Raw genomic sequence first — 72,089 nt, 5'->3', positions numbered from 1 at the left:
ATAAAAAATTTTAATATCTGTCCATTTACAAAGAATTTGCTTTGGTCTGTCTGAAACTAGGAATGAAGATAGAAAGCAGTCACCTGATGTGTGGAATGGTGTGTCTCTTGCTTTTCTAGGCAAAATGAAAGCAGTCTTTTCAAACATCTACCTGCAGATAAGTGTGTGCCAGCGAGGTACTATCACAACACACTAGTGGAAGAGACGGAAGAGTGTTTCAATTAAATGCACACGTTCTCAGTTATCAACGCATATACACAGACACACAGTGACACACACTGAGAACCTAACTGTGTTACAGTAAAACTGAACAAACAAATCTTTGTAAATGTTCTCAGATTGACTTCTCTTTCTCTATCATATAAAAATAGATAGACTTACTGTCCCATCTAAACATCCCTAATCACATGACACACTGCCTCTGAGAATGGTCATGAAGTCCCTCAAAACTACCAGCTATTATAAAACAAAATCTCAGGGCTTCCCACTATCACCGTGGCAGGCAGATTATGCATGTGAAGGTTTTGCACTGTTAATCTGGCAACCCGCATATGCAAGCAGAGGGGGAAGATTTTTGCTCGAGCTCCACCGTGGAGCTTATGTTCCCTTGATGGGGAGTCTATAGTCTCCGGCTGTGTACTCTGACTCACCAGCACCGCGGCCCTGGCCAATAATTCTGCCTGTAGCCTTCAATGCACCTACAGCACATTACAGAGTGACACACTCCCTCCGCACCCCTGTAGAGTCCTTTTGGAAAAATTTATGGGGGACAGGAATTTATGTAACAACACCCATGTAGCCAGAGGAAAGGTGAAGCAGGTGATCTATGATGATTTGAAATATAGACTTCTTGATATAGCAGTCAGGTTATATTGTGTAATTTTGCATTTTAAATTCAGCTACAAAAATCTTCATAATAACATCATTATCTTCCATGTGTATTTGCAGCTTTTTTAGTTGTTAGTTCCTAGTGTCTTAGCCAGTCCTGATTTCACAGCAAATGTGAACAAAGCAATATCACAAGAAAAGATTATTATGATCCCGACAGTAAACATCGCTCACAAGAGATGCTTCATTACATAGTTAGCCACATGTGAACTATTAACACAGGAAAGTCTTATGTGCTGTTGAAATGTAATGCAACATCTGGTGTACTTATTAGTTATTAACAGCTACCCGAAAAAGAACTAAAAAAAGCATTCAATCTGCTACTGCATATTTAGAGGGATCCATTTACAGTTCAGCTTCGATCTGATAGAGTGTAATGAGTGACCCTTCTCTTCCACCATGCTTTGTTTAAATTAGCACAGGCTTCATCCTACCTTTACAGTTCACTTACTCTGGCACCCTGATTATTTAGTTTCACCAATGTCATACAGATTATATCTCTAGCCCAAGCACTTTTTGGCACTGTATATGAGGGTGTGATCACCTCTTAAACTAACAATATAAATGAAGCCACATGATATAAGGTGAGGGCTTCTGTGTACAGTCAACTAATAATTTCATGCTAATAATACAAATGAGTTTTACAGTTGTAAGTAATATTCACCCAGTATTTTCACTTGCACAAGAAACAGGTTTCAAGTATATATTTCTTACTACATACAGTCCCCTCTGAAAGTACTGGAATGGCAAGGCCTATTCTTTTGTTTGTGCTATATAATTTTTTTGCAAGACATTTGGGTTTGAGATCAAATGATGAATATGAGACGATAGTTCAGCTTTTCAGCCTTCATCTTCTGATATTTACATCTAGATGTGTTAAACAGCTTAGAACATGGCCCCTTTGGTGGCAGAACACTATAGGTGAGCAAAAGTATTAGAACAGATAGTCATAGGAACAGATTACTTTAATAGTAAATTAAAGCAAATAACACTCAATACTTGGTTGCATATCTCTTGCTTGCAATAACTGCATCAAGCCGGTGAGCCACTGACATCACCAAGCTGTTGCATTCTTCTTTTGTGATGCTTTTCCAGGATTGTGCCATAGCTTCTTTTAGTTGTTATTTGTTTTGGGGGGTTTCTCCATTCAGACTCCTCTTCAGGAGGTGAAATGCATGTTCAGTTGGGTTAAGGTCTGGTGACTTGGCCAGTCTAAAACCTTCCACTTTTTTCCCCTGATGAAGTACTTTGTTGTGTTGGCAGTGTGTTTTGGGTCATTGTCATGCTGCATGATGAAGTTCCTCCCAATTTATTTCACTGTAAATTGGCAGGCAGAATGTTTCTGCAGACTTCTGAATTCATTCTGCTGCTACCATCATGAGTTACATCATCAATAAAGATTAGTAAGCCCGTTCCAGAAGATGCCTTGCAAGACCATGCCATGATATTACTTCCACTGTGCTTGACCAATGAGCTCATATGTTTTGGATCATGAGCAGATCCTTTTTTTCTCCACACTTTGGCCTTTCCATCACTTTGGTAGAGGTTAATCTTTGTTCCAGAACTTTTGTGGCTCATCTCTGTATTTCTTTGCAAATTTCTTTGTATTTCTGGCTTCAGTCTTCAGTGTGTACATATGTATATATATATATATATATATATATATATATATATATATATATATATATATATATATACAAGACCAAAAACTTTAACCATCCTTTAAAGGAAGGTTTATGGTTTAAATGTAATATAAGTATATAAAATGTAAATCATATATATTTGTATATATTGTGGTAGCACTTGTATTATACACTACTAGTAATTCATAGGTAGGTATGTAGTGATCATTTTTGGCACATACCTGTACATTGAATCTTAAAGTACATAGTAACTTTAGTAACAGTGAAACTACCAGGCACTTGGTATCACAATGCAATAATTACTCAGATTTTAATAGATAATAATAATATAGAATTAGCTAATTGCATGCAGTACATACAAGTTGACTGGGTAAGTACATAGTAAATAATTAAAAAAAAATTTAACACTTAACACTAAGATGTACTATCAGACTTCTTCAGTAAATTCATGCATATCTGACTGAAAACATAAGTAGATAGGTACAGGTAACAGATGAGTATGAGTAGTGCTTATAAAATCATATAATCATTTTACATTTACCTGAAAGTTGAAGTTGTTATTTATAATACCACATCCAAAGTATGTTATCTTCCACATTAGTTATTATGTACTTGCAAAGTATTCAAAGGATATCAATTTTATTGTATAAGCGCTAAGGTACATACCTAGAACGTATTGATATAAGTTACCATGTATATGAATATCTACCATACAAGCTGTACACCAGACATTATTTTTAATTAATATGTATTTATCTATTAAACACTGGCTAGATACCTTACTGTAAAATACAATGCTACAGATATTTTTCTGCTCGCGAAGGGAAAAGGCATGATTGTTAAATTGTGACTTATTATGAAATATAAGCAATACAACTTTCTTTGTTAGACTTTAGTAATTATTCAGTATATCTGAAATGAGTGATAACATAAAACTACACTGGGTTACTTTACATAGTTCAGTTTTTATGTGGTGGCCAAGACATACAATCCTGTAGTATAGCAACACCCTGAAGAATAATCTGCTATTGACATTTACATACACTTATCTGGAGACTAAACATATTCACTATTGTAAATGTCAAGTCATCAGCTACATTTGCCTAAACGTCCTTGTAATCCAATGGGAATCTCATTGTTTTGTGTTGGGTAATGGGGTTATTTGCATGAGGTCCCATTAGCCTTCTCCAGTGATTGACTCATGCCATTCACATCACTGTGTGCAGCTGCATGATCATGCAAATACCCTCAGCACTTATTTGAATAAATAAAGACCCCTCCCATCCTGGAAAATAGACATTGGGCATGATAAGATGGGTTGGTGAAACAGAGAGAGAGAGAGAGAGAGAGAGAGAGAGAGAAACACAGAGACACTAAAGAGACAGAGCTTCTTCACTGGGCAGGGAAATGGGGGAGGGAGTTTGTCATAAATCACCTTACATACAGATACACACAATACTGTGATGAGATCCAAACAGGCAAACAGCTGCTCCAATAAACGTTATTGATCTTCCCCACTCTCATGTCTTTCTTTGATATACAGCTTTTTACGACAGAGACCTTTCATGAAATGATCCATATTGCAATTTACACTACTCATCCTGTGGGTCTGGTAGTAGCAGCTTCATATCGCTACCTGTTTCATATGTTTAAGGTCGGCTCTATATGTAGAATACACTTTTGAACATGAATTTTAGCTTCCCATTGAACCGTGCTTTCTCCACGTTTTCTTTTTTTTTTTTTTTTTTTTTTTTTTTGCTGTATGGGCTGTGCATCATTTAGCCAGCAATCCAGGTGGAAAGCTTCCATCTGCTCTTTGAGCCCGGTCTATCCTGAACTACATGTGCACTATTAAACTGATAATTCAATGTGAGTATATATTAGGCCTTTATACATTTCTTTATGCCTCTGTACACACATTCATACTGGCGTTCATTCTGTTTGTAATCCATTCAAAATGAAAGCTCTGGGTCTTGGCCTCTGTATATGTATTAATATTTCTATTTGGCTTGTTGAGGTCAAATGGGTTTTACATTCACATAAGAGAGAATCCATAATCAGTGTAAAAAAACAAAAAACAACAGCACTCAAACAACTTCATATCAACACTATTAAGAAAATAATTAAAATTTATAATATGACATGATGCATATTCTTCATATGAAGATGATTATCACACAGTGAGTGAATAGTACTGTGTAAGATTAGTGATATCTGAGTGTTTTCTAGGTTGTTTGTTATACTAAAAATTGTTTTCCTTGCAAAAAAAAAAAAAAAAAAAACACTCAGGTTTATGGGCAGGGTGGCTTAGTGGTTAACACTGGTTCAAATTCCGCCTCCGCCATGTGTACACAGAGTTTGCACATTCTCCCTGTGCTTTGGGGGTTTCCTCCCCTGGTCCAAAGACATGCGTTGTAGGCTGATAGTCATCTCTAAATTGTCCGTAGTGTGAATGTGTGTGCGATTGTGCCCTGTGATCGGTTGGCACCCCAGCCAGGGTGTCCCCTGTCTTGTGCCCTGAGTCCCCTGGGATAGGCTCCACTCTACCCCGCGACCCTATGTAGGATAAGCGGTATGGGAAGTAGATGGATCGATGAATAATAATAAGAGAGGTTATATTAATGACTAATATCTAGTGCACAGGCTTACCAGTCATTATTAGATCTATAATGAGACAGCAGTTTAGGCAACATTTTTCTAAAGTTGCTAAAGTTAACAAAAAACCTTCCAGACCCAGACATGCTATTGACTTTCAGAGCATAATAGCAACACTTTAGACAATACAGGCCACAGTAATGGCTCAATGTCTTGTTATCCAATTAAACACACAGCAGGATCTGAGGAAATTGCATCAGCGTGCTTCAGTAAGGTTTTTCTGATGTGTAGGAATTATAAGTTAAAATATATCCTGGTGTGAAGTCTGATTAGCTCTTGACCTAGATCACTGCCCTTCTGCATATTCTTTGTTATCGACATTCTTCTCCATACTACTTGTGTAACTAACACAAACTTCAGTTTGTAAGTTTGGAGATTTGGCTCAAACACGCAGCATCTCCCATGTGTTTCTGATTTTGTTGATCTCGGAAGTGCAGTTAGTTAGTTTTTCAGTTTGGGTGTCCCAAAATGGTCTTAGATTGATCACATCTTGGTGCTCAATCGTAGCTTATCTCCTCAGCCTATAAAGAGCTTTGTCACTTCTAGATGTCTAATTCTGATCAAGAACTCCCTCTCCTTCTATTTTCCACCTTTTTTCCCCCAAACAATCAATAGTCCGCAGTTTAGCCCTTTATAGGAAAGATTACAGAGAAATAGCTATTAAGGCTTTAGTGCTATCAATTCTGATATCGTAAAAAGCCACTTAAAGGCTTGAGCAGATCTGGTTAGGATTCTGGATCCAACTCTCTGCAGTGCTGAGAGACAGAGAGAGACATCAAATATAAAAAGATTGGCTCCGCATTGCCCACTGAAGTCTGTCCTCTGATTCTCAGTATTAAACAACTTACTTGAAATGACATCACAGTTGGAAAATGAACACACACTCTCGTTTTCTTAGAAAACCTACAAAATTGAGTGAGCTTTAGCATGGCCTTTCCCATCAAGTTGATGGAACTATCACCATATCAGCAAAATGTTAGGAAATGATTGGGCAGCATATCAGGAAGTCCAAAATCAAAAAAGGCCACAAAATTCAAAAAGCGTGTGACACAAATGAGCTTCACTGTGGCTCGCTTCCCATTTTTTCTCTCCCATGAGTACTGGGCAGCATGTGGACATATGACCCAGAGTGTTACCTCACTAATGCTAGCGCAATGGAATCAGTCGTGGCACAGAGTATGCAGACTAATGCCCAGCTATGTTTCAGTCAGCCATGTGACTGGCTTTCATCTCTCAGCAAGTGTCCCCGAATGACGCCCTATTGAGGTGCTTCATGTGACACAGCAAAGAGGAGAAGGGTAATGGACTGAAATGGAAAGTAAGGCAGCTGATCGCAGTGCTGCTACAGCTCACAGTGAGCTTACAGTAGCTTTTCAAATATATAAAGATATTTATAAGAACGTGTCAAGAACATATACTCAGAGTTTGCATGGTAACATGAGCCTTTGGTAAACAGCTGTCACTGGCCAGTGCCCGATGAAGATAAGTGTGAAGTACTCTTCTAAATTAAGAGCTGTTACAATCATGCACAAAGGTCTGGAAGAGTGTGACTTTATATGTAGAAGACATTCTTTGGAAGTGGATATTAACACTTACACTGTAGTGGCTAGGACTATTAAGCACATCATTAAGAATTCACTGCAGTGATTCTAGCGACCAAACCTGGGCTCACCTTTCATAGTTCTTAAAGCCGTATATTTCAAAATGAGGTGAACTGACTATGCTAAATTGCCCCTAGGTCTAAATTGCCCCAGTTGGTATTCCCACCTCACGCCCAGTGTCCCCATGATAGACTCTGGATCCACCTCCACCCTAAAGGATAAAGCAGATTCATTACTGAAGATGAATGAATGAATGAATGAATGAATGAATGAAATGTTAATTGTTCAAAAAAACAGATTAGTGGACTCTCAGTGGCTAAAGGTCTGGGTTACTAATTAGAAGGTTTCAAATACTAGTACAGTCAAATGGGCACTGTTGGGCCCTTGAGCAAGGCTCATGAGCATTCCCTGCTTAGCTCTTAAATGATTCTAACAAACTTTGACTTTTGACTTTTCCTTCACATTGATACACACTTTTTTCTTTCACTTTGTGTTCTTCAGTCACTATGTGTTCTTTGAGTTCAGTCACTCTCAGTAGGTGGTGGGTGAACTGAGGGACTGAGGTTTCAGTATAAGCTAATAAAAAAGTGCACTTCAGCACACACTTAAGCCCAAATTTCCCCAGCAGCGGTGGACTAAGCCTGACCCCCAGCTCTCTGATTTGGTCTAGTTTGGTTTCTTCTCCTGCTCAGTTGCTCTGTGATAGCAGCGCACCTGCATATTTTTACCTAACTATGTGGAAACACTGTACTAAACTAGACAATGAAAAATTACCCCAGTCAGTGGAAAAATCACACTAGTCAATGGAAAACTACATCATACTGGCACTGAAACAACTGCAGTATTTTTCTATGGAAAGAATGAGCAATGTGAGTAATGTGAGAATGTATAGTGTATCTGAGTAAGATTTAAGGACTTGTGTTGTATGTAATGGTTTATAGGCTTTATGTCATTTATCAGTGTAACATGAGGATTCTCTGCCATCCTGGCTAGGCAATAACACTGTGACAGAGAAGATTCACTGTATTTGTGTACATTGTGTACATTCTGCACCTCTGTCATGTTGTGTCTGTGTTTTAAATCAAGACACCAGAGCTCCAGATCAGCCCCATAATAACCCGCAGATTCACCGCTGTTTTGCTATGTGGCACCTTTAAACCCCCGTTCTCTCAGAGGCTCTGAGTATTTCGGGCAAGCCTCCAGCTGGCCGCCCACAGCAGGCCTGAGGAACTAGGGGATGTGATAAGGACAGCTGGACCCACAGCTTTTTTGGACTTGAGAGGGTGTGAAAGCATGGATACCTTTCAAAGCATATTAGACTCACTTCTGGGGATGGAGAGACCAGACAAACAGATGAGGACATTTTTATGAGGGGCAAATCCAGCCCTTTGTCAAATACTGTAGCTGATGTTTATTTCAATTATTATTATTATTTTATTATTATTATTATTATTTTAAAGGATGCGGAGCGTGGCATTAAGCAAAATAAAAGCAGACCTTGTAATATGTTGACATGCACCGCTTATTGGAATCCTTTTATATTCTATCAAATTAAATTTTTCCCCCAAAGACACACATATAACTCAGGTCTCAGACTGTCAAACTAACCACCATACTCTCTCATCTATGTGCAATGTAGCCAGTAAGCCAAGAGATGATAAACGATAAATATTTGCACACGTTAATTATAGCGCTTGTCCACTAGAGTCATCTTCTTGTCAATAGATTAGCATAATTAAATTGCAAAAGGATGAGGTGACACAAATCCATGGATCAGAGCGATAAGCATTAGCAGTATCATAGAAGGTGTTATCAGGAGGCAGGGAAACCATTATCCTTTTCAATTTAGATGATGATTTAAATCCCCCTGGATGATCTGTTCATCAACAAGAAGTGCCACTTTGTGTTTAAACTTATACAAAGCTGTCAGCAAGCTTTGTTCTAATGAATCTCAAAAGCCTTTGTGTGTTTTATTCATTTACATGCCCACCAAAGCATAACCATAGAATCTGTTCTGTTCAGTTAGATCACCTCAGAAAACAGTCCTGAACCCCGAACTCAGCAAAATGACAAATAACAAGAATAGAAATCAGCTAAAAATAATTACATGAATGGTGCTGAAGCAGTTTAACAAGACAGACGCTACACTAACTGAACCTTCTGAGCTGATGAAAGTTTCTGTTTTGGCATTTTCAGCTCTAATCGCCGAGATTTAAATGACGTGATACTGCTTTGCACCCAATGCATTGTAAAAGTGACAGTTTGACTGTCCGTACTATGAGCCTTCATTTGATTAGCCAGCCAAAGCCGGGGCTGCTGTTGAGCGCTGATGAGAGCATGTGCTCTTTTAAACACAGCCCTCTCCTTTTCGGCAGCGTTTCTGTCAGCACACACTCGCTACACACCCGATCACTGTTTATTGAATCATTCTGCAAATGAGAAATGATAATTGCCAGGACTTGGGAGTGCAAGAAGTGCTGCTTCATGACTTTTTAGAAAAATACAGGCAGCCTTATTAAAGCCGACCACTTGCCTTCTAATCTATTTCCAGCATTTCCGAAGTTTCAGCAATCCAGGGATTAGGGAGGTTTTCTGCTCTTTTGCCTTTGCAGATTTAGCCTCTGGCTGGTGCTCTCCTTGCTCCTGATGGAGCTGGCCTGGTTGCGTCTGCAGTTTTTATAGTAATGCTGTTGTTTGTTGTGCATTTGAGGTGTGTTTGGGATTAGGAGGCTCTGCTTGTAAACAGTAAAATATACAGTAATCCCTAGAGTATATAAAAGCAATTAAAAGATTTAGGGCTTCATGGACTAAGAAACACTTTTCAGTGAAGGTTCCCTACAGAAACTATACGTCAATCCAAAACAAGTTTAATCTCTATCTCAAAAACCAGGCTGTAGTTTTCTCAAAATTCCCTGCAGTGTTCCTCCTTTAGTCTGTGTTAGCATGATAAACTATATCTGTACATATCCCATGCAGCAGTGAGTGAGTGCTGCTCTACTAGGATAACGTCATCTCTGAGCACATGCATGAGTCTTTGAGCGTCACTGTAGCACATGTGTTTCATACATGGTCTTTAAAGGCACCTGTTTGGCTCCTGGCTCAGAATTCTTGTCACGACACCCTCTTTTTTTTCCTTTCTCATGCTCTCCCCATTTCCTCATAAAAGCCTCATCCTGTCCGATTCAAATTCGTCCCTTTGTGAGTGGAGCTCTGGCAAAACCACATGCTAATAATATCCAGCAGGGATGGGCTCTCTCTATTGATGGGCGCAAAATGACATGCTTTAAATCTGAAACAATGTTATAATCGACCCAAAGCTTTTTAGAGCTTTCACCGTAGCCACATCTGCTGTAAATATACCTGTGCTAGCACTGATAATCAATTCTTAAATATAGTAATTAATAATTTCTATTTCAGGCTTCAGTGGTGGTTGAAGATCTGATGTAGTGATGGAAATGTATCCTCCCTGTGTTTTGTCGAGCTGCTGCAGAAAACAAATGATATTGGTTTACACAGGAACTGGGTTTTTATGATGAGACGGCTAAACACGTGAGGGCCAGAGAAGGGAGCTTGCACTGTGTTAGAGGGCAACACATCCTGACAGGTCTTTTATTTTAAACTCTGTGTGTGCATGCGTGTGTGTGTGTGTGTGTGTGTGCTCGTGTGTGTGTGTGTGTGTGTTTGTGTGTGTGTGTGCTCGTGTGTGTCAGCCTTTGTACTGTCTCTGATTAGTAACCCCCTCCCACCTAACTCCCAACACATACACACACACACACAGACACACACACACACACACACACACACAAGTGGCACTATTATACAGTGGGCAATGCTTTTAGGAAACAGAATGTACACCAAGTACAAAATATATTTTAATATTTATTTTATGAATTACAAATTAATTTTCACAAATCGCATACTCTCAAATGTGTGTCGTGCATGGGTGTGTGAGGGTCAGCCTTTGTACTATTTCTGATTAGTAACCCCCTTCCAACATAGACAAAATATAATATACAATATAATATAACTGTATATACACTAATGTACAAATAAATGTCTTTAAGTCAGAATGTTCACAAAGTTTGGATAATGCTAAAAAAAAAATATTATAATTATTATATTTATGATTTTTATATAGTAATACATTTTGAACACTAAGCAAAACAAACAAACAAATAAATAATGAATAAGTAGTTAATTAGGAAGTGTATGTGTGTGTGTGAGTGTGTGTCTGTCTTCAGGCAGATGTCTGGGTTCTTCTTCAGTTCTGTGAGGTTTCGCACTACTGTCAGCAAGGTCAGGGTATTCAAAATGCTATTTAAACCTATCCCTGAAGATACAGTCGCTCAGCCTCCCGGTCACACTGCTTGACCCTTGTTTGTCATGTGTTTGGCCCTGCTGTGTTGTAAAAGCTTACAGAGCTGAAGACTTCCAACTGTCAGTGTAGCTCTGGAATGGGATTTTCTTCTGCTTGTGACTAAGCTGGACAGGTGGTGAGCATTCAGCTGCTAATTCATGGTACTTAAAGCTCCAAAGACAACTGAAAACTCAGACAAATGTCTTATATGAGTTTGCTGTGTGCAGGCGACAGTAGCTACAAGGCCAGAAAGCAATGGGTTAAATTGACACAATGTACAATATCTTTACATAAATGCCCTACAAATTAGCATGAAGTTAAACAACAATGCTCATTAGCATGCACTAATAAGTAGCCAAAAGCATTAGTGTTGTAGAATTATAATGAACCTTTCTCATTCCATGATACAGTTCGAGAGAATAAATGTCCCAGATTTGTCTTTGTTCCTCTCCATCTCCCCGCTGCACACTAAGCTGAAAAAAGGCAGCTTAAATCGAAGCAGAAAGGCTTTTAGTGGTAGACATTGAGAATTAAAGTAAGATTTGGACAATGTGCTGTGATTAAAAGAGGAGGGCCAGCATTATGTAGCAAATCCCTCTCAACATTTTGCCAATATTTGCTTGCATTTGTAAGCTGTGAAATTAAGCTCTGCTAAAGCTTCTGGCAAATAATTAGAGTAACTTTATGCGTGAACTTAAGAGTTTACTCAGCTTACATTAATCATTAGTCTTACAAATATACACTCATGATAGAATTCTGTCCAAATTTATTAATTTATTAATTTATGTAACAATACATTTCTGATACCATTATTATTTGAATAATGACACACATCTTTCAGATAATAATAATAATAATAATAACTCTTCCAAGTAATGACATGGGTAAGTACAGGAAAAAGAAACTACTGCTGAGGTTTGGAGTTATTCATTACACAGAGCTTTTATTACAAATAATGTTTAGTATTTGAATAATGTTCTACTGCTTTAGATCAAGCAAATATTAACAGTAGAGCAATTATATAAATAACAGAAAGTGGAAATTGTATTGCTTCAATAGAAAACTTATGAAAAGGAAGAAAATCATGAAAAGAAGAAATTCAAATATATATATATATATATATATATATATATATATATATATATATATATATATATATATATATATATATATATATAAATATAACCAGTGATACAGTGATGGGTATCATTGCTGCCTCAGAGCTCCCTCGTTCGATCCTGAGCTCAGGTTACTGTCTGTCTGGAGTTTCACATGCTGTCCCTATGTCTGCAGGGTTTCCTTCAGGTTCTCCATTTTCCTCCTACCTCCCAATAACATGCAGGTAGGTGGATGAGGTGCTGTGAGTGTGAATGAGTGTGTGAATGTGTGTGTACTGGGTTTCTTTTTGATGGACAAGCCTCCTACTCCTGCCTCACACCATGGCTCTGATCAGGATAAAGCGGTTACTAAAGATGAATGAATGAATGACATACACAAACAAGAAACAAATGTGTAGTCTTGCCATGGTTTTAGTATCACATCCGTTCCAGCTAGCTGAACTATAATTTGTAGCTTTAATCATGTCTTGCTTTAAACTGTCTCTTGTTCACCTTGACTGGCCTTTCTCAGTGGCAACCTTTGTATATATTGACATTGGCCTCTCTTTTCTCTCGCTGTACATTGTGTTTCCTTATTGCTACTTTATCACTGAGGAGATGCTCCATTCACATGCCAATCACAACAAGCCACATTTGATTACTAAGCAGAGCACTGACCTTCCACCCACCTCATACAAATACATCCTCACACACACACACACACACACATACACATCCCCCTTCTGCTCTCTCTCTCTCTCTCTCTCTTACACAAATGGTTCTTGAGGGTTGCCTTGTGGCAGATTTGGCTAATTAACTGCCCTTGTGTCGAGTGGTGATAGCCGGTCAGGAGTACTCTTCAGCGACTATGATGCTTGTCTCTCTCTCTGTCTCCTTTCAAGACCTGCATTAAAGACCATAAACATTCAGAGGTCAGTCACATGGCACACGCTACAAAGAAAAGGCACTCGTCCATATTATTCTGTGGAATTCACGAGACTAACATGCAGGAAATTTAAAAAAAAGAAAAAAAAACAACCTGCCTTTCACAGAAAGTGGAGAGCTGCCTGATTCTATAATGAGCCAGGTTACATTTTTGGTAGTTAGGTAGAGGGGTCAGTGAGCTGGGCTAATAAATATGTTATTGAGAAGGTAATGTTTGACTTGTGCTAAGAGGTAGAGCGTGCAAATCAAAATCATAAAATCAAAAATGCAACAAGGACTTGAGGTGCAATTTGGCCAACGATTATACCGAATTACAGCTTGTAGCTGAAATTTCACTCAGTGGAGATTCCAAAGCATGATACAGTTAATTGGTAATCATATCCCTCATATGGGAGCGTAATGAAGCTGTAAATGGCTTTAGGGGTTAAGTGCAAAGTGATTTAGACCTGGAGATAATCAGAGTTGCTTTCAACTCGAAATCAGCATGTCTTTAAGAGTACCTCAAGCATGTATGATAACTTTCACCAAAAGCACTTAAGGCCATGTGAATAATGTTCAACATCACTCAATGAATTACAACAAGTGGACTGAAGCCTCTGATCTGTCTGTACGTGTTGGAGTTAGCACATCACAGGGTTACAGGCATGCGTGTGTGTGTGTGTGTGTGTGCGCGTGTGTGTGCTGCTGCTGCTGGGGGTAGTCCACACGAGAAGGATGTCACACCCGAGGTGTCGGTTCTGAATAACATATAGCAGCTGAAACCATCTTTGTAAGGGGTGGTCTGCGGCAGATGGGGCTTTCAACCTCATGCTCTTCTTTTTTATTCCAACTTTCTTTTCCTGTCCTCCCCCATCTCAGTCTCAAGTGTGAGATCCTCATGGGACAGCTGAATGAGAAATGTCACATATGTCAGACCTGTAGTGAGCAATAGCTTTACACTGCTTTGTAGTGCTTCTATCTGAAGAAGCTTAAAATAGTTGCATGCTAATGCCTAATATTATGTGGCATGCATATATGTGATATGCATCTGAGCTGATGCTCTAAAAAAAATGAAGCCGAGAATCCAGTCTCCAGCTGGCTTTATCTCAAGAGTCTCACAATAGCTAATGTGATATACAATATTATATATTGTATTATGTAGTGGGTTACCAGTCATATGTTTGCAGTTCTTTGATCTTCCCCAAAATTGAATAATTGGAATACATTAAACTACAGTAGCTGCACATTAAATAAAAAAGCTATTCATGTTAGTGCACAGAATCTATACAGTCACATATTTTAGTTAACATATAGAAGGTCTGAGCTACTAGAACTGCCATAGCACAATCAATTTTAAAACAAAAAAATGTTATAATGTTAAGATAAAAAAAAAACTGTTTTGATTTATATATATTTTTCATTTATAAGCACACACTAGTCAGACAACATATACTATTAACATTGCATTTTCCTACAAGACAAACATTTGCTTTCAACATAAAAAAAATATGACAGTAACGCATAATTGTATGGTCTACTTGCATAGTGAATGCTTTATATCCATGTAAAGCACACTCAATGGCTAGAACTGGCCATTACAGGAAATTAGATTAAATTATAATCCAAACTGCCTGCAACGGACTTGTTTATTCATGAGAAAAAAAATGACAAAAGGCAAAACTATTATTACGTAATAAAATGAAATTCATGTAACGTTCCAGTAGTAGTTTGCAGTAGCACCACTCACTCAAAATAGGTAACTCCTTTGTCGTTTATAATCAGTTTTGTCTGTTTTGCTGAGGGTTTTTTTTTTTAGATGTCTTCTTACGTAAATCAGATGAAGTGAATAGATGGCATAACAGGCTAACCATGAAGGTAATGTCCATCTCACTAGTACAGCAGAAAGAGTACAGGCAAAAGTGATACTATGGCCTTACAAGGTACTCAGAACACGTTTGGGAGAGAATGACTGATCTTATAACAATGTCAGACAAAAATATGCAGTTATTTAATAAAAGTCATAGATTGGTAGGGATGTAAATTGAATTTTCTCCAAACTATTACATCTTGAAATTTCTGAAAGTGTAAAATGACCATTGTGGATAATCTAGTGTTAATATGGATGTATTTTTGGACACAGGCTTCTTCGCAGTGGTCTACAGTTGTGAATGCGGGTTCTGTAAAAGCACACACATGGCTGTGAGCTGCATTAAGGTGAAGCTTGCTGGTCATGTTTGTGGAAGATGTTCTTTGCACTGTGTATATGAACCTCTTCTCATTTCTGATATGAGCTCATGGGCTCATGTTGTGTAGTTGCAAATATATGTGCTAAGTGTGTGTGTGTGTGGTATCCAGTAAGTGAAGTGGAAGCACAACAGACATAAACCATGCTTGACGCAGGTTGATCATGTGGAAGCTGCGAGTGAAAGAGCACATGCTGGCACCTCCTGCTTTTTATTGTATTTACACATGGCTCAGAAAGGCCAATTGGATGCTCCCAAGGTGGAGTAGTGGGGGGTTAGTGGTGGTGGTCAGTGGGGGTTGGGGGTGGGGTAGGGTGCTTGGTTGACTATTCACCAAAAACCTGCCCACTGGCTATAATTCCTCTAAGGAATTCAAGGAAATCATGCATTGAAACTACTCCATAATGTTGAAGCTTAGCTCTGATCATTGAGGAGTGGTGCCCTTCTAGAGCTTGAAATGTCAGCAACTCACATTACCTTCTGCAAGGAAAGACATGAAAAAGGAAAGAAAACAGTCTTTTGATACAAACAAGCTTGTTAGAACATTGTACTCAATTTACTCGAGAAAGGAATAGGTTTATTGTGAGTAAGAGTGTTTGGGGAGGGGATGGCAAGGTAATTTGCATGTCAGAACAGTGCACTTAATAAGGACCGTAAATGAGGTTACAGGATATTGGACAAGTCTGCAAATCTGGTTTCCTAGCAATCTCACATGAAAAAGCATGCATGACTTAAAATAGCAAGTGGAGAGCCAATCATAATACTATATTTTGAGAATGTAATTTTCTCAAGCCTCGCCAGTAATTAACCTCGCCACAGAAAGGTATTGGAAGCACGGCAGTTCCAGCTATACTGTGCTAAAAGACTGGATACTGCGTATGATAGGCTGAGACGAGGATGGATCGGGAGGGAGAGGGGGAAACGAGACTGGATTCAACTTTATCTGTGAGCGAAAGGGAGCCTTTTCTTTCCTAATTCTCTCTCGCTGCCATTTCTATTTAAAACCACTGCCTTTTTTTAACTTCTGCTGAATTGGGATTTTATTCAGAGTTAATTTAGCACCGGCTCATCAGAAGCCTTCTCTCAGCCAACAGGATCAGTTACAATGATGGCTGTCAAACACCTAGGCTGATAATTGACTGCGAGTGGTTTAACTAGTTTTTCAAATGTGTAACAATAGAGAAAAGGAAGCAGCATAAAAGGAAAACCTGAATCTCAGACCTCATCACATAGACTGAGTGTCCACCTGAGCTAACTTGCTTTAGCTCATTTACTGCCAGCCTGCAGAAATATACTATCTAATTTTCATCTTCTCTTTGTGTTACACAATGGAACAAAAGGAGCAATGAAACAGATTTTTGTTTTTGTGCACCAAAGATCCGGAACCCATTACCATTAAACTACCAGCTAAAACATTTGAACTTTATTGTTTTTATTGTTTGCCGTACTATTTTTTTCATTATTATTATTTGCCGATTTTGCTTGTTTATTTTAGACTACTTTTATTTTTGAGCTGCATTTTAAATATCTGATTATTTATTATTATTATTATTATTATTATTATTATTATTATTATTAACCCTTTTCTCTGTGAAAAAAAATTCATCTCAGAAGAGTAAGCATTCCAATTTTACATATTTACTTAAACATGACTCACAGAATCAATCAATAGATATTAATAAAGTATCACACTAGTTATCAGTAAGAAAGGAATTTGATTTAACAATTGTAGAGGGCATTTTTGGAAAGACTTTAACTAGACACAGCAATAGATATAACATATTAGCTGTATGGCAGGTTAATGACTCATTAAGGAACATTGTCAAGCTAATAACAACACCCTGCCAAGAAGATTCCTCTTAAATTAGACACCAAAAAAAAGACTGTGCTCTTTTCATGCAGTCTTTTAAATAAGAAGTTCCACATTTTGAAGCACAGCATTGCAGTATTTCACTGTGGGTCTTTTCATCTCTGTGATAAGTTGGAATTGACAAGTTCAGATGTAGTGCGTGTGGACACTCAGATGAAGAGCCTGATATGTGAGTCGAGACGGGATTGGGGAGGGGGGTGACTGAGGTTGATGTTAAGTAATGCAGGCAAAATGTCAGGATGGAAGAACTGAGAGCGGCTAGCCTTCGGCCCAGCTGGCACGCTCATCCAGTGCTTATTATATACAGAAAGTTATTTATAAAGGCTAACATGTGTCACTACCTCCTCATGTGCTTCCACACTCTCTGTTTTAGCCCACTGCTTCTTACATCTCTGACTTGTTTACTTGCCAGTCTAAATTGAGGGCAATCTGAGGGCAAGTGTGAAGATACAGGCTGAATGGCAGGTTCCACATGCTGCTAAGCACACACATCTGCCCTGTCAGACACAAGTGTACACACGTCACATACACACTACCATGGAAAAAAAATGGACGGACAAGTATATGTTATGCTGTTGTATAAGTACACATTTCTCTCTCTCTCTCTCTCTCTCTCTCTCTCTCACACACACACACACACACACACACACACCACACAGTGATGGCTGGTCACAATATTGAATGGGAGGGCTAAAAATATTCTACAACCTATGAGTACATCAGCGTTACTATTATGAAACCATTAAGGTTGAGCCTTATTGCATGGGGTCTAATCATAGCCATAAAGCTATTATGTATACACATAGAACACACTCACTGAAAGAGCATTTGTGATTGCTATTTAGCCCAGCTAGCACATTTATATCAGTCAGCCCTGACACTCACACACACACACACACAAACATTTAGTTGACTATTTGTACTTCTAGATGTCTTAACCAAACACAGTTCTAATGCCCCTTTCTCATTGCTTTTTTTTTCCCAACCCCTCAACCTGCTAAAGCCTCATGGCATGTTTTTCATACTGTTATCTATTCTGATTGATATGACTGCAAAACACCAACTGATTGATGGTTCATGGTAACAGTTTATCTTGAACATACTAAAGAAATGCTTGCCAGTACTGCTCCTACATAGCACCGTCCCCTTCTCATTACTGGCATCCATACAACTATACCATGTGCATCTGACACCAGGAGACTTTTGATTCACGACGCATGGTGAAGTGTGCCAGGAGCCTGATAGATGTTTGGAGCCATCCTGATAACTCCAGGTTATGGTTCCAACAGGTGGCTTTAGTGAAAATGTACGACATAGAGGGTTTGTGACTGACTTTGGGTTGTAAAATGATCAAATAAATATATTAGCCCCAACCCAAGAATTTCCATGAATAGGTTAATGTACACATGGACATTTTGAAGAAGTTAATGTCCCACTTTCTTTAAAATAGTTGCTGGTTGTCATTGGTCACAAAGAAAAGAGGTTCATTTGAGCTATGTTCTAGTGGGTTGGGATCATCACCTTTGGCAGTGCATTTCTTAGGTAATTGTCTTTTTTATGCTCCATTCATAAGGACTAAGAAAGTAGCATGCTAATATTTTCCTATCGCCCTACTATCATTTCAGTAATGAGTGACATGATGTTTCACAGTCGGCTGATTTGGGAAGTTACGACTACTGCTTGCTTTCCCTAAACACAATTAAACTGGCCAATCTACACATGTAAAGCACATAATTCATTGCATGTAACTTATTATTACTCCACACCTTATTCACTTTTCCAACATTTTGACAAGCCATATCTTATATATAACATTTTATCCACCGTGAGAGCCCAAAGGCCTGGTATAATTGCATCCGTTTATAGACTGTACGCTAGGCCAAGGTCACCAATACAGGCACTCAACGCTATAACATATTTTTAATGGGGTTCAAAGCTGGCAGGCTACATTTATATAGGATGAGACACGGGCACAGAATGAGATGCCAGCTGGCTGCCATGTGAGGCCAAGTAACTGGCGTACTAGCAAAGGATTTTTGCCGCCCCTCTTGCTTGTACACTCATATACAGTCACATGTATCGATATATATATGTGGGAGTCAGCAGCATAGAGACATAACTGAATACGAATATATTTTCCGTACTGAACAGATTCTAAACTGATACAAATACGGATATGAACAGGAGGCGCTCTATTCATGTTTTTTTCAGAAAGCTTGTCAGAAAGGTTAAAAGGGTATATAGATGAGACTAGAGATGCAACAAAAAAGTTGCAAGAGCAGAAGGTTTTTACTTATATGTGGGTGTGAGCGAGCGCTCAGATATAAAGCTTGTGAGACAAACAAAAAGGCCATGTTGTGTGATGTATTAACAGCATTTATTTATGAGATGCTGACAGAGCTGGCATTTCTACCTATGGTTTTTTCCAGTGTTTCCAAAGGTGGTAGGATTCATTTTTAATAATGAAAAAAAAAAACCCAAAAACAAATCCAAAAGAACCTTCAGGAGCACTAAACAGATACAGATACAGATACAGATACAAATAGTGGCATTGCGTTACGCCTCTAAAACAGAGAAAGGCTACAGTGCAGCACTGGTTAAGTGTCAGCTGCTTATTCCTGTGTGAATTAGTCAACATTAACATGTGCGAACCGTGCGACAGCTCAGCAAGGATTAAAGCAGATTTTCACCTTTTTCTGTCTCATCACCATCCACTGCTTCAGAAATGTCCTCTATAGCGATTCTGCTGATCTACTGTTTTCTTTTTATATCAAAATGACTTCATATAGAAGATCAGCTTAGTGTGTGACGCTGTTTTAGGAATGTGCCTGTTCACTGTTGCAATCGTTTTAATTTTGACTTTTGAATATAGATATGGTAAGCCTGCAGAAGCATAATAATCACTGCAAATCAGAACATAATCTGTTTTTTTTTATTATTATTATTCTTTACCAGGCCTTTGCATTATGAATTATTTGAAAAACTGTCAGTGTTCTGTGATGGTAAGCTTCTATGTAGAAGATGCTTCAGACATCTATTGCTAGCTAATTGCTGCATACTTACAGAGAGTAATAAAAATGCTATTAAGTAAAATACCTGTCATTAACCTAACTGGGTTAATATAGGAATCAGCAGGGTTTAATAAACTAAAGCAGTGGTTCCTGCCCCATGCCGGGCCAATTTAAAATGTGCCGTCATTAATTACGTAAACCGCCTTTGTTAAAAGAGGGTGTCAGTTCTTATAGACAAAAAATTAAAATAATTCTTTTAATTGGCTGAACATTCTTCAGGACGTCTATGCTGGAACATTTGAAGAAATGTCAGATATCTTCTCTTCTTGAATTACTGAGATGGTGTATACAATTTGAGCCTGCTTAAATACACACAGTTTATCATTTAGGTAAACAAAGAATCTACGAGGTATGAATTTTATGATCATTGGCTGTAACTCCCAAAGCAGTGAAATTGTAGTTGGCTTTTGTACTTTTGTTCTATGCTCCATAAGTGCAGGCTATAACTCTGCTCAGGCTGGTTTAAGAGGGCCAGGGACACACATAAATCAGGAGCAAATCTCCACGAACCAATCAACCTGTTCATTTGTAAAAATCTGTGTTTATAGAAATGCCTGTGTTTATTGTCAATAGAAATGCCTATGCATGTTAACCAAAAGTCAAAACCATAAAAATCACATGAGGTTACACATTAACAGCCCCTCAGCCATGCTCAAATTGGGTTCCTCGGATTTTCAAAGTGGCAGTAGGCTTAAATGGACCGAGTTTAAATGATGATCTCATGTCAGTGACTTTAGGTAAGGAAAAATTTAGGCTCTAAGAATCTTACAGTCACATGAGACTCAGACTGCACTGTAGAGCAGCCTGGCATTTCAGATACTATGCAAGATAACAATGTCTGGCCATTTATAGATAACCAGGATTCAGGGGAAAAAGACCCTCATGGACGGTATTTGTTTTTCCACGCTGTTACGGAAGGATGGCACCTATTCCGTATACACAAAAAAAGACTGTAATGGCTTCCCACAGAATTTGTGCTCTCCCTTTAATTTCACCTTTAAATTCAGGTGACTTGCCTAGAATGGGCTTGTATTTATTTAGCATTCTAGTTTCATATCTAATTTAAGTGCACAAAAAAAATGTAAGTTCTTCCTGATAGTATTAGAAACTATCATCTAGTTAGTCCTTCCTCATATATGCTATTGTGAACAAAAAAAATTAAACATGAACAAAAAATTAAAACAGTTATGATTCTAATCTTAATTAAATGAAAAACCTCTTTTCTATAAATACCTGTCAGTTGACAATAATTGTTAAAGACGTCAGTGTTACCGCCACTCAGCTCTCCCCTTCTCTGTTTCTTCGCCTCTGTTTGTCGTGGCTCATGGGCGGAGGAGCAGTGACAGGAGCATGAAACTGATGTGATGAAAAACAACTGGGCTATCTCTATGAGCCATTGGCTGCTCTATTAAAATTCCCCGCCCTGTATCACAGCATGTCCTGGTGCCGCTGCTGCGATAGGGGGGCGTGTGGCAAATTACTCAGCTACTATCACAGGTTATCAGCCCACGGCATGGATGACCCCTTCTCTGAAATATCTCCTCTCAGTCCCCCCACAAAGCTCAGATTTTCTGTTACCTTCTGGTTCTGTATCTTGAGTTGAATTGACAATATAGTATTATTTAAGTAGACATCAGGCAGAATGGTGCATTGTATTCCATGAACATCTGTGAAAATTGCTTTAAGGTAACAATTCAACTGTGAGCAATATGGTATCTATTTAATGTAGTCAGATAATGAACAATATGCAGCCACTCATCATCCCTCTATTTCTTGAAACAGTAGACCCCTGAGTGAGACATGTCACTCTGACATCAGCCGCACCTCCTGGTTGCAAAAACAAAGTGGGAGACTGTAGCGATCTTTGATTTATTTTCTAAAATGTCATGTAGTGCTGTTGGGTGTCAAAATTGAAAAAGTGTTCATAAACACATTTGTTTTTACCATGAACGGATTTGACATCTTTCCAAGCCAGGAGACGGTTGAGGTTACAAGTAATTAGCAGGGATAATTGGTCTGAGGAGCTCCGTCTTTGCAGTCTTTGTAGGTAAGCAACTAATTATCACATCAGTGAAGTTGGCATGCTAACCAAGAATTTAACAGGTTTAGCTTGCAAGTTAGCCACCATGCCTAATTTATAATGCTTAAACAAACCTACATAGCTTGCCTTAAATCAAGAAACTAGCTATTTAACGCTAGGTGTCTAGGTTCTTACTGAGTTGCCTATGATGGACATGTTTAGCTAGCTAACTTTGTTCAGCCAAGAAGTGAGTTTATGGCATCTGGTTGGGCAGCACCTTGGCTTTCAGTGCAATGATGTCCTCAATGTCTTGAACCTGGCCAAAACATTGTTAGCATTAAGAGACTTTTTTGCCCTCCATTTCTCTCTAGTATGAACGATTGGAGTTCCTATGAGCCACTAACAGGACACCAAGCCATAAGAATCTTCTAGAGTTACACCATTTGAAAGTGTTAGTTTAGCTGATAGCACTCCCTGTCTTTTAGTGGTAATCCATAATAATAAGTGTCAATTAGCTAATGTCAATCTGATTCCTAAATACAATTCTTGATACATTCATCAGATTATAACCAAGTAGCATCAGGTTGCTGGGCTAGTCAGGTCTTTTTTGCAACCAGGTAGCATGTGCATCTCTTTTTGTTTCAACACACTGAAAGGGGTCTATTAGGAAAAAACAAACTCACCCCACACTGTACACAAGTATTAAACATAAAAAGAAATGCAGCTCAACCCTTGGCCCTAACATCTTCATCATTTCCCAGCAGTGCTGTGTTTACATATTCTGAAAGCCTAATAGGCTTATTGCTATATGCATATTCACAAACTCACCCCCTGCTCTCAAATCTAAACCCATCTGAGACCCCAGCTAATGTAATATTGTAGTTTGACTTAACTAGAAATGTGGGAAAATAAGTAAGCCAGGAATTAAGAACGCCCAATGAGTTACTACAAGCTACAGTGTCATTTAGTATGTAAATGAGTGCATAAGTAAGTGACCAGGAGCAAAAGTGAATTAGAATGGAAATAGATGAAGAGGTAAATGAATAAGAATGTTACGTAAGTGAGTTTGTATGTAAATTGGTGCATAAGAGAGTGAGGGGGAAGTCAATAAATGGCTTAGTATGTAAATAAATGAATAAATACATGACTTAAAACAACTGGGTAGAATTTTTGAGTGAGAAGGCAAAATGAGAGGCTGTATAACTCCTATTCATAATGTACAGTCCCCTCTGAAAGTATTCAAATGGCAAGGCCAATTCTTCTTTTATTTTTACTATACACTGAAGACATTTGGCTTTGAGATCAAAAGATGATTATGAGACGATCAGAATTTCAGCTTTAATTTCCTCATATTTACATCTAGATGTGTTAAACAAGTTAGAAAATGGCACCTTTTGTTTGAACCCACACATTTTTCAAATGATAAAAAATATTGGAACATGTGACTGACACCTGTTTCTGTTAGATTGATTGTTTAAACAATTAATAGCTCTGAATGTCTACTCATGAACAGGGTCACTAAAATTTACTGATGATGTAACTCATTAAGGGAGCAGCAGAATGAATTCAGAAGGCTACAGAAACATTCTCTCTGCCAATTTACAGGGAAATGCATCCAATCTAATTGGGAAGAACTTTGCAGCAAGACAATGACCCAAAACACACAGCCAACACAACAAAGTACTTCATCAGGGAAAAAAGTGGTTTTAGACTGGCCAAGTCAGTCACCAGACCTTAACCCTACTGAGCATGCATTTCACCTCCTGAAGAAGAGACTGAATGGAGAAACCCCCCAAAACAAACAACAACTGAAATAAGCTATGGTACAATCCTGGAAAAGCATCACAAAAGAAGAATGCAACAGTTTGGTGATGTCAGTGGGTCGCTGGCTTGATGCGGTTATTGCAAGCAAGAGATATGCAACCGAATATTAAATGTTATTTACTTTAATTTACTTTAAGACTATCCGTTCTAATACTTTTGCTCACCTACAAAATGGTGATCTGCCACCAAAGGTGCCATGTTCTAAGTTGTTTAACAAATCTAGATGTAAATATCAGGAAATGAAAGCTGAAATTCTGATCTATCATCTCATATTCATCTTTTGATAAAAGGCATAGCAGTCATTATTAATTTTTAAAAAAATGTCAAAAAGTATTTTAGCTACAGGCAAAGCAGTAACTCTGTTTGCCGTTCAGCTCACGTTTTTATTTTTGCTTTGAGCAAGCACCCTCTGTGTCTGCATATCTCTGTCTTACGTGGATCATCTTCCCTCATGTCTAGATAATGTGGCAATTACTCCTTAATTACATGTGTCATTTGGATGAGAGAGGCTGACTGCAGCCTGATAAATCCTGTTCACCGCACTGGCAAGTCTCCTGGTGGGGGAACTGCTAACATCCTGAGACTGTGACAGAGTAATAGACCTGAATGTGCAGAAGAGAGGGTGATAGTAATGACAGCTTACGAAATATATGCCTTATGCTTGTAAGGACTAGTTGTTTTGTCTTTATTTTTTATTGTCTATATTTTCATTTTTCATTAATTAATTAATTACCAACATGCATGTTTTTGGGATGTGGGTGGATACCAGAGATCCCAGAGGAAACCCACATGAACACTGGGAGAATATTCAGCAAAACTCCACACAGACAGTAGTGTCACAAGATGACATTTAAAATTTTCTGTTGTTATACCTTCATGGAACAGCCGTGTGCTTTATTGTCCTCATGGACCATTAATAGAATAATACAAACAATATTATGGTCTGTTATACAATCTTAAGGTTACTGGAATGAACTGTGTTGAAACGGTCAGAGATCACTTAATTATTATCACGCACTGAGAACTTCCTAAAGCTACTTCCACTAGCGTCTCAGAACCACCCAACCTTCAATACCTTAATTACACCAGCAATGACACTTTAATGCACGGAGAACTGCAAAGCCATTTAGGCTTCAGTAGCTAACTCTGTAGAGCATGAATGGAAGGAGACATCACCTATAGGCTTCCTGAGACAGGAATGTAAAAGCTAGCCAGATAATTGTTCATTTGTTTACCTATAGGGTCTGCTTTGAAAGAAATTCAGACATAGGCTAAGATCTCCACAAAGCCAGCATGCAAATCATTCTTGTGGTCAACGACTGAGGAGAACAATCAACCAGCACTAGGAACAAATACCGTAATGATTACAGATACTCCGTACCTGTTTAAGTTGTTTTTTGTCCTTATAAGGCAGCTCAAATATGTGGTTTATTTTGAGGGAAATCATATCATACATGATTTTATTGTTTTGTTTTTAATAACTGAATAATGCACACAAATAAATGAAAATAATCTGATAACCCTCTTCCATGTAATGCGATATTTACGTTGGTCTCAGTCTATGGTTTGCTTTTAACTTAAAATAAGAGGAGGTAATTAATGTTATTGTAAATGTTCTTCACTGTGTGTGTGTGTGTCCATAAAAAGCTTTGGTAAAAATGAAAAAGGAGTGTTAGCTTTCCTTGTTCCTTGCTTCATGGTACAGCCTACAGAATTCTGTATGATTGGTTGGGAGGAGGAGAAAGTCCTTCTGTAAGGGGAAAAAAAAGATGATGATACACTGATTTTTATGATGCCGTAAGGATTTTCAGCCTCACAATTCCACCCTGTATGCAGGCTAGTCAGAAATGCATCTCACATATATTTTTCCCCCAGCTCCTCGCATTTTCTGAAAATAATTAGGCCGGTCATGGCCAGTGCACACCTTTTCGATAATGTTTCTTGAATGTTCCACCTACTGTGCCCCTCCTCCTCTTCCCTCACTACCTCATGATGTGATTTTAACATAGAATTGCAGCTAGCTCGCCATTTAGATAGTGACCTAATTCTTCCCTGGCATGCACACACTGCTAAAGGGGTAAGAAAGGCAAGCTCAGCTTCATACACAAAGTGACTTCTAATCATACCAGTTCTTCAGAAGAGCAGTTGCTAATGTGCTTTTCACTTTTCTCAGTTTAGCGTAGCTGACACGTTGAGTCGCTTTGATCTTATCACTCTTATCAGTCTGTTTAATTCCTTTCACTTGAAAAGAATTGTTTAGTTCACTTTAGTAGACTTGTGTCAAAAAATGTCAACTTTTGTGCACTTTTCCCATTCCTGGCTCGTAAAAAATTGATTGTTTTTGTGCCAGATTCACATTGTACTCTAAGCTTGTTTAATGACTACATGGTGATAGGGGAGCTTTTTGTACGCACTGCTGCGTCGTGAATGAGACCCCACTCTCTTACACGACCGTGATATTTTCATCTGGAGGAAGCGGTGCTTCGGCATTGCAAGGCCTTACCACAAAATAACCCAGGGCTTCCCCACCAAGCCCATACTTCTCTCTTGAATGGTCTCCCGTTGTTGACATGTGGCTGTTTCGCACCATTGTTATTTCCAATTTCATAGTTGAGCCCTGGCTAGCATGCCCCAGCTACGGCATTCACTGCAGTAATACACGCCAGACTCTCCAAGGCGGCAATCAGCCACACTCCTAACCCTCTTGTGAAATGGCCGACTTTGTCAATAGAAAGCCTATTGTTCTGCTAGAGTGGGGCTGAATGCCTTCCTTTCATTCTTCTCTGGAGATGACTTCCTTTCAGAAGTGTGGGCTTTCATTTGCTGTAATTATCCTTAGCATTATTTGTAGACTTAAGATTGTATCCTGTGTACTGAGGTGGAAATGCATTTTATGTGAAGTGTATTTGGGGGTCCTCTCATTATATTTTAAAAGTACCTTTCATCTATTTTTCCTTTTGGTTTTTGGTTGCAAGGCATATTTAATGATCATAGATCTTTCCAAACATCCAAAGCTTCTTGATGTGGGATTTCAATTTGAACATATTACATACAGAATTCCATGTTGGCTTAATAATGATGGGGATTTTAATTAACCAGTGAATCATATGGGTGAAGTTTGCATATTCATGCATGTTTATATATCATTTTATGCCTGTCAGTTTTATCAGGAGCAGACTGGCAGTAGATCCATACTGAAGGACATATGTCCTGTACAATATGTTAGCTATATACTTCACTTGGATTGCCATGCTACAGTTCCAGCATGATCCTCACATGATGTCAGTACTCGCTATGATAGAATCTGATATCATCCTGTCGTTGTCACTCTGTAATATGTAGGAATTGCCAAATGTATAAAACACATCCACTTGTTTTCTCTTGTCAGATGTCCACATTGAACATTTTGCATGCAGTCTTTGCCTGTTTCTTAGTGCTATGGTTTTCCCTCCACAAATGATGAAATACAGCCCATAAAAGAAAAGAGTCAGCTTAAGCAAACATGAGCACAGATGCTTTCAAACTGCAAGGTAAGCTCCTTGGGCTTTGCCCCAAATCTGCTTCCAAGCCCACATTAATAAATGTTTTAGTGGAGCTGCATGTCCAAGTCTTCAGTAGTCATGGCTTATCAGGGCATTTCTATGGGCAAGTAACCTTATATATACAGTGAATTTACAGACCAATGAATGTTAAATACATGTTTGTGACTCAGACCACGCCCTCAACTACATGACACGAAGAGTGATTGTGGAACTGTAAAAAGGTGGAGGCAGCTTGGAGAACTTGGGCTGGACTTTATACCCCCATTATGCACATACATATACATATTCAACAGTTATGACTGTATATGTACATGCACATACATATACAGTCATATGTGCTGACAGAGATCTTACCTTAGTTTGAAAGAACACAGACATTCTTCTGGTTTCTTGTGCACTGCTGAGATTGCACAAGTATGCATTGGTATGGTGATTGTGTTAAGCTGATTAGGGTTGGTTTCAAATAGTACCTTTGGCATTTAATTCAAAATCTCATTGTCAAGTTGATGTACAATGTTTTTCTTATATACATATAGAGTACCACTGTGCATTACCTGCCTGTAAACCAGTTTTCTTTAGAACATACTATCTTTCGTTAAAGACTTCATCTTGCCAATGCAACACAGTGAACCAAATTAAAAGGCATTTGAAAAAAAAAATTACAACAGAGACAAGTCTATTTTTAGCCTATCTTTTCTTAATTGGCATGGTGAGTACAATCAGATAAGGTTTTGTGTGTGTGTGTGTGAGTGTACCACATGCCTCTACTATGCAATATGCAGCCATCCATTTCCATTCCTTATGCTCCTTCCTGGAATCACTGCATTGTTGGGTTGCAGATTAATTTCTTTTACATTGATATTCTATATAATATCTGTAAGTGGTAAGTGTAGTTGTCAGTGGTGCTTGTGTTTGTGGGAAGAGACCAATAATTTGGCCATAACTTTTATTTGCTTTTGCTGACTATGAAATTGGCTTAATGTGTATGTGTATGGTTAATCATCACTAGAGCATTAGAGGTGCAGAGTTAAAGGAATGATTTAGTGAAATTTTTTCCACTGGCTGTAAAAGGAGTTGATCAAGCAAGACATGTTTGGTGTATTTCCTTCCTTATCTCATTTTGTACTGTAGCTATGAAGCTGCCAAGTATTGGAAGCATATGGCCACCAATTATCATCATACAAAATGCATGTCAGGATAATCACACACTTTCCACAAACTGTGCCAAGTAATTTGTAATACACCTGTAAATTTGTAATGTCTGACACTGTATGCTATACTGATGTCCATAAAAAAAACATATCATTATCGACATATCATCAGCATTGCATAGCTGATGAGCCATTCTAAATCTGGAACGACTTATTTTGATGTATAATTAAAATGTTAAATAACATTTCATAACAGTACCTCTATGCATAAATTGTATTACTTATCCTGAAATGGTTGTGTACTTAAAAACAATTCACAGTACTTGATTCATATGAAAAGATAGGTTAGGGCTAGGGGTAGGGTTAATATTTGTACCATTTCACCATTTCACACAACTTCACATGTTATATGGAATATAACAAAATTCAATGAATGTTTGGAAGATAAGGTTTATACTTGACGCCCGACTACATAGACATAGTAGACATTGTAGCCCGTTATACTGCCTTCACTATTTTGTTGCTACTAAACCACATGCATATTGTATTCATTTTCTTTTGGGTTGTACATAGTTGATACGCAGGATATACATGGTGGATATCTTGCGTATGTGTAGTTATAGGTACCATACTGTTCACACTGATATTGCCCCACGTGGATGCTTAGCAATAATTTCTGCGGACTTGAAGATGTGCCTTGTTGGCTAGGTACGGCTTACAGCTTCAATGGACCAAGAGGAAACTATCTGGATATGAGTCATGTCCTGGCTAATAGTTTGGGTACGATTGAGATAAGTAGGAAGTGTAGCCTATGTAGATTATGGTTTTGCCCCCAGCTATTCTGTCAAAGTTTTTGTGCACTATATATAGATGTACTGTCATTATCATCTTGTAGAATATTATGAAATGCTCACTGTGAATAGTCCACAAGCTGGCAAATATTATTGTGTTAATTGTCACATAGCATGCAAGGTCATCTAGTAGGGTAGGTACACTATATGGCCAAAAGTTTATGAACACCTGACCACGACACCCATACGTGAGCCTTCCCCAAACAAACACAATTATCTGGAATGTGTTTGTATGCTGTAGAATTAAGATTTGGTTTTACTGGAACTAAAGGGACCCAAACCTGTTCCAGCATGACAATGCCCCCATGCACAAAGGTCCATAGAGGTCCATAGAGACATGGTTTGTCAAGGTTGGTGTGGAGGAACTCAAGTGGCCTACACGAAGCCCTGAACTCAACCCCACTGAACACGTCTGGGATGAACTGGAATGCCGACTGCGCAATAGGTCTTCTCGCCTGACATCACTAATGTTCTTGGGGCTGTATGGGCAAATTCTCAGGGCCACGCTCCAAAATCTAGAAGAAAGCCTTACCAGAAGAGTGGAGGCTCTTATAGGAACAAAGGGGGACAAACTCTGGAATGAGATGTTCAGTAAGGACATATGGCTGTGATGGTCAGGAGTCTACATACTTTTAGCCATATAGTGTATCTGTATGTTGTATATCCTGCTATTAAAGATGGACAGCTTTATTTGTCAGATGCACCCAGCCAGTCCTATTGAAGGCAGTCCTGACTGGCTTATAGCACTGCTTTTAGGGAAAGAGCACTGAGCTTCAGAGGCAGCCGTTGGTCTGTGCTTTTGTCTTTTGCTTTGTTTGGACTGTCTACAGACCTTTTGTTTTTGTTTTCCGCGGCAGTGTTTCATATACACGAAATGTTGACACTGTACACCATGTCACCTGCTGCTGCTAGACGTTGGGGAGAGGAAAAACCCTGTCATGAGCAGAAGCATGTGATGATTTTCCATTGCGGCTGCTTGAGTGTGGAGACTGAGGCTGGAGTGAGACAAGCTGCAGCGCGGCTCCTGCGCCGCACAAGCACTACACTGCAGATAACTCCAGACAACTCCAGCACTACATCAACACCTGGCCAGCTGTGCACAGAAATGACACATAGCGCGTCTGATTCGGAACAAATCCCACCGATGGAAGGTAGAAAAACGGCTCGGCGCGACTCTCAAAGCTGCTGCATAAACATTAAACCAACATATCCGACAGAACCTGTTTACTTTTTGCAGACCTGGAGATTGTCTGGAGATTTGTGATAAAGATTCGCTTAATAGAGCGTTCGGGATCTGTTTACTTTGCTGCGCGAAACTAATTAAGGATTAAGAGGATTTTTTTCCCCTTAAGCAGCACCAAAATAGCAATTAAGATCGCCACGCAAGCTGAAAACACGGAGAACATCCGCGCAAATACGTGCACTAGAGGAAGCCTACAGAGCAGATAAGCTATACATGCAGCTCGCGCTCAAGTAGCCTACCTAATTTTCCTGTAATAGCCTAGTGACCTGATTTTTTTTTTTTCCATTTCCACTGCAATTCCACGCGATAATCTAAGTTTAAACCCTGCACTGTCGGAGTCGTGCTGTCGGCTGGGAGCTGCACTAGAAGGCGAGCACAGCTTGTGCCTATAAGCGGAAGTAGGAGCCCGCCTGCTGGAGCGGCGCGTCATCGGCGGAGCGGCGGTCGCGCGCCAGTCACTCCTCCCTGCCTACTTTTAATAGCTGCGTCATGTGACGGAGAGCAGTTGTAAGGCAGGTGCCCCTCGGTTCATTCTCAGTGAGGGGGCACTTCCCTGCACGACAGCACAATCTGGAACGCTTGGATTTTCACCTTTCCTATTGATTTTTTTTATTATTATTATTATTATCTTTTTTTTTTTTTTTAATTATTATTATACCTATATATTTTTTGTACCGTCATTCAGTGGCTGGATGGCGTGGGACAGGTGCAACCAGGAGTCGGTGTGGACGGAACTAGAGGTGAGAATAAACGCGAAACTTCATTTACCGGCGTCGGAAACTGAAATGAGCGGGGAGCGCGCGCTCTGTGCTAAACGCCGCTATCCGGTAACCTGAGCGGAGGACACGGAGCCCGGAGCGCACGGGAATGTGGCTGAGCTCAAGACAGAAATGCTGTTTGTATGGGCAGAAAGGCTGGGGTTTTGGGGGGGGTTAATCCGTTGGTGTGTTTTGAGCGTGTTTCAGCGCCAGGCTGGGAGTGAGTGTGTGTGTGTGTGTGTGAGTGTGTGTGTGTGTGCGGCTCTGTGGAGCGCTCAGGAGACAGGCTATCTGTCCGGGTCCGAGCTCACAGCCGCCTCCGGCTTGCTGCTATGTATCTGCGCCAGGTATTGTGCATGGAAACTTTTTATTCTCTCTCTCTCTTTCGGATATTTAGATTTGAAAACGGAGCCAGGATGATGGTGCGTGCAGAGTTGTTGGATTTTTCATTAAATTTTTTTTGTGAGCCCTTCTGATGTGCTGTCACTTCATATGCACGGACAGCTCGTGAGTGTGATTGCAGAGAGGGAGGGAGAGAGAGAGAGAGAGAGAGGCTTTCAGACATCTCACTCGCTGTAAAGTCGGTTAGGAAAGAGGGTTTGCTCTGGTAGGAGGACAGGAGAATAAAAATGGATCAAACCATAAAGCAGCAGTGTTCAGATTAACCACTTTGGCCAAGAAATGGTTTTTTTTTTCAGTGTGTGGAGAACTACATGTATTTTTTTGCTGTTTAGTCTCCTTTCTTTCCTTCAGAGTGCAATGGTGAGACTGGCTCTGCTCTGTGATTGAGCCCCTTCATCTGTTTCGTATGATGATCACTGATACAGTGCTGTAGAGGCAACATGATGCTCTCACGACTGGTAGGAAAAGTTCAGAGTGGTTGAGGTTAGGTTTAGGGGGCGGGGATAGTGGTCGGAGCGTCACCTACGACTCCACAGATAACCCACAACATTCACTGCACTGACCAGGAATACTCTATCTATCTATCTGTCTGTCTGTCTGTCTAACCTGAGTTGGTTTCATTTCCTCACTGGACTGGTAAAATGTACACCATGTACACCAGTCTGTAACACCTCAATAATTCATGTTAGAGATGCCTCAAGTCTAAGGATGGATATCGACTTTTCCCCCGTGCATGTCCTGTTCATCGTGCATTACTCTTTGTAGTGCACAGTGGATTTTTTTTGTTGTTGTTGTATTAAATATTGCAGAGGGTTCTTGGTTAACAGCCTGGCCACAGGAGCAGAACTCCAACCTAAAACAAAGAATAAGACTACATCACATGAACATCACCTAAAAAGCCCACTTCGCTCAAGCTTTCTAGTTCACTGCTCAGAAGTCCAGACTGCAGTAGTGCATGCTGTGTGTAGCTTCTTCTCTCTCTGTCTTTTTCTTGCTCTCTTTTGTGTGTATAGGCTACACAAACACTGAAGGATCATTTAGTGTGAAGGGCTCAAGTTTAGATCTTGCTCCTCATCATTATTTAAATTTGATTCCTTGTTAATATGAGGCAGCGCCTCGCAGTGTGTGTATATGTGATGAATCTGCACACTCCTGCCTACTGCAGACAGAGTGAAGGGATTTGCATGATAAATAAAAACTGTCATGTTATGCATAAGTTGTAGTGATGATCAAGTGTGACACATTCTTAGGGAGTTAATACTCTCGCCTGGTGGATATGGATCTTGGCAATGTCCTGAATCAAACTCATGCATCATGCTCTCACACTCCAGCTCTCCCTGAGAGAGAAACGTATCTCCGGGAACAAGGTGCTCTAACAGAGGGACTGCATGGCACCCAGTTCTCTATTTCAGCTCTCTCTGTACTCCTGTACACACTCTCTCTCTCTCTCTGTCTCTGTGTGTGTGTGTGTGTGTGTGTGTGTGTATATCTCTCTCTCTCTCTCTCTGTCTCTTTCTGTGTGTGTGTGTATGTGTGTGTATGTGTGTGTCTGAAACACACACACACAATATGTACAAAACTTTTCTTTTGAAACACTTCAAGCTAATCTCAAGAGGTGCTATTTAAATTAGAAAGCATTTGGAACTGTTCCTTTTTACAGACACCTTTTTTAATCAGACAGCCTTCTTCATTGTTTTCCACAGCACATGATGTTGTGATGTTTTATGACTCTCCTAATATAAATAGGGATGCAGAAATAATGAAAAACAAAATACAAGAAAAATAATTCATGTGTGTGTGGCATGTCATTTCATAAAATCATTGCAGGAATTTGCTAACAGAAATATCACTGGACATTTTCAGGCCTGTAGTGTTATAAAGCTTTGACTAAAATTGAAGGTTGGCAGATTTAAAGTCTGTTGATCTCAGTGTTAGCAGTTCGGTGAAGCCTATAATTTGTGTGTGAGGAGCCACCGAGCAGCTGTCGTTGTGTAGCTGTGAGGCAGGCAGTGAACAGTCGAAATATTAATACAAATCTCTGCATAACACAAATGAGAAAAATTAATCTAACAGGAAACGAGTAAAGACATCTTTGTACAAGTTACTCTTTTATAGTAATGTGTTAAGGACAAGAACGTCTTAAACAGTAGATTAATTGCGGAATTGAGGCAGTTCAGATCCTGATAGTGCATGAAGAACTGCAGTGAGGACTAGAAGATAAAAAGTAGAGTTGTTGCTATATAAAGAGAAGGGATGATGCAGCATACATCCTCTTTTTAAGCAACTTTAGGCTGCTGCAGAGAGATATAGTACAACATTTTACAGGAATGATGCTAACCAGTTTCTGTCCTTTTGCAGTGTGCTGCCTTGGTTGGGGAAGACCAGCCCCTCTGTCCTGACTTACCTGAACTGGACCTCTCTGAGCTGGACGTCAGTGATCTGGATGCAGATAGCTTTCTGGGTGGACTCAAGTGGTACAGCGACCAATCAGAAATCATTTCCAGCCAATATGGCAACGAGTCATCCAATCTGTTCGAGGTAAGGAAGGCCTTGTTTTGCTAGTTGATGTCCTTTACATTTTTGAAGCTAGGAATGTGAGTAGATATTGGCATGCGGATATTGGATGTGTAATTAGTGCATCAGACTTAGGGTCTGGGTTGGGACAGTGGAAACTTGAGCTAACAAGACACACGAGTGTATGGTGCTAGACTACTAGATTATCATCAATGCTGCATTGTTTGAAAGCTTTGATAGTTGGTTAACATTGGTTAAACGGCTGTGTGTGGGTTTTCAGGCAGTTGCAAGTGAAACTGATGAGAAATTGATGGCCACTAACCTTTGTCTTGGTTTTGCAAATGGTTGTCTTGGTTTTCCCATATGGATGTGGTACTGAAGTACGAAATGCTCATATATAGCAGTGGTTCTTGAACTGGGGTCCAGGGAATCCCATGGGTTCATGAAGTATTGCCAGGGGATCTGGTATTTATTCAGATTTTGTTACAATGGTGGTAATCACAAGCCACCATTATAAAAATTTATATATTTATCATTGAGTTCATAGATTTATTAGCCTGTTTATTAATTGGTCACTTGAATACAATGGGTTTAATTCAAACCTCAATAACTCAAAAACAAGTAGACCTATAAATAAATCTGTTCTATCAGTAGATGGTCCTGGAATCCATGGGGTCCATGAAATGAAGTTTACCGTAAAAGGGTGACTGAAAAGGACGTTTGAGAAGAAGTACTCAGGACATTATTTTTTGTTACCGATTGTGTATGGAGAAATTGATGGCAGCATCATCTACATCTGGAGTGACCCACACATTAACTGCCACTCTGAAGCCTTACGGACTGTAACAGTTATCTTGCCCTCTGTTTTTCTACACTGTTTGAAATCACATCTCCAGCAGCCCCAGCTGGTAAATCACACGTGACAGCGTCTAAACCAGGCTGGCCCATTTCAGTGCTGTCATGTCATTTCAGAGGAGGTGGTGGTTAAAGCTTTACGCTTGTTATTTTCTAGCGTTTCCATCACTCACACAGAAAGCAAAGTCCAGAGGCAAAGAAACGTGACAGCTAAAACAAAGTGGCCGATGCGCGGGCTAACAGGCTAGTTCATTACACTCTTATCTATGGAGATAAACAGGAGAAAATGATAATTCTGCCGTGCTCTTCGTCATTGGGCTGAGACTCACTGATGATCGGTTGTGAGAGAATCTACGGGGGGGTGGGGGGGGGGGGGGGGTTGATGAACTTCTGAGAGGAGAGAGAGTGTGTGTGTTTTGGTGACTCTAAAGTTCCAAGAGAACGCAGAAACATTAGGAGGGTGGTGGTGGGGGGAATAATATCTGCATGTGTGCTGTGTCCAGATACGCAATACCAGTCTAGGGGTCATGGAGGGACTAAGAAATGCGTGTAAGCACTGCTGATCACGTGTGCTTGTGTGTATACACTTTATCACAGGTCACAGAGAATAATAGTATCAGTGAAATAAGATTAGATGTCATTGAAATTGTGAATATTTGCAGCTTGCAGCTTGTTTTTTTGATGTCCCGTGAGACTCCTACACTTTTAATAGTGCTGTAGGGTTGCCCAACCCAGGCTTGCTATTGAGAAACAGTGATGAACAGGCCCTGCAGCAGTGTTTTAAGGCATTACTGCCAGCCCTGATGCATGTGCACTGCCGATATTGGCCTGTGTGGGTCACTACAGCACTCAATAGCAACATCAAGACAGGTTAATAAATGGCCAGCTCTTGTGTAAAGCGACTTGGCAGAACTTTTTCATCCTTCCCCCTGCTCCCATTCAAACCCTGGGCAATGTTTTCTTAACCCGCGTGACTGCAATGTAGTTAATGGGTGGCCTGCCTAGTCTTCTGATCTCACACAATCTCTCTCTCTCTCTCTCTCTCTCGCGCTCTCTCTCTCTCATTGTCTCACTCTCTCAGAAGCACACCACACTCGCTCAGTCTCTTTACCACATTCCTCTGTGGGCCGTATGCATGAAGCGGATTCAGTGAAATAATTTATTTCATGTCTTGATCTTTTCTGACATTTTTACATCGTGCCTCGTTATTGCAGGGCTGTGTGCAGGCAGATGAGTGAAAGAGATAGCAGGCCACAGCTGGCTAGTGAGTGTGGGTGCGATGTGGCCTTTAGTGCTGTTTCAGCCCCCGGTTATCAGGTCCATCTCTGCAGCTAAAATGTTCCTAGGTGTGGGTCAGAAGCCTTCTTCCTTTGCGCTTTGGTGCAGAGCAAATGTGTGCCAGCGAGGGTGTTCTCCCAGCAGCCCCTCTTCTGGGAAAGCACTGGACGGGGTTTACACCACTTAAATTTGGTTACTTTCTGCACTATTGTAATGTATGTATTGCTAGGATACATGCAATGTTTTATTGACTTTTAAAGACTTTTAGATATTTTTGTTAATCATATATATACCATTATGCAATTTTTTTTTCCAGAATATGGATAGATATGCTATGGAGAAGGTGAGCTGGTTCATGTTTTATGGCTACTGTTCTGAGAATCTTGCATTTTAAAATGGTTTAGCAGTCTGGGAATCCACGTCTCTAATCTAGACTTATCTGTTCACGCAAAGAGCATATCCACACTTTTTTTTCTATATTTGTTCAAACATATCTAGATAAGGAAAAAGTAGCTAATGTATAAAAGAATGGTAACTAAGTATCAAATTTTCAGAGAAAGGAAAGCATGCATAGTTGAGCACAGTGGCAGTTTGATGATTAACTGAGGGGTGGTGAAGTTGTTTATGTTTGAGTTGTTTGACGTGGCACTTTGACGTGTGTGTGGAACGTCAGTGTTGCTATCAGTCACTAGCACAAAGGACGAAACTGCAATCTGACCATGTTGAATGATTGCGTATAAACCATGTCTACAACACTATCATGAACCTAATATTCCTTTCATCTTAGCGTCTTTACTACTTACCTTATTCATTTGTATGTCTGTTTGGTTTCTTTTTTCATCATTTTCATCGTTTCCTGTCCACACCAAAACCCCACCATTTCTATCAAGTGGTATGATGAGGTGCATACCAGCAAAGATAGCTATACTAAGTGACAAGAAAGACTCTTTGTATAGTCAGTAACAGCACTGAGCCTGCAAAGATCTGTCGTACAGAAGTGACTACAAAAAGTACTAGGATATGTCTTGCATGCAGACATGCTGGCTAAATAGCTCTGTTCAGGGTGATCAAAACAGCACCAACAACAGGCAAATTAGCCTCTGTTTTAGGACCATGTGACAATCCAGACAGCGCTCTTGACCATCTTGATTTCTCTGTCGGCACCAAACATAAAAACGACAAAAAGCTGTTTCAGTGTGGACAAAATGGAGATCATAACGTATTTGTATTAGAATTCATTTAGACAATACCCGAGTCCAGGTGCAGCTCCAGACTTACATACAGTTAGAAAAGCATTCTATGTGACCAAAAAGCAGTGGTGACATTTAAGTCAAGGCCGAGAAGTCCCTCTCTCTGTATATTGTTATAGAGGAGCTGAATTATTACCCCAGAGTGTGCCCTGGTGTACTTTATGACTGATGTGTTGGCTCCTGGGTGGCCCCTGCTTCTGTAGCCAAGCTGAAGTCTGTTCATCGTGTGCAGAGAATGAAACACTGCCGGGCTCCATGATATTGCAGCAGCCTTTTATATTGAGGGCACTTGACACCTTATCAAAATAACTGCCCGGCAACTGCCCTACTGTATTAGGTCATCCAATCAGCACTTATTGCTTAGATTTATACTGCCTGTCAAGTTTGAGAACACCTTCATTTAAAAAAAATACAGTGATGCCTGTAAACGAAAAGTTCAGTCACCGACCTTAATCCCAATCAAACGTTTTTAAGAGGAGACTGATCGAAAGGTTCAGAAGACTTTCAAGACTTTGGGAAATCTTGAAAGAGGCTGATTAGAGCAGACAAACTGACTGTATGAAGAAATATGTGAACTATTTGTTGAGGAAGGTTTAGTAATAAATATTGCTGAATATGTAATAGTGAAACCTCTTTTCTAATAAGCACAGTTATTTCAAACTGACAATGACCATTCTGATTTAAGAAAGAAAAAAAAAGACTTAGCAAAACCAGGTGCCCCCGACCTTTTCACAGGTGGTGTATAAACAGACACGAATGTGCTGCCAGCGAATGTGTGGCATCGTGACTTGTTCACAATGTAAAGACGCTGCATTTTGACTTGTTACTCAGCTGTTCATAGGACGTTGCTGTCAAGGGGAATGTGTGTGCATGATGGTGTGCCTAGGCACTGCTCCAGACCAGTCATTAAAGCGGTAGAGCCGGCAGAATATCAGATCACACACAGAGAAACCAAATGACCCAGACGGTGGCAAATTTACTTCCTGCTTGTCTTGTCTTTTGTTGATCTATCATATTGACTCTTTTGCTCAATCATACATCAAATAATGGAAGAGAGGATGATTGATTACAGCATATTTCTGCTGTATACACACACACACACAAACACACACACACGCACACACATGCACACTTTAACAGTGACTGCTGATGGCTTTGCATGTTTAATTTGCAAATTTATGCTGACATTTGAAGGCACAACATAACTTGAGCTGTAGCAGTTCAGCCGGGCAGAGCACATTATCATATTGTGCTGTATAATATGATTTCCTCAAGTGAACACTTATGACACGCACACACACACACACACACACACATACACACAAGCTAGCGTCTTTGCTCTCCTTCTCAAAGCAAATGCATTTGTAAGTGGCTCAGTGTCAGCTGACTTAAACACATTTCTAACAACAGTAAAATGTCTGGATATGTTGTTGCTCTTTAGCAGTGTCTGTAGTAACCATCATTTTTTTTTATCTGTAACATCCCACAGCCAAGCCACTGTTGCCAGGAGGTCTATTTTGATCATTTGTGTTGTAATGAATTTGTAATGAATGTGCAATTTAAGCACACTATTTGTGACATAATTGTTTTTCTCTGTGAAAACATTTTCTGCCAGATGCAGTGGCACATTTGCTGAGATTATTTTTACCTCATTTTCTCACAGTTTAGTCATTGCCAATTTCCACCCTTTAGCTAGTTCTCACAATGCTGGCTCGTTGTGATATTAGACAGAAAGCGGAAATCTAATATCTATCAATAACTTGACAACGACTCTATTACTACTGAGTAATGCAGTAAATCTCATCAACGGCATAATAAGAATGAAAACTCTCACACAGGCAGTACATAGGCAGCTGTATTTGTGATTTCTAATTTTTTTTTAAGTGTTTCAAGTCTGTAATTCTTTACTGGGTTCATGCTGTGTTTCCTCTGATTAAGCATAATCAACAAAAAATTTGTTGTAAACTTACAGTTCTGTAATTTGTCCTTTTGTGTAATTTGTACTTTGATTGGACAATGTGTGTTTAGTCTATCTTCTCTTAGATTCTCCTCCAAACATTTTGGGGAGAAAGGATGAAAGAGTAAATAATCCACCTTGTTTGTGTGCATTACACAATTATATTTCACATGTGCCTGCCCAATCGCTGATGACATGTTACTGATATTTCAGCAAAGGGTTGCTGAAAAATATCAGCACAAATGGAGATCTAGGGTGGGATTCACGCTGTGTGATCGCCTGACACTACTGTCACTGATTGACTGGCTAGAAACAAATCAGGCCCTGCCTCACTTTTTCATACCATTATGTGAATTTTTTATGACCACTGGCGGTGCTGTTGTACTTTGTTCCACAAAAGTCCAAAACAAACACATTTATTAACAGCAAATAATCTGATATGGATGCCAAAAATGAAACCTTATATTCATGGCTTTTTTTCTTTGAAAGCCAGGAGCTTAGTCCTGCTAAGCTCATTTATACCAGTTGCTCCTAACACAACAGATACTGACAGACTTCCTCTGAGACACAGGGAGGCATTTGAGGCATCTTTTCAAACTGCTGCTCATGCAGTGTCCCGCGACAGCTGAAAGCACATGGAGGAGAGTGTTAACTGCCCTCTTCTGTATACCTGAGCAAACAGAAGACCAAATTGTCACTCTGAGTGACAGGGGAGAGAGGAACTGCCTCCTTCCCACCCATACAGCAGGGCTAATTATGTTCTCTCTGAATCCACCACCTCTCCAGCATTGTTCCCAGGCTTACTGTTTTGTACTATTTTGTTTAAACTAATGAAAACAATTGTAGGAATAGTGTTAAGCCATAGACAGACTCCTATTATACTAATGGACATTAAAGCTCGTGTATTTAAAATGTCCCAGATTAGCTGGTTTTAGTGTATTTTATTGTGTTAGTCCACATTTTTAGCGTCTCAGTGTCGTGTTGTCTCTGCTGGAGCCTCTGCGCCTATCCGAACAGCTGGGGTAGACACTGGAGTTCCAGCAGGCACACGCAAATATACTCACCCATGGCCACTTCAGCGTGGAAGAGAGGGATGAAAAGCATGTGGAGGAGAGGAGAGGAGTGGAAGGAGAGAGAGAGAGAGAGAGAGAGAGACGCATCACTTGCAGTTGGAAAATTGTCCCTGGAGGGCATGTTTGGATAAGAGCAAGTTAACATCTTGTGGTAGTTGCTTGGCTCTCTGTACTCTGTACCCACTTCCCCCTCCTTTTCCTTTCTTTCAACATTTCTATTTCCACATTTTGTCTCTTCGTAGGCTTCTCCCCACATTCTCTCATCTGTTCTGTCTTCCACTGTATTCCTCAATCTTGTCCTTTCCTTTACTGCCTCTGTCCCATTTCGCGCCTCTAAGCCATGAAGTGTAAAGTGCAGAGCTGGTGATGGGGAATGAAACTGAAGCCTGATTCAGGTTTCACTTTAGGCTCAGGAGCCCCACCTGAGCCCTACGCCCAGGTACCCGATGCTCTCTTAGAGCTTGTTTAACACCACTGGAGAGGGTGGAGTGAGCTGGAGGGATAACAGGTTTGTTTGTTTGTGTGCTGTGTGTGTGTGTTTGTGTGTGTGTGCGTGTGTGCAAGAAAGAAGGAGAGACTTGTAAATTTCAATAACTACAAGGAGGTATTTGGTGGTGAGAATGTTCTCCAGATAGGAACTGTTCTGAGCAGGGGTGTGTATGAAATCCTTCACTATCATGCCTGTGATGCAGCACATGCCTTGCCACCTTGGCATTTCTGCTTATAAAAAGCTTTGGCTGCTGTCACCCAGGGACAAACTGTACCGTGCTCACTGAATGGTGAAAGTATCAGCTGACTGGTGTACTATTTGAGGTCACGACTGAAGCAAGGTGGAGTCACATACATGACCCTGTGTCCCTGGCACGTCCATTCAAGTACAGAGCTTTACATGACATGAAGAACAGCCTATTCACTCATTTTATGGGGTAACTAAAGTTGCTCATCAGTTGCCCTATGACACAGATTTCACATGCCCCTGTTTATACACCTCTAACCTTAGCCATACTGAGTGAAATCAGAAAACAGAATCTCGAAATCAGCTCTGAGTGGATAAATAAAACCTTAAGCCCCGGAAGCCAGATGAGACTATACATGCCTGCAAATGCTTATTTATGTGTTTATCATTCTGTGGTCCTGAATTCTGCACTGGCTTCATACAGACACATTTACAATGACTTCCTGATTCCTGGGTGTTATGTTAGCGCATCAGCTGCACTGAAACTAGTACGGGCAATCCAGTGTGGGCTATTTTTAGACAGCGTGGGTAATCTCTTCTAAGAGCCCTTCGGGCCCTGTCTCTCTCAAACATGGCCGGAAATGCTAAGCCAATAAGCTTTGGGCGTCTGGCTTGCCTGACAGAAACAGGGACAGAAGGAGAGATGCAACCCAAATGCTTCCTGGATTATTTAGTAGTTCACCCTTCGATGAGGGAGAGTTTGGACGTCTGGATTCCAGGAATGACATTTTAAATCATAGTTCTTTTGAGCAGAATGGCATAGGACATGAAAACATGATGTCATTTTAGTTTGCTGGATTGTACTTGTCACGAAAATGAAGTATTTCATGGAGACATAGAAGACACTTTAGGGCTTATATCTGCACAAGTGCTTTAAAATTTGTTCTTTAATGTATGCAGGGTTTGGCTGTGAAAGCGTATAGCCCCCAAACTATCTTAATATAAGATTAATTGTCCATATGTAGTAAACCATCATCTAGTCCTAATGGAGTCACTGTTGATAGATTGGCTAATGAAGTGTGCACATCTGTTAGAGTGGTTTATCCTTGTCACTGAGAATACTAAAGTTTAGGAGGTGATTCTGTATTCCTATATCCACATACTAGTCAAATCCGATTTTCTGATTTCTGCTCACTGAGGCTGAAAGCTCTGATTTCCTCTCAGTTAAATCGACCTGAGAATTCCCCTGAAGCTTGCTATAGTTAATTTCATAAACTCACAGACTCTCTTAACTACATCTTTCCTATTCATTTCACTGTAGTTACTGAATAATTCATAATAGTTACTGAATAATATGTGTTAAAGATGAATAACAAACTAATGAGCAGGACTTTAAGGGGTTAACACACACACACACACACACACACACACACACACACACATCTGCAGTATGCTTAGAGGATAAAACACAAGAATAATCCAATGGCAAAATCTGACAAACAACAACACCTGGGGCTCAACTTGAGCGATAGACAGAGAGAGCGAAAGAGAGAGAGCGAGTGAGAGATAGAGAGAAAGAGAGATCAAGAGAGAGATCAAGATAACACATTTATTCTGTAATTTATTTCACTTTTGTGCAGTGGGTGAGGGGACTAGCAGCCAACTCTGATAAAATCATTTGCTTTCAGGTGTTTTGCTTGCTACTGTACTCAGCATTGAGTGTAAATTGAATAGTGTGACCTTCTGCAACTGAATCAAATTGACTGCATTTCCACAAAGATTCTGCGGTTTCAATTACCATAGGCTTGTGATATAGGGAATGTAGCACCCTCCCCACACACACATACACACACATGGACTCAAGCAGAGTGGAAGAAGGCGTACCGTGGAGAGGTTTGCTCCTTTAGCCTGCTTAGCGTGCTGGTTCTGATGGTGTGTCCTCTCCTCCTGATATCAGTGATAAATGACAGGCTGCCATGCCTCAATGCTGCTGATGAGCATGCCAGTATCCGAAAGGTCAGAGGAAGAGCCGGAGGGTAACGAAGTGATCATAACAAGGACACATGCACAAACATGTTGTATACATACAATCCGGTGGCATAGTCAGGGCTATATGCATGTATACACCATATTTATTTTCTTTACCATGAATCACATAAAAATTATTCAAGCACCAAGGAAAATAAAAAATTGCTTTCAATTTGGCATGGAAAACAATTTGATTGGCCGCCTTCCTATCCTATGTATTAGTTCATTTGGTCAGTTTTTACACATACGAGAGAATTTGACTATCATCATACAGATATTAACTAGTTGAATAACTAGCAGTTATCTAGCTAGGCATCATTCTAGCTCAGTGGTTATCAAACCTTTTGGAGCCAGGGACTCCTAACTGTGAAATAAATTCCAAGGACTAATGCCCGGTATGTGACACTAGAGCAGTGTTTGAATAGTTCAGGTGGAATTCCAGCAAAATTTCAGCATATTTCAGCAAATTTCAGTTGAGAAATGAGCAAAATCATCCAGTGTTTTTAAAGCAAATTGATATTTCTAGAGAAACCAAATTAAGGGATATTTGTCAGGATTTGCTATTTTGTTATTTGATTGGGTATTGCTGACAGACAAATAATATGCAGTTAACATTTAACATTTCAAACCCACACACTTAGCCTAGACACTTTATACCTGTATATATTGGCATATATAGAAATACTGTAGAACAAAGATTTATTCAAATATAATGAAATGAAATGTTCTTACATAAAATTTCTATAAAGAGCAGTAAACAGTAATAAACTAAATCAAATCCATATTTGATGTAAGCACCCTTTGCGTTATAAATGCATCAATTCTCTTAGGTACTGTGTCTTTTCATAAAGGAGTTGGCTTGAAGGATTTTTTTAAGTCAAGCTTCTGGCCTCCATTATGTGTGTTTGTGTGTGTGTGTGTTTTTTTTTTTTAAATCAGGAAAGTGGTCTATTACTTAGTATTACTTTAATGACATATAGGCTACAAACGTTTCTTTAAAATATTTAAATTTTTTTCTGAAAAATCTGTATTTGCAAATGCAGAATTTGTGCTTTTCAAAAGACATAACGTAAATGTTTAAGACAAAATGTGTATAGACAGACAGCAACACAAACTTTTTGTTTCTCCATTGGCTACTTTCAATTGCAGATTCCCCCCTCAAGATGTAGCATGGCCCTTATTGCATCTACAGAACTGCTGGTGTTTGTTTTCTTCCACTGCATCAATTAAAGTGTCTTATTCCAACAAAAGGCTTTCTTTTGCTATGTGTCAGGGATGCTGTGGCAGACTAAGAAAAAAAAAAAAAAAACAGAGCCGCAATATGTCTGAAATTTCAAACATTACACTTTATTAGAACATTAAAGGTACACAGAGGAATAAGATGCTGCATAGGTTTTATTTGTCTTTCCTTTTTGCCCTGTGTGTACTTACTTTTTAATTTTGTTAGTATATTTTTTCTTTTTTCCCTCTCTCTATTTCTATCCTGTCCCTCTCTCCTTTTTTCCTGTGTTTGTAACTGAGGACATGAGGCTAGTATATGTGCGTGTGACTAAATCTCTCGACTCTTCTTGTCACATGAGATCACTAGTTGTCGTCAGAGAAGGTGGGTGGAAGACTGTGGCTGCCCTCGAGGCTTGAGAGCTGTCTGTCTTACACACACACACATACACACTAACCCAGACACACACAGGCTGCATGTGTGAAATTATAATGTTTTTCACTCTCTATTAGTGTTTATAGTATCATATCATTTAGATGTGCCACTCATATTGACAGTGAGTGAGAGGAGCAGGTAAATCGACACCTCTGGCTGTGTGCGTCTTTTAAATGTGCTTCTTAAAAGCGCTATTGACACTAATGGAGTGGTCCAATAAGCAATCGGGCTGCTCGTCAATATGTTTGACTGGTGAGAATTACTCCACAGCTCACTGCTGGGCCCTTCTTTGCTTTTAAGTTTATTAGAACGAGTAATCTGTGCCGTGCTGATTTTGGTCAATGTGTCTTTTCAGGCTAAAAGAGAATTGCATTAGAGTTCATGTCCAGCAAAAGGAGTGGAGGGGTTGGGCTTTTAATGCTGTGAGCGGTATGAAAAGTTAATCCATGAGATAGCCTGTCGTGATCATTGCCTCTGGAGTTTGCATGCATCAGTGGCCGGCTTGCAGGATCATTTGCAGGGGAAATGAGGTCTGAAATAGTGCTAGTGATTCCACTGGCCGAATCCTATTTTTGCAGTTGACAGATGAATGCTATGCCATTTTGTTGTATGTGCTGTGACATTATCTGCTAGACGCATTAGAATGTGACAGATTACATAAAATGACCAGGATTTGCTCTTTTTTCTAGATCTAGATTGTGTTCCACTTGCAGTTAGTCTCTGTTTTGTACAGTGACTAGGAATCACACTTTTGTTTTTGAACTTATCTAGCCTGAGATGCTTTTATATCAGATTTTCTTCTCCTAATCTGTCCTAGTCTCCCACGCAAACGCTGCTTAAGTGACGGTGCTCTGACCAAACATTGTACTGTGAGCAATTCACATATTGCTTTCAGTGACTTTGATTTATTTGCTGTGAAATCAGGGGGCAGGCTAATAACACAGAATGAAATTATTTGTTTATCAGATGTAATGTACTTTCTCAGGGGGTCTGAAACACTGTGACTCAATCCCCTTCACACATGAATATTTCTGCTTGTGATTAGCTGGTGTGTCAACTTAGTTAACCTCATCTGTGCTTTTGATATTTGTGTGTGTGTGTGTGTGTGTGTTTGAGAGAGAGAGAGAGAGAGATAAAGTCTGTTATAGATAAGACATATCTCTTGTGAAAACCCATAATCATTCGTAGTCTTTTATAAAGCCACAGCAAAGGTTTAGTTGTAAAACTCTTGAGTAATTCACCTAAATTTTATTACCTTTTGAATCCACTGTGTGTGTGGCTGTAGACATGCGTAATACAAATGAGAGCACGGCTTACTATGACAGCTTGCTTAAATTTTCTCTGTTTGTCTCAGGGTGCAGGAGCTTATTTAGAAGAGCGAAAAACATTGCCTATTATCAGTGGCATGAATTGTATCTTGGCACACACAATGGCTTGGGTGGAACTCAATAAAAGAGTTAAAGCAAGGACAATTTCAAAGACAGTCTGTCTGATAACAAAAGGGCTCACCTGATAATGAACGTCTCATAAGCGCTGATTCGCCTCTGAGGCAAAGGCGCAGGGAGGAAGTGGAGATAGAGCGAAAGTGCCTGCTGCTTGCCAGCATCTTTTATGGCTAATTGAAGCATTTGGAGTAAAACTGCCATGAGTCGCACCCTTTAGAATTGAAGCAGGTTAATATATTGTGATCCTACAGTTAGCCCAGAATTGCTAAGATCTTTTTAATTCAGTGAAGGTTATTAAAAAGGATAGGAAAGCAATGTTTTTTTCAATTTTCCTCCCATCTGACCCTCCAACATCCTCATTGGGGGATTGACTGAAGTATATACAGTTACTATGAGCAATTCTTTATTCAAGCATCTGCCCCTGACATGAGACCTCATTTTGCCTGTCATTTACAACACTCTGAATGAAAGCTGTTGAGACCAGAGGTAGTGAGGTGCAATGAGTAATAGAATGACAATTCAGTTTTTGCTACTTTTTGGCATGATTCAACAGTTTTGTGCTTTTGATTGTCGATTACACTGTGTCCCCTCCTATGACTTAGACACAGTATTACCAGCAATGAATACAACTTTGAGCTAACTGCATTGTCATACTAATTATAGCGGATATTTTTTCAGCAGTCCTGATAGTGCACCACTGTCAGCATTAAATTATGATCCCTCTTTTCTGTCTGTGAAACCAGACACTTTTAGTGTTATTCCTAGGCCTCAAGGTGCCTGGATTTGTGATATCTGAAGGGAGAATGGGTCAAAGTATGGCCTAGATCTCCCAGATCAATTTCCTTGTCTTAACACCAGAACCTCATCTCTTTTATATCTTTTATATCTTGAACAGTTTGGAAACTTTGAACCAAACCTAAAGCAGAAACCAAGCAATATTTGAAACAATCCTGAGTGTTTTCTAATTGACATGCTATGAACTATGGATTATGAAATTATGGATTTTATATTGAAATGCTGGTATTGAAAAAGCCAAAGTGGTAGAAATGATCGAAAGCCAGCACACACCCTGCTAATTCACAGGCAACAATTCTCCCCAAAGCAGTTTTATCTCCAGACCTCAGAGGCTCCATTGTGTGTTTGGTTATCTCTGAAATTTGTCATCATTTTCTATATTGAAAAAGGATAAGGCCAGAATGGTGCTATCTTCTTAGTGAAGCTGCACTTTGTATTGGAGACATGCCTGTCAGTGGTTCATCAAATTCTACTGCTATCAACTCCTGGGGTCATCTAAATAGGGAGAGATAAGTAAAATGGCCTCTGTTTTGATTTCTTAGAAGCTGTTCCCATGAGGATATTGTCATGCTGGCATTGTAATCTATTCAGCTACGAATAAAAAGAGAATCAAATAGGGTGATGGTTGCACATGGGATACCCGCTATCGGCAAGCGATGTTAATCCTGTGGTGTACATAAAAAGATTTGTTCTTGTTGGGATGCATGCACCATGACCCGTGGCAGTTGGGGTGTTTATCTTCCTTGGTTGTTAAGTCCCATGGGTTTTGGCAGTGGAACCTTCAGTGCCTGTCACAACTCCTCCTCCTCCCCTGGTGCTATCCCTCAGTTACTGCCCCTCCCATGTTACCATGACCACTACCCAAAGAAATTGCCTCAGCACCACAGATTTGCTATATTTGAGGTAATTGGGCATTTTCAATTTGGAGTTTTTGGCAGTGGGTCGTCTATTTTGTCACTTTGCTAGCATTGCTTAAAAATATCACACTCATTTAGCATTAGTGGATTATCTCAAATTCTATGGATTGTTCAGCTCGAGTCAGCTCCCTTCTGTGGAGACAGAGTTAAGGACTAAAGCAACTTCAAGTTTCCTTCCATTGTTACCCCTCCCTCTCCTTCTCTTTCCCTGGGTAGTTGCTGTGTGTCAGCCCAGTTAATAGGTTTCTTTTGGGAGATATTATTTTGGTCCAGTAAGCTGCATGCTTAATGTATGACTGACAGCACTGACTCATGTGGATAAGGCAATTTGTAGTTGAAAGAAATTTCAGTGCACACTTTTCCATATAACACTGCAGCAAAAAAAAGCCCTCCATATTCTACTAACAACAGCAGAGTAGCGCCCCTCCCCTCTGCGGTCATGCAAGCACAAAGCGAGGCAGAAATCGACTTTTTCGAAACTAAACTGTTCTATTTTCTCCCCTGTTCTTTTTCTTGCCCCTTTCCTTTGCCACTTTCTAAGAAGATAGATGAAGAAAATGAGGCCAACTTGCTGGCAGTGCTCACAGAAACCCTGGACAGTATCCCCGTGGACGAGGACGGATTGCCTTCGTTTGAAGCCCTGGCAGATGGGGACGTGACCAACGCCAGTGATCAGAGCTGTCCCTCCACCCCCGATGGCTCGCCACGCACCCCAGAGCCAGAGGAGCCCTCCTTGGTAAGGCTTCCTCTTTCCCTCTGCTTCTGCCTGCTTCATAATCCCCTCCTACCATAAACCATGTCCATCCTTCTCATTCTTTCTTCCTTTCGTTTGGCATGCTCTGTGTTTTTCTCTCGCTCTCCCTTGCCTGGCCCTCACATACACCAGATAAGGAGATGCTGAAGGCCTGTGACCAAAAACGGGTACAAGCTCTGCAGGCAGACCCTCTGGCAGGCCGAACGCCACGGCTGTGTTCAGAACTAAGCCATGCAGCACAAATGAAAGAGCAAATTAAAGTGGATCTGTGTTCCTGTTGTTAATCTCATTGTATATTATTTCAGAAAGCCTGGTGTTATGGGCCAACAGACCATACTAAATATTATTTAAAGAGAAAAAGTTTGTTTTTACTAAAAAAAATCATTGAATAGTTCCAGAAATAAGCTAAATAAGTTTGAGGCAGTGGGGAAGTTACTGGTAATCTTCCAGTAACACGTTAGCATACTTGTGGCTGCCAGCCCCATACTTGTAACATTCTTAAAAATGTACTTATTTTTAATTGGTCATATGTTGTTGTATGCCTCATGGGTGCTAACTACCATTGTCCACCATTGTCAAACCTGTATTCAACTGCTACTCATAGCAGGCATGTAATTTTAATATTGAAAGTACTTCTGGGGATCAGTGTATTATGAAACATTGTATTATGGCCAAACATAAAATAACTGTATCTGAGGATCACCAAATGTATTAGAACAACAAATCTAAATAAATTTCTTTTTTGCATCACAAGCGATTTCCGTCACATGACTATATCTGTAATTATTTGGATAATTTTTCAATCTAGTTTATGTATGTTAATGCCTATTTTTTAATAGTTTCTTTGCTTTTTTGCAGCTAAAGAAACTCCTTTTGGCTCCACCCAACTCTCAGCTCAGCTATAATCAATACCCCGGCAGTAAGGCACAGAACCATGCAGCCAGCAACCACAGGATACGACCAACACCTGCTGTTACCAAGGTATCTACATGCCACATTCTTCATCAAAGTCCTGTTCAATAATCCTACAAGTGTTCCCATTTCCATATTTCTCTTGTCTCCTCTTCCTAATAGGTCCATATTTCCTTTCCTCTATTCCTTTACTCTCAAACTTTGTAAATGGACTGGTTTGGGAAATACATTTTGAGGAAACTCTGAATGGGAAAAAATCTTAGCAAATGGTTTTCACAAAAAATATTTTGAATATATTGGAATATCCCAGTGATATTATTATATTAAATTTGTCCTTAAATTTTGATATATCATCTATAGGTATGTGCTTCATATTAAAACTAAAAAACTTAGCTTTTCAATATATCAGGTATATTGTCTGTAAAATTTGATTAGTGACCTATACTTGTTTTATCTCAGTCATATGCATACATTACATGCTGCCCTCCCACATACATTCACATGGCTCTCTTGGAGTCAGTTAATTTTCTTTAATGACTCCTCTGTTTCTGGAGCTCTGCACATGGCAGACTCTCAGAGGACACTGAGCTGTTTTCCTCCTACCACCAGCATGCAGATCTCACAGGAGCTATTCTGAGACCTCGTAATTAAGATGATGGGCAATATATGCTCACAGCATCACAACCACACTGACTTCCTGTTTTTTTTCCCTCTCTCTTTCTTCTCCCTCTCTTTTCCCCTCATGCTTTCTATGTGTATCTCTCTCTCTTACTTATATTCTTTAGACAGACAACCCCTGGAACAGCAAACAAAGAGGGATCTGCCCCCAGCCAAACAGGCTGGTGAGACGCCCATGCACTGAACTGCTCAAGTACCTCACTGCCAGCGATGATGCCTTCCAGACAAGAGCCAGTGAAACCAAGAGCACCTGGTCAGGCTGCGAAAAAGACAGGGGTGGGCCTGGTACTTCCTCCTGTTCGTCGTCTTCCTCTCCATCTTCTTCATCCACTTCCTCCTTCTCCTCCTTGTCCTCCTGTTCCTCCTCTACCGCCTCAAAGAAGAAGCCCACCTCTGCCTCCCTGTCAACACAGCAGCAGCAGCAGCAGCAGCAGCAGCTGGCAGTGCAGGCCCAGAGAGGTGAGAGCCAAGCAGCTGGGGCGTATAGTGTGGCTGGTGAGGGGGCAGGGCAGTGGCGGCGGTGTACACATGGGGAGCAGTCCACCCCTGTTGTGCCATCCTGTGGAAGTGGCTGTAGCCACGCCTGCTCCAGTGAAGAGGGGAGGCCACCGCAGGGTGCTGACACAGGCAGCCTGGCTGCCGCCCGCTTCATTAGGTACATGCACTCTTACTCTCTCCCGCCTAGAGAGATGGGTCGCGCAGGCAGCTGTGGCCGTTGTCTTGAGGCGGGCGGCTGGGCTGGGGCCAGCCGTGCTGACAGGCACATCACAATAACTATTAGGAAGAGGAGGCAAGAGCAAGAGCATCCCATGCTCAGCCAGCTGCTGACCTCCAGACCCAGGCCAGCCCGTTATCGGGCCCACCTGCAAATGCCCAGTGTGTCCCAGACAGACAAGCAAGATCCACCCAAAACACCTCCTAGAGACAAAGGGTGGGATGGGCATGTAGCGAAAGATAGTCAGGAACATCAGATCATAAACCCAATTCTGGACTTCCAGGAACCTAGTCAAGTTAACTCATCAGATCTTGAGCTTTCAACTCTGGTTGACTTGGACTTAGAAAGTTTGTTAATGAAATTTGAGCAGGATATAGAAGGGTCTAAAATTAAAGTGGGGCAAAATGGGGTGGATGTTCATGATGATGTCTTAGGCAGCCCCCTGTCATTCCCAGGGGGCTTGCCAAGTCCACTCTTCCAAGACTCTTTAGTTCCAGACCACACCCCCTCCACCATACAAGAGCAGAACCCACACAGACAGGCAGACTGCAGGCACCCCGATGACCAGGTTCCACCACTGTTAGGTAATCATTGCTGCATCCCTGCCCTCTGTCTCTCTTCTGCCTCTCCTCTAACTGCTTCCCAGTTTGACTACAGACTAACCCTGATTCTAACAAACTAGTTTTACCCTGAAATACAAAATATGCAGCCAGTTGCATAATTCATTCCAAAGGGCATTGTTGTAAATGGGTTACAAAATACAAAGACAAAATAAGTGAGCTAGAAACGCTTTTTCTCACAAACGCAATTGGAGTTGACCATGATTTAGCATTGAACAAGAAAAGTATGCTCAATTTCTGTGCAGTCTTGGGCAAACATGGCTGCCTTGACATAGTTATCTAATTGAGAGACATTCCCCTAGCTGCAGTCAAAGACAGTCGCAGCCTCAGGCAACTGCACATGCTTCCTCGACTCTTCTTTCTTCTCCTGCTTTGGTTTAAAATGCATGCCAAATATTTTACTCCTCAGTTGGGTTTCCACCATTGCCATTTGTAATATATGTGTGCTGTTTATTTTCCTTTTCAACTCATTTAATTGATTAATTTATTTTTTGCTTTCTGTCTTTCTGTGTTGTGGGGGAACTTTCACGTGGGTTGGATGTCTGGACACATGCCATCATTTCATCTTGCCTCAAAAAACCGAACAGTCAAACCAAAAATTAACAAAACAAACAAATGACGGGGTCAACTGAGAAAACATTAGATTCCTTTTAAAATGTTGGCTGGATAAAAATTCTAGCCGCTTTGTATTGGGTTGGGAAAGCCACATCATCACTGTTAATGATCAAAATCTAAAATTTATTTGTAGATGTGGACCTGATATCTTTTAGGCGCAGTGTGACCTAGTTAATTAATTACCCATGCTCCTTTGTGTTCTACAGCCAAACCAACCACCTTGCCACTTCCTTTGACCCCAGAGTCTCCAAAGTAAGTGAGAGTTTTTCCACCATTCTTATAGAGCAGACAAAATCTGAACTAAAGCACCAAACAAAAAAAAAGCGATCTAAAACGTCAATGAGGCATTTTTTTTAGATTTCATTTTCATTTGTAAGATCACACAATCATTAAAATCATTTTGCATCTTTCACTGGCATTATATCCATTTCTTTTTATGTGTTGCAGTGACCACAAGGGATCTCCATTTGAGAACAAGACCATTGAACGCACATTGAGTGTGGAGATCTCTGGAACCCCAGGTAGGCAAAGGAAATTTTCCTCATAATATCGTATACCATCCTACAGACAGTAGGATGTCTATAGACAGTCCCCTTTCATCATATTGCCCAACTGAAGCAAAACTTATTTTATCATGCAATTTGATTTGCTGACGTTACGTATATTGTTGCAGTCTGGTAATTACATTAGAGACACTGCCACAATTTTCAGTGTTGTGTCCAGTATTTATGGGACTGGTGTCATTTGCCAAATGGGGTCAATGAATAGGGATTTTAGTATTCCTACTGGCATAATTTCTATCCATTATATATTTATTAATAAAGAGTGTTGGTGAACGCTGTAAGCAAAAAGTAATTAAAGCAAAATGAAGTGAATGGCAGTTGAGGCTAAAACACAAGTCTTCAGCAGCTCTCCTCCTTTTCACTCTCTTTTTCCATTTCAGTGTAAATCATGCAGGTAATTATTCCAGTAGCCCCCATGCAGAGATTAATCATTGCTGGTCAATAAAAACAAAATGGCTGCCCTTTTCTTCTCCCAGTGTGTCAGAATGAATGGGCAATTTGATATTCATTTACTATATACAACTGAGTAATGGTCGCTCTGTGCACAGATTTGACCTACCCAATGAGATTCAAGGTAACACTTTTGTGTTTGGTAGTTGACACAGACTGAGATGACCTTATGGATTTTCAGAAGGTTTTGGGAATCCATATTGTCTCAGCTTCTTTTTATTTGACCATTTTTAGAAATCCAACTCTTGTTTAGGTTTAACATAAAAAAAAATTAAACGTAATAAAATTATAGGTTAAGCTTTGGTCTCCTGAAGTTAGGTTTAGAAGTCATCAGGAGCTGTTAAGTTTTGTCTTGCACACGGGTGTTTCTCCTAGCCTGAGGCAAACTCCAGCTCTATTTAGTACTAAATAGAGATATACTGCATACCTTCTCATACTCATCTCCATCATGCACAACCCAGATTTGTGATTAGATATTAGATTAAAGCAGTCATCAAGGCAAGAACTTCAATCCACTTCTTTCCACTTAAAGATTAGTTCTGTCCTGTTGCACATTCCCAAGGCCTACCTGGAGCTCTCCATGCTGAGATAATGCAGAGAAATGTGGAGAATAATTGCTACATCAGCTGAATAATATTTAATAAGTTATAACCATGTCTTGCAGAGATATTTTAGTCAAACTAAATGTTCATCTAACCAGCAAAAATCAGAACGTTGACTTCCTGAAGTTCTGTAGCAGTGACAGTTTCTCCTAGATTTTTAGCCAAACCCCTGCAAGGTATGAAAGGTGTAGGTGTTTTAATACTGATCCCTAATCCCCTCCTTTCTAATAGATTTACTGTGGGCTGCAGTTGCCCTAATTATAGTATCTTTGCCACCCAGAACAGTCAATGTGTTACTCCTTGCATGGCTTTTTAGATTACCATGAGGACCAGCTATGTAAGCTATAGGTAATAATTCATCCAGAGAGGCGTGTGCATGTTGTACCTGGGTAGAAACAGATTAAAAAAAAACAAAACCCACAGTTGTATAATTCTTAATGTTACATCCATCATTGACTAAGTGGGATATAATTATTTTTAACTTATTGCAAAGGCAATAAGAAATCTTATCTTACTATTCTTTGCACATTCTTTTGCTGTGATGATGTTTCACTCATGCATGAAAAGTTCTTTTGGAATAGAAAAAAGTGGCTACACTCAAGTTACACTCAAGTCTCAAATTTGCCTTGACTACATTATGATCATAACTAGATAATTACAGCTCCACAAAGTAATCCCATGAAAATAAGAGACGCAAGTAGCGTCAAATACAGAAGACTGAACAAATATCAAAAACATATCTAGATCATTTCCAGACAGGAAAGACATAGAGATAAGAGGGAGTATAGAGAGGGTTCAGTTGTTTGTGCAAGTGCATTAACAATGTCGTAAAATGGCACATCTCAGGATTTCTCATATAACTGCCATCTGGTGCCACATAAATCTGTTTGGACTGCCATGGGGGGATGAGGTAGCAGAGCCAAGGAGAATGATAATACATTCCCCAGCAGCCACCGAGCTTGATTCCAGATTCAAAGGCGCATAGTTCATATAGATACCAGAGTGGGCAATGAACATCCAAGTTCCTTTAGAATGATGATATTTTAAGATGATTCTCGGTAAACTTGCAGTGAACATCAGTTTCGATTAAGAATAAACCTTTTATATACATATTCTATTGCTCTTGTTATTGCAATATGTACAATATGATCAATTTTTAGAAAGAGGTTTGTCCAAAATCAGTAGTCATTTGTGCCTTTTTTTGGGTCTTTGGTTTCATTAATTGGTCAGTATTTCAGCAAAATGGGTTGGGTAGAACTGTATTGCACCATATGCCTATGTTATAAATTTATATACTCTATCTCTTTTCTTCTGCACAGGTCTGACACCACCTACCACACCTCCTCATAAAGCCAGTCAAGAGAACCTTTTCAAAGTATCACTCAAAACCAAGCTGTCTTCAGCTTCTTCAGCCCTGACGAGCAAGAAGGCCAAGCTGAGCAATGGAAGCCCTAGCTCTCTTCCATTCAGTAGCTCCAGCAGGAAGGGCCATGAGAAGTCTGAGCTGTATGCCCAGCTGAGCAAGGCATCCTCTGCCCTGCCTCTGGGAAACTTAGAAGAGTGCCGGGGCAAGCGGCCCACGCCCCGTGTGTTTGGTGATCATGATTATTGCCAGGCCTCAAGCACAAAACGAGACAATGGCACATCGGCTGCCACGATCACTGGGCCTGTAGAGGGCCGGCATGTACAAGCTAAAGACTCAACCATGCCAACCTTCTCTAATCTCACATCCTCTTTGTCTTCCACCAGTCCCTTATCTTCCTCTCTGGCAAGGCAGCTGCAGGGTCTTTGCCCCATGGTTCAGGAGGCTTGTCCAGACAAGGAAGCTCAGGGGCAGGACCATAGTCCTGCACTGGGTGCCAAAACTTCTAAAGAGTGCATCTCTGCTGGCAGGAAACTGCTGCGAGACCAGGAGATACGGGAAGAGCTCAATAAGCACTTTGGTAACCCCCAGCAAGCCTTTTTTAGTGAGACTGAGCAGAGTGGGTTCCAGCCACTAGATGAAAGTGACTCTGGGGATGAGAACTATTACCCTTTTGAGGCCTACATGGACACAGGCCTGCCTGACTTTGAGGACCTAGATGTGGGCCGTGAGCGTCTTCTTTGCTCTTGGGAAGGGACTCCACTGGAGATGCTCTTTGAAGGTTCACCGCCCTGTTCCCCATCCAGCAGCTTACCTTCCCAGAGCTCCGTCTCGCCACCCTCAAGTCTGCTCTCTCCACGGCACTTCTACAACTCGCAATCTGGGTCCCGCTCTAGGTCCCGCTCCAGGTCTTCCTCCCGCCACAGATACAGATCCCTCTCCAGATCTCCTTACTCCCGTTCCCAGTCCCCAGATAACTGCTCCCCCTCTTGGTAAGTACCAGCTAGGATTATCATGATCTCTACGGTGCTCTGATTGCAATTGTACATAGTTCAGTAAAAACCACTTAGGGAGAACCTCTTCTCAAGGATGTCATGGGGAGAGCTGGAGCCTCTCAATATGATCAGTTATTCAGTGGCATGGCTTTAGTGCAGACATGATCTTGTACATCAGGAAGGCACAAAATGGACAAAATTATTTACACTTTGTGCTGATTTATTTTATGGCTCAAAAATTGGTATTAAATAAGCTTACTGAATTCATCCATTTCTATATCTTTAAAAATCATTTGTACCTTCTAAATAGGAACTTTCTCACATAGTCTTGAACATACCAATACATTGCAATGCGTTACAATCAAAAATAGGTGTGTTTTTGTTTGAAGAAAAGGCTTGCATTAGAGTCTTATTCTATGCAAATATAAGAGTGGTAATTTTATGATTACTCTTGTTTTGACTTGTTAAAAGAATAAGTCAAGAATAAGACAGCTCTTCAAAATGGCACTTCTTCCAGGCATTCCCAAGATGGTACAATGACACTTCTGACTATCTAGTGAGCAGTCACATTTTCACAAGCATTAGTGGTATGGCAGTTTATGTTTGATGAAAGGTGTCCGTAAATGGATCATCTGCATTACAAGCCCACTTCTGCAAAAGATTTGATTTAACTATTATAATCTGTGACATTCAAGCAATTTTCAGTACATGCCAGTATATTTTAAAAGCATTTTTCTATGAATTACCTATGAGATCTAAGCTAGCTTTTACATTTAAAAAAATGTAATGTTTCGTGCTCCTCTGATTGCAGGTCTCATCATACTGTTGATAAGAGCACTTTCAAATCCAGGACTATTAGAAGTCCTCAGTCTGACTCTCACTCTGGTCTCGGTCAGAGGCCCAGGTAAATATCTAACTTTTTTGTATTGCTACCTTGTTGTGAAGATTTTGATTCCTTTTTTGCAAAGTGAGTCAGCCATTTGCAGATCAAAAAGTTCCACTTTTTGACACAAAGCTCAAACTAAGCAGAAAGTAATGGCATGTGAAGTTGTGCTGACAGAAGCAGCTGCTCGATTCCTGACATGTTCCCTCAAGAGTCCCTCCTATGAGAGCTGTAACCTTTGGCGATGTGAGAAGACATCTTATTAATGCATTTGTTTGTCTTCTTCTCTCATGAAAAAAAATGGAACTCAGTCCTTTGTGATCTAGCCATTTCCTGATACCACTCAAGGGATCTAATGCTATAATATATAAGCGCATGATTGCATTTGTGACAAAATCCATGTTTTTTTCTTTTCTTTTTTTCGCATAGGTATGACAGCTATGAAGAATACCAGCATGAACAGCTGCAGAGGGAGGAGTACCAGCGGGACTATGAGAAACGCGAGGTAGAGAGGGCTGAACAGAGGGAGAAACAACGAAAGAGAGCAATAGTAAGTGAACACAACACAGTTGATAATTATATTTTATTGTATTTTATTATTATTAGTAGTAGTAGTAATAGTAGTAGTAGTATTGGCAATAATGTTGGTGTTTTTCATTTTTGTCCTTCTTTTTTACTCTCACATTCTTGCATACTTGAAGAAATTCTAGCTGTTTCTGTCTCCCTGCTTTGACTACATTCTGCTCTGAGCTCACATCCTTCTCCCTGCTGTCTCCCAGTAAGGGAGTTCATGCAAAGCTAGAATTCTGAATCATACAGGCTACACAGATTTCCTCTTTATCCCCCAGTTGTGTATTTTTAACATCTTTGTGAAGTCTCTGAATGGTGTCAGATGCTATTAATCACACCACAGGCTAAATGTTATCGACTAGGCAGTGGGAGGAAAATAATTGTGTTAAAAAAAGAAATCAACGCTATGGAAATACAAGTCAACAAATTTGGATTTAGGGAACATATCTGTTTTAAATATAATTCCCTTAAACGCAATTCTTTCAATTTTTCTGCCCGACCAGTTCGTGAAATGAGACAGGTTTCCAGCTTAGTTCTGCCCTTTACTGACAAATTCACACATCAAGTGATGCACGTGCGGCTTGGTCTCACCGTTTGCCTTTTCTCCTGCTTTAGTGGCAGAAAGACAATTATGGGTAGCGTGAACCGAGCTGTCAAGAAAGATTTGGGGGGGCCAGGGGATGTGAGAGATTTATACGAATCATCAGCCTCAAGGTGTCATCTTTAAAACCTTGCTGCATTTATCAGCTGTCAGCAACTAAACCACCAATTCAGCAAACACTTTTGTCTGCTACTCTAATGTGCTGGTGCAGAGGAGGGGCTGGAAATGGAACTGGAAACAAATCTGGTTAATTTGTAATGTCTTTGTCTAATCAAAGGACAGTAAAGTGAAGTGCCAATGTATACTATTACTTTATGGTCAGGCAATTCATTTACATGTGCAAGTTACAGCAGTTCTGCGAATATGACACGGGTTTACTTAGGTCCAGTGCATAAATATAATTTCAGTAATACAAAAATGGCCCAAGGCCTTAATGTTCTTATAACAGAATTATATACGTATATGTTCTTAGTTATCATTTTCTGCATTGTGGCATTAATATTGTGTAAAGTCAAAAAAACAGTAGAAAAGTATGATTCTGGTTTGTTCTGCAGCTAATTTTGCACCATTTCATTGTAACCTAGTTACAATATGCCGTGACAAAAACAGAACTATGGCCTGTATGAAAGCACAGAAGATTCACCTGTGTTTTTGGCATGGAGAGCAGATTTAACATGAGGCCAGTTAAATAATTTGTACCCTGATTAATAAAGTTCTAAAACAGTGTCTGAATTAAATGAACCAGTCATCATTATTCCTTAAAAGATTCACAGCAGCACTGTGCATTTGGACTGAAAAGCTATAATCTTCTAATGATGCGTCTAGGGTTAATCCTTAGTTGCCATGAACTGGAACATTCTACATGAGTGGGCTGTTGAACGCTCCATCTAACTAACACATCAGATAAGAAAGAGGATTTAGCAGTGCTGCATACACACATAAGATGAAAGAGTGAGGAAAAGGGAATGTAGAGTCATCTAGTGTCTCTCTCTGTACTGTTCTTGTTTCCCACAGTGTTTAATGTTAATTGCAGTCATGGAGTAAAAGTTAAGGGCAGAAAGAGAGAAAAGACTGAGTCTCTATACTTCTTTAATCCCTGTATCTGGCTTGCCTTTAATGACCAGGAGGAGAGGCGGGTTTTGTACGTTGGCCGTCTCCGGGCTGACAGCACACGCTCCGAACTCAAGCGGCGCTTTGAAGTTTTCGGCGAGATCGAGGAGTGTGCCATCAACTTCAGACATAATGGGTAAGGGGAAACTTACCCAGTGTGTGTGTGTGTGTGTGTATACACTAGGGCCAGGCAATATGATGATATAATGTTAATATCATATTATATTATGTCAATATACACTTTTCTGAGATATCAGGTTTTGTGATATCTTTTTTTATAACAGTTACAAACAGCTGTTGATTTGTTGTTAAAATGCCACACTACATCTTTACAGTTGTATTTATTAAAATTAAAATGGTAAAAATGTAACACTATTGTTTTGATGGCAGTTTGCTAGGAAACCTATATATCAGGATACATATCGTATATCATATAAATGTCTTCACGTATCGTGATTAGTGATATTTTTGTCATATCGCCCACTTCTAGTGCACACTGTTTGTCAGGTGACACAAGGGGTCAATTAAGTCTATTTTAGTCTAAAAAATATTTTAATTATATATTTGTTCCCATTGGCAGTTGAATTAGAGGACAAGCATAAATCCCACTGCTGAATTTAAAAATGAGCTGTATTAGACAAAAATAGACTGGCTTGAATAGAAATAGGACAATACTCCTTGGACATCAAAAACTAGAAAAAATAGCAATGTCTCAATTGTATTGATCACATTTTTGCATTTATATAGTGTGTCGTAGTGCTCCTAGCTGATGTCTTCGCTGTACTTCATGCTTCATTTTCTGTTCCTGATCCAGGGACAATTTTGGCTTTATCACCTACCGCTACACTTGTGATGCCTTTGCTGCCCTTGAGAATGGACACACCTTGCGCAGGCCGAACGAGCCTCAGTTTGAGCTCTGCTTTGGTGGACAAAAGCAGTTCTGCAAATCCAATTACACAGACTTGGGTAAGTATGCCTGTTTGGCTTCAGCCATCCATTAGTACCTGAACTCACAATTGACAAAGGGCTGCCTTTCACTGCACAGAAGAAAAGCTGGGAAACAAATAAGTTGAGTGATGTCTTAACATCAGAGGATGTTTTTGCCATATCCACTGAAATGGATATATTGAGTTCAGCAGGCACTCTCGTTTTGAACCAGGGACTGAACCGTGGCTCTACATGTCTTTTCACTGTAGAAGTGTCTTGAAGACTTTAAAAGGTACGCAGTTACCAATAGCATAGTTGTGATGGAGTGCAATAAAGTACTCAGCATAGTGGAAAATCAGCATTCTAGCGGGTTAGTGGCTTTAGAGCTGCCTGTGTTACTTTGATGCTGTACATTGAGCATGTATATTTCATGTTTTGGCTCCCTGTGTGGTTGAGGAAAGAAGGGTGTAAAAATGGAGAGAAAGTTGAGCAAAGCAAGGTCAAGTCTGATCAACTCACTTCCCCCAGCGGATGTCTGTCTTCTGCCAGCTGCTGGGATGTTCAACCAAGGCAAGATCAGGAGGACACTAAGTTACATATAGGGTGGGGGAGAGAGAGTGTGACTTAGGGAATCTGATTTAATTAGTTTTATCCTCATCTCTTTATATATAGTATTTTCTTTCTCCATTTACTATTGCATTTTGGTCTTTTATTCTATTTTTTAAATAGTAGAAGCATATCTTATCTACCTCCTACCCCACATCCTTTCCTTTTTCTTTCTTGTGTAATGCTTTTAGAATCCAATACAACGTTAAATGGTAAGGCCCTAGATTTGAGAGAATGTGTTATACAGTGTCTCCTGTCTGTGACGTCCATTGTCGTCCATTTGTCCAGAACAGCACATAATGTGAGTTCTTCAAAGATAATTTTAAGCTCTCATCTGATCATAATGCCTAGAAAGGTGGAGTGTGAAGTAATATTTCTCTCCATGATGAAAGACTAAGTTTGCTTTTTTGTGGGATGGAAAGAGGAATGTGATAAAGCGAGGGATCCTAAGGACAATGCAGAATGCTGGTCATTAAAGACAAATGGAAGATCATTTGCTTCTGTTAAAGTGGAAAGAATCATGGGGGAGGGGCGGCTCTGGTGGTGGCTTTAATAGTTAGTCGATTTTCCACTTCACATTTATTTTCTGCAAAATGTGAGTTCAGAGACGCACGATGCTGGAGGACGCACTTGGGAGGCATTTGTCTCGGTGTCACTGATGGCCACGCAGGTCAATGGAAGAGAACAAGTGCACTTACCTTCAAATAATGGGAACATTAAAGTGTATTTCAGAGGCTGAGAGTAAGGCCAAAGGTATTTAGATGGTAGTTGTAATGCATCCTCCAGAAGTGAGTTGGGTGGCATTTGTTACCTTGTGTTTAGGTGACCGTATTTATGTTGGAGCACATGGATGTGAGACCTCCATTTTGTCGCAGAGGATTTTACTTACAATAGCAATCATACCTTCAGACATTCAGGAAAGGGGTGGGGTAACATGAATAATATAACACCTAAACAATATCTCTTTTCACCCTTTTTAAAGAAACTGTCCATTAATTCTAAGTAGTACACACAGGCATTTGTCATCCTTCAAGGTGCATGACGTGACACAATCCTCCGTTTAGCTGTAGTATTAGATCACAACTGGCGTTCCCTGCTTGCCATGGTCATTCCCATTTCTCACACACCCCAACTACGCTGCTGTCCGCTAAGAGAGTGTATTTGTGGAGCTGGCTGCCATATTTATTGTCACAGCTACAAATCATAATATATACTTTTCATAGTTTTCCCCCATTGGCTTTGATATTATGTTTTTTTTTTAATTTGCAGCTTTATTTGATATTTTTTGTAAGTTTAATTACTTTTAAAAGGTGCTTAAGTATGTGAGCTGCAGATAAGAAAAGGTTTGTAAGATTACATCAATACCCGAAGCGAACAAAACCAAGCAAAAGTCATGAGTTTTGAATATGTGGCATTTCAATGCAAAACAAAAAAAATTGGCAGCCTTAACAAAAGATTTAATAACTTGTTTGTTAAATTCGACACAAGGTTGTGAGGCTGGTTTCCTTGTTCGGCTTCGATGCCTGATCCTGTCAATATCTCTTGCTTCTTTCAGACTCTCATTCTGAAGACTTTGATCCAACTACAACTAAAAGCAAATATGACTCGATGGATTTTGACAGCTTGTTGCGCGAGGCCCAGTGTAGCCTGAGAAGGTAACGAGCTCCACCACACCTGCTGGCTGCAAAGCGAGGGATTTGTGATACCTCACTGCTGTTTCGCTCCTCTGAATATGAGACTACTACAAGTTTTACACTCAATATAGAGGGATATATATATATATATATATATATATATATATATATATATATATATATATATATATATATATACACACACACACACACACACACACACACACACACACACGTGTATATATAGAAAGAACATATATGTATATCTAAAAGCAAAGTTTACATGAACATAGCTGCTGCAAAGACTTTATCTTTGGGGATTAGCCAATAAACCTTTAGAGGAGTGCACAGATATGTGCCTGTGCTGTGCTGCTGTATGAGACAGTGATCTCCATGGGATTGTTTTCTTCATGCACTGCTCCAATCTCAGCGCTTTGAGGGGTGAAAATGTGCAGCCTGTTCAGTCGGTTTTTATTTTATTGATTTTTACTTTTTCTGCCTTTTTTTAATTTAACCTGGTATTTGGATGTGGTGTTACAATGTTGTTAAGTGAGTATGGGATTAGTATCTTCTTCAAGGTAATATTGTCTACATTTTGGGGGAAATGATATAAACAGATATTTACAGATATTAAATGGAATATTTTTATTTTGTGTACATATCAAGGCAAAGTTCTTTATTTGTTACAGCTATGCACTGTAAAACGCAGCCTTTATAAGATGGAGTTTTTCCTAATCGAGAATGTCAATCTGTAGTCATTACAGTGACGCATAACCAACATGGCGGTTATGTGGTGTGATATGATTGTAAAAAAAAAAAAATTGTCAAGGGAGATTGGGTGCTCTTCAGGGGGAGCATGTGAACAGATTTTTAAAGACTTTTGTTTTAAAAAATGTCATTAATCATGTATAGTTTCATCTTTAATCTTCCTCAGTGTTTTCCTTACACAACCTATGTATGATACATTTTAATATTTTTATGTCCATAACTGTGTACAACCATAAGACTTTTTCTCTGAAGGAAACACTAACTTTTTAATTGATTACTTTGTGCACACTAATAATTTTTATTATTGCTTTTTTAATAATTCACTATTACTAATATATGATTGCTCATCTTCAAAGATAAATTCATGTTCTCATGTTCATGAGGAAGAAATGTATTTATTTCAGTATTTTGATCAAAATATTTATGGTTGACATCTACTATGATGCGCCTTACAAATTTTTGCTATTTATATTGTTATTTGACTTATTTAACATTCGTATATCGAAAGATGCACAAGTTCTACAGAAATATCTGTTTCTCAGCCTTTTAGAAACCTTTTAGTTATGATCACCAAAAGATACATGCTTTTCTTTTCCACAGTTTGCAGCCATTTTAAATTTTTTTTATCATTTTCTTTTTCTAAAGCACATAAAGCAATAAAACTAATTTTGCAGGTATTTCATCACACCACAATGAATCTGTCTCATTGCTCCTCATACACTTGGTTATGTGAATGCCAAAATAAAGTTTACAGTTTTCTTTCCAGAATTTTTAAAAAACTTTACTTGATGTAAAAAAAAAAAATCTATAACATTAATCTTCACATTATTCACAGTAATAATTATAAAGAGATGAATAGTAATAATAAAAGACAAAATGTGTATAAAAAGATAAAAAAAAGCAATAAATTATTTTTCACAGTTGTCTTTTAGCTGAAGTTGTTGTATAGTTTGACCTGACCTGGTACCCAGACTCTGTCCCAAAATGGGAAACTCATTCCATTATCACACTACACCTGAGAATCATACACACTGTACAGGGGAAACAAAAAGATGTGAAGAAATAACAAAACTACAGAGAGAAAAATATTACATTACTACTGACAGACGGGTAACCCTTACAAATACAGTACCACATGTCTGCTTCTGGCTGAACGTGTGTTGGAGATTACAGCTTCTCTTTGAACATTACACTCAATGAGAAAAGGCTTTTTATACCAGTCTTTTTAAGAACCCAGAATAACATCAGAGAAATGATTAAAACCGTGGGCCTGTCTGCATATCGCACTACCTTCCTAGTGACACTTAAGGTTACCTTGCAGTTTCTAGTTCAATTACTATCTAGTTTCCTTAGAAAAGAGCCCAACATCTTTGTATTAATATCAACAGATCACATTACACCTTTTGTGAAATATCACTGCGTAGATGAGTGTACAAAAAGAGGCAATATCACAAGGGATGAAATAAAATGTAAAAAAAAAAAAAAAAAGAGAGAGAGAGAAAACCTTCCTTGTCCTGTCTAGTATGTTCATTCTGTACAGAGCTTGGGTAATGGTGTCATGTCTCATTTGATATGTGGCTTTAATCATTGTGATATTTGAAAAAAAAAATGCTTTGTAAATAACTAAAGTAGCAATATATTACAATCCCCAGTGGGTTTTTTTGACTGTGTGGCTTTTTACCAATGTGAACTACTGAGGGATTTCCCACTGCTGTACAAATCTGTTTATTGATGATCATGTTGATTTTGGAAAGACAAGATGTGTTTGTGTGTGTATACGAATGCAAGTGTATGTGTGTGGTTATAACGATTATATTCTTGGGGTGGGGTGGGGTAGGGCAGGGGTAGAGGAGAAGGGTGTTTGTTGTTACCTTTCTTTTTTGTCCCCTATCCATGTTGCCTTCTGCTGAGTCCTTTACCAATGCCTTTGTGGTTTTACCTATTGTACAATTTTCTTGTGAACTTTATTTTTTATGTGCAATTCTCATCAGTCTCACCATGCCAATAAAGGGAAATGTGTTTCAAAGAAATGCACTGGATACCCCTAACTTGTTCCACTCGTTTTTTCCCCCTTCTTCCTTTTGTCTGCTTGTTTGATGGAAAAACAAAAACTCACAGTCATGAGCCATGTTTGAGTAATCTAGCTGGATTCTTTTCTAAAAAAATGTCCAGCTTTTTTCAATAGCTTTACAAGAGTGTTTTGTTCCTTAGAGACATTCATTGAATGAAGCAGAAGTAGCAAAATGTAAGTTAATTTCATACTGAACTTCAACATTGTTAAATTTTCCACGTTAACTGTGCACTGTTGTGGATGACTCACTTGCAGTGTTGGATATTTTTGGCTGATATTTATGTTTTTGCCAACTCTGCAAGAACATGGGATGTGAATGATGATAATCCTGCAGCGTCTGTTTCCTAACATACATAAATTGTTCTGTCAGGTCCCTACATATGAATTAAAACAAAAAGCAAAATACTCCCCCGTCACCTTTTTTTTTTTTTTTTTAAAGAAACTGCACTACTTAGGCAGCATGTCGGGTTGAAATGTAATCGGTCTACTGTGCTATTATTCAACCTGTAAGCAAATCTCACAGTGACAGTGAATAACCTTTTTTCCCTTTTAAAAATATGGCAGGAGTAGGCATTAAATTTTAAAGCAAAGGAATCCAATTGTATTTTTTTCCATTAATGCTACAGTTGAGCCCCAGAGAAAAGAGCTGTTTCTTTCATTTTGGCTGGGTAGCCATGCACAGGCAGGAGGTCTCCCTCAGCATGCCCTTTTGCACATAATGGAAGAACCCCACATCCCTGCAATCGCACTGGAAGATAAAGGGGCCTACAGCATCTGAGGGTCCACCTCATGTCTCTGAGTTAGCCAACATTTGATAGCTGCTCAGGCTGCATATCAGTCTTAACAGCTTTTGGTCATTTTAACACCAAAAAAAAGGTTCATTTTTTACAGAAATACATAAAACACCAGAGCAGGGATAGACTGAAGATGGATGTAGTTAAACAAACACCATCACACAAACAGTTGTAGATATGAAAGAATAACACCTATTACAACATGAAAACATGAAGGCGCCATTAAATGCTGCTCAGTGTTAGAGCAATACTCATGAGGGGCACTACATGATTCCAGGTTACCAGTGTGCTATTTCAAGTTGCTCCATGCTGCTATAACATCTCTGGATAAGGTCTGTTCCAGTTCCATGTGCATGTTATCAGACGAACAGGCGTAAAAAAGGTTCCTCAAAAGTTCTTTGGATAATTAATGGATCTAAGTTTCTATCAGGGTTCTACTACATTTTCTCAAAGAGAAACCATGTTGTAGTGTTCCGCCAGAGGGAACTGAAGAACCGTTATGGGATTGCACCTTTCCTAAAAGTGTACATGGTCTCACATTGTGTTAATGTCTTCCTTTTCAAAATGGATAACAAAGGAATTTTATCAGTTCTATACTGACTAACTGCTCTTCATGTGCTAATAAACATGAGATCTTAGCAGGTGTCTATTCAGGATAAAATGATCAATATTCATAGCTGTTCTAAAGTGAAGAACAGGTAGCATTGGTGAAGCAGGTAGCATTGCCTGACAGCTCCAGGGTTCCAGGTTCGAACCTGAACTCAGGTTACTGTCTATGTGGAGGTCCTGTGCATGTTCTCCCTATGTCCATGTGGGTTTCTTGTATGAGTGTGCTCCCCCTGGTGTGACTAGAGTCCCATCCAGGGGGTATTACTGCCTCACACCCAGTGTTCCTGGGATAGGCTCTGGATCCACCATGACCCTGACCAGGATAAAGCAGTTACTTGAAAGTGAGTGAGTGCTCAACAGTTCACTTGGTATCTTGGAAGCTGCTATATCGAAATTTTTTGTTCAGTAAATAGTTGTTTATATTTAAGGCAGCAGGCCTACACATATCTTCTCAATTAACCTTTACTGTCAAATCAGAGAAAGAAAAACCTAGACGTGGCTTTTATAATAACTATGAATAGCAAATTGTTCCTGCAGAGTCTGTAGAGTTTCCTAGCGTTCATAAATGTTTACAAAAGTTTTAAAAGATACCAGATGGCAGATTTATCTTTCAAACGAGAGCTTTTTTGTTAGTCATGCGAAATCAAAGAGGGAAAGTTGATTGTCAAATGTATTGGCTATACTGGCTATACTGGCTTTTCTCTGTAGCTGAGACGATGCACATGTACATACTGTATGTGTCAGTTGCATATTCTTTCATATGTTCCTGGCAAATAAGTCAAAAACACCCAAATATAAGACAAGGATCTCTTCATTGTTTTCATCTGTATTGGATATTAATTTGACTGCCCTAATAAGAAACTGCAGGTTATCGTTCTCCGTTGACAAGTTCCACACCATATCAATTACAGCTTTACAATAAGGGTTTTGCTGAATGGCTCGGTCATAAATATTGTCAAATTGATGTTTCAACCATCTCCAGCAGCTTGGTTTGGGCTGGAGTATATGACTGTGTACACATTAGATCAGCAAAGCAACTTTTGTGAACTTATCTGAATAATATACGACTTCTGCTACTTTCATGTATTGAATTTCAATATGTCTGTATTTTACTGTGTGCTTATTGAGGCATCAGCTGCGTTACATATTAGAGACTACCAATTAATATAACTGCACAATTTTATACCCCATCTTTCAATTTTCAAATGTCCATTTAAAATAACACTTTGTTTAAATTGTGGAATATCCTCTCAATTTCCAAGGTGTGAACAGAAACAATTATGCTTGAAATCAGCAATTCAAGAGCATATATCATTTCTAGCCCAGCTCCTGGCAGCTGTTAGTGCTTGAACCACAACAATACCACTTCCTTCATCCCTACTCTGCTCTGCCATTTTAGGCTTTAAGGAGTAATAAGCAACAGAAGGCACAATATTATTCTTTTCCCAAAGTATCAGCTTTTGGGAGCAGAACGTATACTTCGCTTGATAATTAATGACACCAGACAAATAGCAGCTGATTGAGCAACTCACTTCCATTCTAATTCACCATCTGGTCCTCCGGCAAAACACATCGCTAATTACCTCAAGTGCACCAAAGATAAGTTTATTAATTAGATAGAGAAAAAAGCTTTTGGAGAGGATAAAAAAAGTGCGGTCAGCTGTGAGCAGGGGTAGGAGTGAGGCAGTGTGGATGGGAGGTGGTGGTGTTGGAGGATTTGGAGAGCTTTGAGAGAAAAGAGATGCACTTTGTGTCCTCAGGCCGGCACAGGCCTTTCAGAGTGCTGTGCTGGGCAAGTTTCCCTGCGCCCCGGGGGACGTCAGCAGAAAGTCAGGTGACCATGGGGACATCCAGCTGACAGAGATGGTTAAGACAGAAAGAAGTGGATGTGATGCTCTTTTGTCAGTGCCTTTCCTGAGCAGGACAGAGGGAACTGATGGAAAGAAAGAGAAGGAAGATGTGCAGGGGCAGTGAAGGATTGACAGAAGGGCGGAGGAGGCTGGGGGTTAAATATTAACTTGAACTGACATCAGGGCTCAGTGGTTAATCAGTGAAGCAATGTAGCATTTTAATGGCATAATTAGTGGAAGCTTGTTGCACTCACATTAAATAAAATATGCAAATGTACTGAAGCAAAAGCATATCCATATCATCAGTAATTTGGTAATCATCAACTGTCATCAGTAAGTCATAACGGACATTCGCAAGGGCTGTAATAACAAGCATTGACAAGGCAAATGACTTCATTTATAAATTTACGTAGAGGTTCAATGAATATTTCCACCCTAATGTGCCGTCATGCCGTCCTCAACCACATAAAATAAATGTCAACACTGAAATTCCATGATTATTTACAGATTGTAAAATAAAAAGAAAGAAAATGCTTGCCAAACAGTTCTGAAAATGAATTGTTTGACATGATCTTCCTTTCAGTGTGAGAAAACTGAAAAACAGAAAAAAGCACTTTTAACTTGACCACAGGTATTGATGTTTCTTTCTTTTTTTTTTTACAATGAATGAGTTTGCTGACAGCATGCTTCACTTTAGGTTGCAGTTGGCTGAACTCCGGGATTTTAATCCTTTGCTATTTTATGTTCTTACAAATGGTTACCCAGGAAGGTCTCTGGCTGCCTTGCCATTGTGAAAAGCCTTTTTCAAAATGATTAAAACTATAAAGTTCACTACAAATCTATAAAATTTTCTAGTTAGAAGTGAACTTTGTCTCATACCTCAAAGCCCATCGATCTGGCACAGAGGCTGAATTTTTTCTACTGTTTTCAGTTTGAGGTAACATAAATGGCTTTCTACAGCTCCATTAGCTAAGTTCATAGCTAAGATCATCCCTGCAATAATACAACTGTAGAATGAAACCAATGTCCTCAAATTTCTATTACAATATACAGACAGCCTTAATTACTTGATAAAAATACTGTATGCTTTAATCAACATGCTAATAACACAATTAAAATGTTGTTACATGTGCGTGGTAATCTTCTACGATAAAATTCAGTTAACCTAATTTAACACTTTTGTTTTAACTTCTTATAGAGGCTCATTTACTTCAGATTTAAATACAAGGAATGCAACTCAGAATTGAAACTAATTTAGTAGATATCAGCAGGGTTTGTTTATCGCCTCAACACACATTTCCTTTTTTATTTTTTATCCTATAGCATAACTAATATGCACTGAAGCAACTGGCTTAAACACAAAGTAATGGAAAAATCAAACATAAATAAATAAAGCCAGTGTACCACTTGCATTGACTAACGCTGTCACATACTTTCTTATGAGAGAACGATATTGAAATTATCTTAGCATCTTGTCTTCCTCTATTACAATAATTTGTGACATATTGAGTGAAGTTTTACGTGTTCTTGCAGAGAAGGTCATCGTGGCAGCCCAAATCTATCCACCTGAAAGCAAGCCAAGTGTTTCACTGGTGCCGTTCAAATTAGCGGACGTGAATGCCGTTCCCAAGCAGATCAGACAGTGTGAAGGACAGAGCTGTCTCCTGTTCAAGCACAACACTCCCCCACTGTCACAGGCACACTGCTAGGCCTTGCAGTTTCCACACTTTATCATTGAAATTAATAGCCCTCACACCAGTTTTATCACACGCACGCTCCCTCGCCGAGCTTTATTAAAACGTCTTGTCGGCGCTGGGGCTCAGGAACTTTGCTGTTGCTATGCAAAATCAAGATCGAAGACTTGCAGAAGGGAAAATAGCACCAAGATGTAGTCACTGCAGCTGTTTATTTTTTCCTTTTGTACTTATTGTCATTTAATTAATCATTTAGATTGTCACTTTTTGCTAAAAAGAAAAAGTCAGGGAATTGCATGGGAATTTTTATGCCAAATAATTAATGAAACAGCTCCAATTGGTGACACGCAAGTCACTTTTCTGTTAAATTCTTTGAAATTGCATACTGCAAAAACATCAATCTCCTAAATCACTTGGTTCCTTTCTTTGCTCGGTAAAAATCAATCATGATCTAACATAAGAGAAGAAATAATGTGTCTCTGTGCCCACATCAGAGCAGAACAAAAGCAAGCACATAGGTTAGCACTGAGCTATTTTTATTGCAACCCAAGAGTGTTTCAGGCAGGAGGAAAGGGGAGGGAATTTTGGGGGGCCGTACGGGAGCGTGAAACGGCCCGCGTTAATCATCCGGACAGCAGAGACATTAACTGTGCATGAAGCCAAGTCTCTGGACATCCCACCGCAATGTACACTCCTCATATAGAGGGGAAGCCGGGGCAGCATCACTGGGATTCACACACTGCTGCTGCTAGACTGAGTGCTATTGTAGCTCGCAGCAAAGCCACTCAGCCACTTTTGCTTCTATGATGTGGAAAGAAAATATCTTCACAGCACATTGAAGGAGCACATAAACTTTTCTAGTTTTCTACATAAAACTGCACTGCCTCTTTCTAAACATATCACCAAGCAGCATTAGTAGATATCCTGCATGTGTGTTTTCTATACATTTGTGTTTCTTGTAAATACGGCTGTCAATAGGTATATTTATAAAAGCAAGACAAAGGTCTTTTTTCAGTTGCTGTGTTAATCAAGGGCGTCATTATAGTTGGAGAGAGCTGGGTAATAACTTTTTGCAAGTATTTTCAGCATCACTGAATTTCCATGACCTACATGGAAAGCTAGA

General features: G+C 39.7%; 1 protein-coding gene across 11 annotated transcripts; it reads left to right on the top strand.

Moving 5' to 3' along the window:
- The first annotated feature begins 30,695 nt into the window (after window positions 1-30,695).
- ppargc1a (peroxisome proliferator-activated receptor gamma, coactivator 1 alpha) lies at window positions 30,696-65,436 on the top strand. Of its 11 annotated transcripts, none has more exons than XM_053233688.1 (13): window positions 30,702-31,720; window positions 34,499-34,678; window positions 49,127-49,318; window positions 50,195-50,317; window positions 51,034-52,225; window positions 53,083-53,128; window positions 53,324-53,397; window positions 55,811-56,846; window positions 57,661-57,753; window positions 58,162-58,282; window positions 60,028-60,149; window positions 60,828-60,979; window positions 63,102-65,436. In XM_053233688.1, the coding sequence occupies exons 1-13, from the start codon at window positions 31,673-31,675 to the stop codon at window positions 63,203-63,205; spliced, it is 3,483 nt and encodes a 1,160-aa protein (XP_053089663.1). In that variant the 5' UTR covers window positions 30,702-31,672; the 3' UTR covers window positions 63,206-65,436. The 11 variants fall into 11 exon arrangements, with proteins under 11 accessions (XP_053089667.1, XP_053089668.1, XP_053089669.1 ...); XM_053233687.1 differs by having other exon boundaries at window positions 30,704-31,720; window positions 49,124-49,318; XM_026936424.3 differs by having other exon boundaries at window positions 30,710-31,720; window positions 51,034-51,385.
- Window positions 65,437-72,089: the final 6,653 nt, after the last annotated feature.

This window comes from Pangasianodon hypophthalmus, chromosome 4 (genome assembly GCF_027358585.1).
Source record: "Pangasianodon hypophthalmus isolate fPanHyp1 chromosome 4, fPanHyp1.pri, whole genome shotgun sequence".
NCBI lineage: Eukaryota > Metazoa > Chordata > Actinopteri > Siluriformes > Pangasiidae > Pangasianodon > Pangasianodon hypophthalmus.
This window is presented reverse-complemented; position numbering and strand designations above follow the sequence as displayed.

Bases quoted from the DNA above. Each gene is read 5' to 3' on its own strand.
- ppargc1a (XM_053233687.1), top strand. From the start codon at position 31,673: ATGGCGTGGGACAGGTGCAACCAGGAGTCGGTGTGGACGGAACTAGAG. The intron at 53,398-55,810 runs GTAGGCAAAGGA...TCTTCTGCACAG, and splicing joins GGAGATCTCTGGAACCCCAG to GTCTGACACCACCTACCACA. The intron at 58,283-60,027 runs GTAAGTGAACAC...TTTAATGACCAG, and splicing joins AACAACGAAAGAGAGCAATA to GAGGAGAGGCGGGTTTTGTA.